Source organism: Adiantum capillus-veneris, chromosome 1, assembly GCF_014529385.1.
Source record: "Adiantum capillus-veneris isolate H3 chromosome 1, ASM1452938v2, whole genome shotgun sequence".
Classification (NCBI taxonomy): Eukaryota; Viridiplantae; Streptophyta; class Polypodiopsida; order Polypodiales; family Pteridaceae; genus Adiantum; species Adiantum capillus-veneris.
Window position 1 is genome coordinate 117,618,593 of NC_140931.1, and position 72,089 is coordinate 117,690,681.

Here is a 72,089-nt window from a genome sequence, read left to right on the forward strand (position 1 = left end):
CTCCTCGACCTCAACCGCATCATCGTCATTGGCGTCTTCTTGAGATGGTATGGTGGGATTTGTCAAAGTCTCTATGTTCATATCTGCAAAGATAGATCTGCTCCGTGGTGTGACTGGAATAACATACCAAAGTCGTCTTCGATACATACAAGGCACATAAAACACCTATAGGTCATAGAGCAAACAACAACATGAATATAGTTTTATATGTATCATATAATGTTTTAGTGAGTTGCACATGGACTTTACCTGCTCACAACTACTAGGTTGTACCAAGTTGTCGGTCTTCCCGCGATGAAATTGCCCGGAGTCTACCATATAGAGCCCATTCTCATGTCTCTTAACCTCACCCGCAAACCATCGGCAATCAAAGAGATATTTGTGAAATGTTATGAAATCCACTTTGATTATTCTCTCTATTTTTCCACATTCCCTCACCTCTTGTGTTGTCGTGTCAAAGTTGCCCATAACTCCACTATCGTGAGTGGTTCAACGCTCATCTATCTTGCGGGTTCGAAAATGACGTCCTTCGGACCACATAGAGTTGAATGTGAAGGCCTGCAAAAACCAATCAAGATAGATGAGAGAGAGAGAGAGAGAGAGAGAGAGAGAGAGAGAGATGACACACATACACACACACACCCACACACACACACTAAACACATGGAGTATATTAACCTTGGTAGACATCCTCGCGCGTACTCCCATTCTTTAGGGCTTATTTGTTCTCCTTGTGCCTTGGCCTTGGTCATGGCATTGTGTATCCACCCAACTGGAATTAGATCAGGGTATTTGGCAAGCTCTTTAGGAAAGGGAGGTGCTCGCCTACCGCCATGCGACCTCTTCCATGCTTCCCTCTCCCTTTCTCTCGTTGTACGCACCTCCACATACATATCCACCCATTTTCCCATGATGGGAGCATTGAGTAGACAATGGTTGTTGACTATGGCTTGAAATTCCCTATCCAAAATCAAGAGAGAACCTTTTCCACTTGGAATGTTTGCGTGTTTTTTTGGATCCTCTTCCTCCGTCTTTAAACGAGGCAATGATGGGTCTATTGTGAGAAGATATTGAGAGACATACACAAAAGCCTCTTGTACAATCCAACCATCTGCCATGCTTGCCTGAACACATGAAACCATTAGTGATTAAAGTAACCAATAAAAAGCGTTGTGAATACAATCCAATTCTAATAAGGTTTAAAGCTTAAGATCGATGAATACCTCTGGTTGTGATCGTAGCCTTACAAAGTCTTTCAAGGTCTTTAGGAACCTCTCAAGAAAGAACATCTACTTGGAGTGAACCACACCACAAATGGCTATCTCCTCAACAAGATGGAGCAATAGGTGAACTTGGCTAACAAGGATAGAACATGGGAATGCATCCTCAATAGCACAAGTTGCTTCAATCTCTAGAATTCGAGATGTTGGAATGGCTGAAACTTCGATTTCTTTGGAACTCACAAACCTGTAACCAAAAAACCCTTCATAATCTTCATAGTAAAGTTAGTCTTCAAAGTAAAGTTTAGGAGGGAGGATCAAATGTGCTATACCTGACAACTTCTCCCACCTTGAATATTGCAGTCTTTACCTTCGTGTCCGCAAATCCACTAATGCTAATTGGAAGCACAAACTATTGCACAAACAAAAAGACTTATTAGTATCCAGAACCCTAAACCACCTACACACACACTCACATACACACACACACACACACACACACACATTACCTGAAGAATCTTGTGCAAATCATGGGATTTGAGCCCATACATTTGTGTGGATCCTCCTTTCTTAGTTTTAGTGAAGGCACCCTTGAGCGAACGCATATAACCTGTTGGAGTACGGATGGATGCAATGACTTGTTTCATCCGCTCTTGATCCACCCTTGATAGAATCCAAGGTGCCTTTGGAAGAACCATCTTCCCTCGAGGCCCCATGCGAGGTGTGGCCGAAGGAGGGAGCCTCCTTATGGCCCTCATGTCCTCTCTAGTCCCCAATGAATCTTTCTTGCCTACTATGTGATCCCATATAGCTTGCCCAACATTTTTGAACACATGCATTGGATCCAATAGGTGTTGGATTTTCAATGAAGCCCAATAGGGTAGTGATAAGAAAATAGAGTACCTAGACATACCCCTAGGTGGATCATTGGGAGGAGGCAATGTGTTGTGATGCTCGTTCCAATGTCTTGCCCAATTGGCCATGGTCCAATGGAGTGGCTCCATATCATTGCACGGTGGAGCATAAGATTGATGTGTGGGCAGCAAGAAGCGATGGTTATTGGGGTAGATCACCTTACCAAGTAGAACGGGTCTCTCTGTCACGAGTGAGGGTCCACAAGTTGGGCATGCCCTGTGTCCAGATGTCGATAGTCCTACAAAAACAAAAAACATAACCGCATATAAGTGACCAATGCAAAGACATTAAAGAGCGTCACAAAGTATAAGCTTACCAGAAATCTCTCCAAGCCCGGGGTAATCATGCATGGTCCACATGAGAATGAACTTGATCATTGTGCGCCGATCACGAAGTGGTCTTGATACATCAAAAACATCTATGCTGTTCCATAGCTCTTGAAGCTCTTCAATCAAAGGTGCTAAATATACATCCATGTTCTTCACCTTGTGTTTTCCTGGGACTAGAAGAGAGAGCAAAATGTTCCCCTTCTTGGTTGACTCCCATGGTGGAATGTTGTAGTTCACAACAACCACTGGCCAAGTACTCCATGAGGTAGACTGATGCCCAAATTGGTTTACCCCATCACTAGCCAGACCAAGCCTCAAGTGACGAGGCTCTTCTCTAAACTCCGGCCATGTCTGCTCAATGTGTTGCCATGCCAGCAAGTCAGCCGTCACTCTCATAACCCCATCGGTGGAGCGATTTTTCATATGCCATGTAAGAAGCTCGCTTGTTCCTTTGGTGCTAAACATGTGCTTGATGCAGGGAATGAGGGGGAAATGACGAAGAACCTTGCGCGGTATTGTGGTTCCTTGCATTCCCTCTTTGTACCTTGATTCTCCACACTCGGGCCAAGCATCAAGCCCTGCATGTTCGTTGTGGAATAGCACACAATCATTGACACATGCATGTATGCGATCATAGTCCATCCCAAGCCCTGTCACCACTTGTCGTGCCTTCCTTCGATTTTCTTGAAGATGATTGCCTTTAGGCATCATCTTTCCTAATAGCCTATGACATAATTAAAGAACACTCGTTATTGCATATAACCACCAAAAAAACTCACAACTAACACTTATTACACTTAAACGTACCTCAATAGTGCATCGACCCCTGCATTGCTCCATCCAAACATTGCTTGAATATTCAAGATCTCAAGAGACGTTCGTAATATGGAGTAGGAGCATCCCTCGTAAAGAGCGGTGTGTGCTGCCTCTAGCAATGAATCTTTGGTTTTTTGGGCGGCTTCTTCCCATGCACACTCAGGCTCACACTCATTCGCCACCTGAAGTGCAAGAAGATCCTCAACCATATTGTGCAAAGGATCTTCCTCCACCTCCATGTGGGGCGGGGTGGTGGGGAGATCCCCATATGTGATGGATGTAGGATGCGCATGCGCTCGTGTGGACCCACCCACATCAGACGGCGGGTGTGACCCCCCTCCCATGACTGCTTCCTGGCGCAATCGCTCTTCCGTCCTCCCCGCCTCCGCCCCCGATCACACTCCAATGGGGAGCGACATCAATGGATGCCAAAACCCTCGGATCGCTAGTTTCCATTCGAGCGCGTTTTCTCGGATCGTCCCATAGTCCATAATCATCCACGTGAGCCAAGCATATACACCGAAGCCGTGCAATAGCATTCTTACATCGCGTACATGGACATGGTAATCGCTCGCTCAACCATCGAGTTCATTCCGCGCCAACCGGCGGACCCACGTCATCCCAATCGACCTGCACACACGACCACACACTAAATAAGAAAAAATTAAATAAGAAAAAGAAGAATAAAAAATGTTGGTACTGACATGACTGACACTCATTAAAGATAGAGGGGAGGTGGGTACAAGAGGTCATGCAGTTGGCGTAACACATGCAGTCTCATCAGAGATTTTCGCGGTAACACACGCGGTTATACAAGCGAGAACATGCACGGTACTACGTGCGGTAAAATCTCCAGCAAATTTTTTTATATAAAGGGGGCACCAGCGTGCCCCCGCGAAATTGAATGCCAAAAATTCAAAAACGAGCTCCTCTTCTACGCGGGCCTGTTTCCCTCTCCATCTCCAAGCTCTCTCTCCTTCTCCCTCTCCATCTCCAACCTCTATTACTCTCTTCATCTCCATCCCCACCATATCCAAGCGATCGAGGTCACGACTGTAAGTGCTCGAACTCTCTATCTTTCTGCTCGTTCTTCTACACACACACACACACACAAACACATACACACACACACACACACACACACATGCACACACACACAATGCATACACATTGCACACACACACACACACACACAATGCATACACACACATGCACTAACATGCACACACACATTGTACAGACACGCACACACACACACAATTTTGTGCACAATCACACACTAATGCTTGCATTAGTGTGTGCATGCATTATACACACCCCTAATGCTTGTATTAGTGTGTGATTGTGCACAAAATAGTGTGTTTTCACACACTATTTTGTGCACAATCACACACCAATGCCCGCATTAGTGCGTGCATGCGTTACAAGCACACACTAATGCAAGAATTAGTGTGTGCAAGCATTATACACACACTAATGCAAGCATTAGTGTGTGATTGTGTACAAAATAGTGTGTTTTCACACACTATTTTGTGCACAATCACACACTAATGTCCGCTTTAGTGTGTCCATGCATTAGTGTGTTAACACACTAATGCATGCACAAGCACACACTAATGCAAGCATTAGTGTGTGCATGCATTATACACACACACACACACACTAATGCTTGCATTAATGTGTGATTGTGCACAAATTAGTTTGTTTTCACACACTAATTTGTGCACAATCACACACTAATGCAAGCATTATACACACACACACACACTAATGCAAGCATTAGTGTGTGATTGTGCACAAATTAGTGTGTTTTCACACACTATTGTGTGCACAATGCATGCATTATACACACACACACTAATGCAAGCATTAGTGTGTGATTGTGCACAAATTAGTGTGTTTTCACACACTATTTTGTGCACAATTCATGCATTATACACACATACACTAATGCAATATATATATATATATGTATGTATGTATGTATGTATGTATATGTATATGTGTGTTTTTGTTTGTGTACTATGTGTACATATAGATATATATATATGTATACATACATCCATCCATACGTACAAGGATAGAAGCACGTAAGAGAGTGGAGCAGAGATATTGAATCCAATTGCGTTCATATCATTGAAACCAATTCTAGAACTCACTCCATTTATTAAAAAAAGTGTTATTATTACATTGAATTCTCTTAGATTTCATCTCTTCACACCATGCTAACTTATCTAATCTCTATAATCAAGCTTGCTAGCATTGCTAGATCAAGGTAGACCAAATGAAGGAATCTCTCTCTCTCTCTCTCTCTCTATATATATATATATATATATATATATATATATATATATTATATATATATATTATATATATATATATATATATACACACACACACACACACGCGCGCGCACGCACGCACGCACGCCAATAGAATTAGAGCACTCCTAAGTTTGTTGAACAAGGGCTAGAACCTCATGAAAAATAATGTCTATGAGAAGCTTCCAATCTTGGTATCAAAAGAATGCTTTGCAGCATCTATTAAGTCATGCATCACTTTCATAAATGCGATAGACTATACGTGTACAAAGAGAGTATTGACAGTGTTCCACTTGGAAGAGAGATAACCCTATGAGAATAGAGGCATTGTTTTCTTGGCCGCAGCAACGTGCGGGTCACATACTAGTTTGTATTAAAAAAAGTGTGAAAGTAGTTGACTAGTAAAACTTCAGCTTGACCAAATACCGACAAGGAGACACTTTCAAGAATACCAATGAGGACTTATGACAATAGGTAGTGCGAACGTTTGCATTAGATGGATGCTATCTCACAAGATACTCGCTTTGGGAAAAGGAAAAGGGAAGATTTTGGATCATAACCAAGCTTTTTTTTTATTTAAAAAAACCTCTTTCCATGTGAAACCAGGCAGTGCCATGTAGATAAAATAATCTCTCTCTTATCTATTTTGGTTGGATTTGTTCAAGATTTTCTAATATTTATTCCTTTTTTACGATCAAGATTTGATTTTGCAGCGTGACTTGGAGTGAAATGTTTTCTCTCTCTCTGCTCTACGAGCGCATCTGAAGAAGAGGTTGCAAAGAGATATCTCTCTCTCTCTCTCTCTCTCTCTCTCTCTCTCTCTCTCTCTCTCTCTCTCTCTCTCTCTCTCTCTCTCTCTCTCTCTCTCTCTCTCTCTCTCCAAGGCATGTGTCGTCGACAGCTGCAAGTCAGTCATGTGTGTGGGCGCCACAATGGGGATGGACGAGGGAGGATGCTTTCCAAGTAGGAGGAGGATGGAGGTGCAGCATGGGAGGTGCCCAATATAGTTCCAAGGTAGCAAGATGCAGGTACATGGAACAGTCGTGCAGATGCGGGGCGAGGAGACAGGCCATACATCTGACGACAACAAGGGGGGGACGGACATGCAGGATGTTCGTGCATTGCGTTGCAGGATGTTCATGCATCGCGTTAGAATGTAACCCGAGTAGGGGGCTGGGGAGCGTGCAGGGGAGGCAAGAAAACAGACTCCTTGATTTCAAAGGGAAAATCGAGTTTAACAGGGAAAAGCAACGCATCCGTCAACTACCAGAGAAGTACAAGGATTCGGAAACAGGAACAGGAGCAATGAGCAGGATGTGCACAGGAGCAAGGTGGGGTGATTCGGTGAACCATGAAGGGTATAAAACGGGGCGAGGTGACCGACCCTGCAATCTCGATGACGGTAAGACAGAGGGAAGGGCTCAAGGATGATGCATATAAAATAACCAGAGGAATCTGGTAAGATTCTAGCTAATAAAAGGAAGTGGAGCGCGTACATGAGCATGAAAGGACTAAAACCTGTTGTGACATGCTTAGCACTGTTGTAGGCAAACTCGAGGATAGGTAAGTATTCTTCCCAGTCTGACTATTTTTTTCTGACGTATGCTCTTAGCATATCCTCTAGCACCTAGTTAACCCGTTCCATTTGACCATCCGTTCCTCGGGATCACAGTCACTAACAATGGTTACTTAGCAAACCACACAATTTGTATAGATTGTCCACAAATAACTTGGCTAGTTCTGGTATCTTAACCGTTGATTTGGTCGGAATAAACTTACATAATTTTGTCAACCTGTCTATGACAACCCATACTGAGTCATGACCTCGTATAGTGGTTGGTAAACCTACAATAAAATCCATAGAGATGCTTTCCCATTTCCCATTGGGAATCTCCAAAGGATGTAAGAGTCCTCCTGCTTTCACGCGCTCTGCCTTGTTAACTTGACATTTTTGGCAATGCAAGACACAAGCTTGAACAAAGCCATGTAGACCTGGCCAGTAAAACTGTCATCGTACGAGAGCATAAGTTTTTCTAATCCCCGGGTGCCCTGCACTTGGACTATCATGACATTCATAAATAATATGGCGCCAAATGTCTGTGTCCATCGGTACACAAACTCTCCCCTTGTGGAGTAGGTACCCATTGTCGATGGGAAAATGCTTCCATCGCTATAGTTCATCACTTGATAAAGGAGAACTAGGTGTGGAGGTTAATTGTACATTACCGTCATTGGAGTGAGAAGGATCCCTCTTTTGAACATGGCTCCACACTTTGGATTATGCTTCATCATGCTCATATTTTCCCTTGAGAGAATCTAAAAATTCACTACGAAGTTCCGTGAACAAGAACGAATTGACCTCTGGCATTCGACTTAGAGCGTCTGCCACTACATTGTATCGGTCTTTGCGATACCTTAGCTTGGCGTCATATTCCTGAAGGATCTCGGCCCACCTGGCTTTTCGACCCTTTAAATCCGTTTTTTATTTGATGCTTTCATGGTCAAACACAATCTCAAACCGAGCACCATACAGATAATGCCCCCATGTTTTTAAGGCAAACACTATTGCATAGAGTTCGCATTCGTAAGCAGAATAGTTTTGCTGAGCTGCATCAAGCTTCTTGCTTTCAAATGCAATCGGCCGTCCGTCTTGTAACAGGACTGCTCCAATAGCACGGTCACTGGCATCCGTCTCCAAAACAAATGGTTTCAAAGGATCTACAATAGCCAGTATAGGAGGTGTAGCTAATGCATCCTTGAGCGTATCGAAACTGTGCTGTTGAGCGGATCCCCACTGAAAAGCTTTACCTTTTCCTTTTAGTCAATCCATCATAGGAACAACAATTTGAGCATAGTTTTTAACGAACCTTCGGTAAAAACCTGCAAATCCTAAAAATATTCGTAATTCTTCCAGATTTTTAGGAGGAGGCCATTTTCGGATGGTATTCACTTTGGATTGATCCATGTATACGCCGTTAGCTGAAATAACATGCCCTACATAATGAATTTCATCTTTTAGAAAATCACATTTAGATTCCTTGGCATATAACTTGTTTGTGCGTAACAACTCAAACACCTGCCTGAGATGTTGTAAGTGTTTTTCTTCAGAAGCACTACAGACTAGGATGTCATTGAGGAAAACAATGACAAATTTACCCAAATATGGCTTCAAGACACTATCCATAAGTGTCATGAATGTTGCAGACGCATTGGTTAACCCAAAAGACATCACCAAAAACTCGTAGTGTCTAAACCGTGTTCGGAATGCAGTTTTAGGTATATCGGAAAGTCAAATACGGACTTGGTGATATCCTGACCGCAAGTCTATTTTCGTAAAAATACGAGCATGAGTGAGCTTATCAAACAACTCATCTACTCTTGGCAATGGGTATTTATTCTTAACTGTAACCGCATTTAAGCCTCGGTGTCTACGCACATGCGCATGCTGCCATCCTTTTTCTTCACTAAGAGGATAGGCAAAGCCCATGGTGAAGGACTGGGTTGTATAAACCCTCTGATAAGGTAGTCAGCAAGCTGGCATTCCACCTCAGCAGCCTCTAAATAACTCATACGGTAAGGTGGTTTACTAGCAGGTTTACAACATGCAGCCATGTCAATGCTATGTTGTACTGATCGTGTCGGCGGTAATCCTAATGGAAAATCATTAGGAAATACATCTTGAAATTACTTTAATAATTTCTGTAATTGACTAGCAACGTTTGCTTGTTTAGAATTAGCAATTGGTGGAATAGAGGAGAGAGAAGCATGCGGCGTTGAGGAATGTTCAACAGACTCAATGTTAGAAAGAAAATGAGACAGTGAGTAACACAAGAAAACCCGATCTATTTCATTATCAGAAACGAGCTGCATAAGCTCAGCGGTACAAATCAGTGGTGGTGATGAAGGTATACCTTTTTCTCCTAACAACAACACATGTGCGCCATGGGATTCAAATATCAATCTATTGTGCTCATAGCTACGCTTCAGTGATGGTCCTAGGCTATTGGTCCTAGGCTATGCAACCACTCACTACCAAGAACCACATCATCCCTTTCCATGTTCATAACCTGAAAATCCAAACATGTAGAGTACCCTTGTACTTCCAATGGAACAGCTCGACATTGAGTATCCCATATTTCAGTATCATGTCCATTCATCATTGCTACCTTGTAGCGGTGGGTACTCGGAGTTTGAGGCAGTTTGAGTTTTTTCACCAATCCGTAATTGATGAAATTGTGAGTAGCACTGTTATCTACCAAGATGCGCACCTTGTGCCCTTGCAGATATCCGTGAAGGGGATCGGGGAGCACCACAGACGAAGAGTGAGAGAGAGAGAAGGAGACACACAACACAGATATGGGTGGGGAGACTCAAAGAGTGAGCAGCCCCCTATACACTTATGCTATGTATAAGGTATACAAGTCAGTAGGCGCCCAGACTCTGGGCGGTCGGGCAAGGCACAGGCGCCTATACCCCAACAACCTCCCACTTAAAGGTGACTGTGCCTTTAAGCAAGAGAACCTAGTCTAAAGACTACAAAAGGCGAGAGAAAACCGCTCTCAACCGATGCCCACTGGCTGGTTGAGATCGTGTGCATCCGGCTATCTTGCTCCCATGTAAGTCCATACACCACCAGACGTACCGCACACGTACTGCAAGTATGTACGCAATACCTGCATATCTCCCTCGTGCACTATGCCATCATCAGTCAACAAACGACTGACAACCCCAACTGCAAATGCTCCCACTACAGTTGCTATGTCGGGCCTCGAGATCAACATCTCGTACATGAGGACACCGAATGTTGATGCAACCCTGGCAACCTCTGCCACCTCCAACTCAGAACTCAACTCATGGCAATCCTGTCCCCTATCATAGAGACCATGGCACTCTGACTCCGAGCTCTGGAGTGACTCCTCATGCCTACCACATATCACATGTGTACCAAGTGTATCCATATGTCCTGAATCTGCATCAAGCTCTGGCATAAGCATATCAAGAAATGACTCCACAATAGCCGACATCTCAGCATCCATGTGAGTCATCTCTGTCATCACCTCTGATGACTCATCCTGCTGTGACTCACTAGAGCTATCCCGCTCTACCTGTGCATCCGTAGACGCAACCTGCACAACAAGGTCACTGCTCTGCACTCCATGCAAAGCACCCTGCAACCCACAAGCAAAAGAGACTCGCCTGCTCTCTCGCTCTCTACCTGGCTGCATGATCACAGAGACAACACCGTCTCTCGCGTGATCCACATGCAATGGGTAACCTGTACCACTCCTGGCACCTCTCGCAATCACTAGCAAACCCAAATGCATCACAAAATCTCGCTCTCGTAGCGAAATCTGACATCCACAATCTCTAAGCTGACCAATCGAGATCAAACTCATTGTCAAATCTGGTACATAGCGCACATGTCGTAACAAGTAAGATGCACCACTCGGTAATGACAATCTCACATCTCCTGCACCTGCTATCGCATGCACCGATCCATCGGTCAAACGTACACTGCCAAGCATCCTGCTAGAATAGCTACAAAACCATTCACGATGCGGCGTGACATGAAACATAGCATCTGCGTCTAGCAACCACTGCGAAGGGAGTGCACTATCCACATGTATAGCATCTCGTGCATAGCTCGAGGTAAAAGTGACATCCCCGTCACTAGTATACTCCGACACTACATGTGCCTCAACTGTCAAAGCAACTGAGTCCATGGCATCACTACATACATCTCTGAGACTGTCATGTCTCCTACGATGTCGCATACGACAAAAACAGCGTCGTCTAAAGTGTCCAAAATGACCACAATACCAACATGTCACCTGTCGGCGTGCTCGTGAATGTACATGTCTCACACGAGTCCGTGATGACTCAGATCTATCATACATATCATGTAATCTACGCCAAAGTGCTCTCGAAGTAGTCTCATACATAACAAAAGCATATACAGACAAGGTGCAAAGAGAGCGTAGATAGTGACATCTCCTCTAGCTCCTGCCACTGATCGTCAGACATGTTTGAAGGTCTATCTGCATCACCACTCAATGGTCGATGCAACCCTCACTGTGTCAATGCATCAAGCATACACTCTCTCCATGCTGCAAAGTCTAACCCATCAAACATGCACATTTCGGAGACATCATAATCTGAGCGATCACCTGTCTCTGCCATGAGCACAATGTAGCAAACTAGAAAGCAAAACCACCTCACCAACAACATCTAGAAACTGTCTACAAATATGGCCAGAAACACAATGTAAAACCTGTGAGACACACTCCAAAATAGAGCTCCCGCAATGTCAATATAAGCCTCGCCTGCTCTAGTATCACACTGCAATCAAACGCACTACTTACAAGACGCATTCATGATGACCATAACCTTGTGCATAATCTTCACCGAATCAGCCCTGAAATTCAGCCCAAAATTACAAAATTCTCAGCCCTCTTGCATGGCCAAAAACAGTCCGTAATTCAGCCCCACACTACCAACCGTAGCGCATAAAGAATCAGCCCAAAACTTCTCCAAGAAGTTATGACTTGTTCGGTCTGAAGATCACCTGCACACACGCCGTCATAGAGCATACATCTGTGAGCTAATCACCAAGCCCACACTGTGTGGTATTGATGCATACACACACACAAGTCTCCCACCTGCAGAGAACACCGCACGCAAATGCTGAGTGCAACCTGCAATCTCTACCTAGATCGCATAAATGATACGCATAAAACTCCTGGGAAAATTTCGCCAGAGTTTCGTCAGTAAAACGGCCACAAAACCAGTAACCAAACTGACTGCACGCTCAAAACCATGAGCAACCAAAGCGCATCAAACCACACTCCAAATGCATGCACCAATCTCCACACTTTGCATATTTCATTGCAAACACCTGCAAATCTAGTACACAAATATCTGCTCTAACTGTGACTGCCAAAAAACATGCTCAAGGCATACATTGCCGAGCTCAAAATGCAATCACATTAGTCTCCCTGAGCATCAAACCACATAAGGCATACATCGTATCCTCCCACCTGTGAGGAAACTTGCAGCAAATATCACTCTCACATTTGAGAGCAAACCATGTGTGGAATCCTCGACACACAATAAACAACTGCTGCTGCTGCAGCAAATTCAGCGTTCAGAATTTTAAAGTTCTGATATGATGAGCGCGTCCGGAGCGTGCCAAAACTCCAAGGTAGACTCCTGGATCACATGTATCTGAGTCCGGGTATGAAAGCTATGCCAAAAAACCTCCGTTTCGGTCCAAAAACGCAACATAAACTGCCAAAAGAGGGCTGAAAAATGCAACTCCTCAACCGTAGGTCGAATGAGGTTTCTGATGGCTCGAATGGCTTTGAAAGGGGGGTAAAACGCCAAGACACCTGGTGGAAACGCTCTCGGAAAGCTGAATTTACCGATGCCGAAGTCGAAACCCTGTTTGCACTCTTGAAAGTGTGCGCGCGCGGACGCGATTTCGGGAATGAAACTGGCTCTCCGCTGTCGTCGTGACTGTGCACACCGCGCTCCCTCCGCACCTACGCTCTGATACCAATTGAATGGGATCGGGGAGCACCACAGACGGAGAGTGAGAGAGAGAGAGAGAAGGAGACACACAACACAGATATGGGTGGGGAGACTCAAAGAGTGAGCAGCCCCCTATACACTTATGCTATGTATAAGGTATACATGTCAGTGGGCGCCCAGACTCTGGGCGGCCGGGCAAGGCACATGCGCCTATACCCCAACAATCCGTGCATACATACTAACTCATGTGGTCTAAAGGTTGCCACATGGAAGCTGTGAGACAGCATTCATGCACCACCTCATTGTGTGTTACTTCCACGGTAGAGAATCTTGAGGAAGACTCAAGAGGCAGCAGTTGCATCGTGTGCACTGCTTTCTCCTTTCCCTGAGCAACAGATTTCCCCTTGGGACAATCCTTTTTGCCATGACCTCTTTCTAAACATTGAAAACATAACTTTTCTTTCTTGGCTTTATCAAAATCCTCAAGAGAGAGAGGACCCCTGGGCCCTTGGGTTTTTTAGATGCATCTGAATTAGCAACTAGAAATTTTCTTTTATTGTGCCCATACTGAGTGCTTGTATTACCATGTATGCTAGCAGGCACGTGACTATTATGTGTTTTCTTCTCATCGGGATTATCATGAATATGTGCTTTCACTATGGCTTCCTCAAGTGTTTTAGGGTCTTGGGTCTTGACATACTTCTTAAGCTCGGGTGTCAGACCTCGTATGAACCCCCGTACTTGTTGAAAGGTATCTAAGCCTTCCAACTTGAGGAAAACATCCCGATAGTGAGAGATATATTCAAGGAGTGATGGGTATTGGTGCATGGAACATGTGTTCCAAGCCGTCCAATTCCGATCGGCCTCGTTTGTAGGCAAAAATTCCTTGCTAAACATTGCTTCAAAAGCTACCCAACTCTGTGGTATGATGTTCTTCTCCTTGAGAGACATTCACCATTTGTAGGCCTTGCCTTCCACAGTTAAGCTCGTTTGCAGAGCTCTAACTACATTCGGAGTACGCCGTAAGGCGTGAATTCCATCCCACTTGCTGAGAAAGATATTCACTGCATCCTTATTGTGGTCTCGGTCTTCCCCCTTAAAAATCGGTGGTTTGGTGTTCATTAACAATTCATCCACCTCTTTTGCAGTGAGAGTATGCAACGTATCATCATTTGGGCCTTGCCCTAGATTAGAAATTCCCTACCCTTGTGTGGCAATGTGCTCATGCATGTGCGTGTCAGCAGGACTCTTAGACTGCTGATGCATTAATTGAATTACTAATGTGGATAGTTTAGTAACATTTTCATTTAAAGCTTTAAAATTTTCATCCATGACTGTCATGCGTGTCTGAAGTGCACAAAATTTTTGAATATTGAGCAATTCATAAGTATCTTCTCCTGTCGTAGCGTTGCGGGTACTCTACTTGAGAGGATCCGGCCGCGGGCCATCATTGGCAGGATCAGGAGTACTTTGCTCAAAATCGAATGTCAATCCAAATCCATGGCTACACAGTGCGGTGAAAGAAGTACTCAAAAAAAATACCTGATATTGAGAGCACTCACAAAGTATAAGGAGCCTTGCTAACTCTGTCAAAATTGAGAGTAGTCCAGTGGAAAGTGATTCGAATTGTCCGCCATAGATGGAATTTCACTACTTGATAGCCGAATCAATTAGGCTTGAAAACGGTAATTGATTTCACCAAAAACTTGTACTGCAACTCCGCCAAATTGTTTGTCTTGAAATAATTGAGTTTCTGCGTAATACGCAAAAAAAAATTGTCGGAATGTGCGTCGGATACGTCGATGCCATCCTTTCCGGCCTTGCCGTATTCACACGTAGTGGAGTGGGGGAGGGTGGGGTACCCACTATAGGTACCACCCCTTAGGCTTTAAAATTTTTGTGTATGGCCACTACCCTAAGGGGGTGGGCGCCCTTCAAGTGGGAAAAAGAACGCACAATCGGCTATGGCGCCAAACGGGCAGCGCGCAGGGGTTTGCAACGCTTGGGGCAGACGATGCAAGGCCCGAGGGGCTTCGGCCCTATGTCGAACAACGCTGAGCAGGCCCTTGCGCCTCCAACAAGCCCGCGCGTCGACGTTTTGGTGCTCCTGCACCCAGCGGCCCTCCCTTGCTAAGCTCGCGTGCCCACGGCTTCGTCTTCGTCGACCTCCTTGCTAAGGGGTGATCCCTACTGTGTTGGACCCCAACATGCAAGCCTTGAGCGGCTAGAAAGCACCACGCCCTTCCCCTTTCCCAAAATAGACACAAGCTCTGATATCAGTGTAAGACAAGGGAAGCTAGAGCCTGAGAGTCCACCACCCATCCACCCATTATATAGGCAAGCCCCTGGCCCTTTGCCCTAGTTGGACTCCCCGTTCCACACCGCATAGCCCGGCCCTTTCCTTGTCTAGTCTGGCCTTGCCGGTGTCCAAACAAAAGCAAGTGTGATTTTTTTACAACAGAGATACATTACCTCGATCATGTGATCTCTTATTCTGGCATCAAGATGGACACTGACAAGGTCGCTGCCATTCTTCGATGGCCACATCTCAACACGGTTGAGGAGCTCAAATATTTTTAGGCATGGCTGGATTTTATCAACAATATATTCGTGACTATGCCAAAATCACTATTCCTACGACGGATCAACTTAAAGCAAAAGGTAAGACCTTTTCTTGGGAAGAAGCCCAAAAACGCAGTTTTGAACAGCTCAAGGTAGCTATAGCCACTCTCCCATCCTAGCAATCGTCGACCCACTTAAGCCGTTTGTGGTAGAGATTGATGCTAGTGATAAAGCCATTGGTGCGGTACTTCTCCAGGAGGGAAGACCTACATCCTTTGAAAGTAAAAAGTTAGCTAGAGCTCAACAGAATTATTATGTCTATGAGAGAGAGCTCTATGCCATAATTCACGCTATACGAAAGTGGCGACACTATTTATATGGTGCCGAGTTTGAAGTAGTTTTTGACCATGAGAGTATCAAATGGTTTCCTACTCAAACAGACTTGAAGGGCCGTAAAGCTAGATGGACAGAAATCCTTCAAGATTATGATTGTAAGCTACGATATCGCAAGGGGCGATATAATGTAGTAGCGGATGCACTAAGTCAGATGCCTCAGATTAATTCACTTGCTTTCACGGAACTAAAGAGTGGATTTTTGGAGTCATTACGTGACAAGTGTGCACAAGATCAATCATATGCTAAAGTGTGGAGTGCAGTTTTAAAATCACACTCACATATCTCTGAACAGCCAGTTCAACATGTCTCTGCACGTGCAGATAGAAACTCCAACACATAGAGCTCCACCCCTACTCAGAAAGAGCTTAAGCGATGGAAGAATTTTTCCATTGATGATGGCTACTTACTTCACAAAGGTAGAGTATGTGTGCCAAAGGACTCAGACACTAGGCGCCAAATCTTATTTGAGTATCATGATAGTCCAAGTGTTGGTCATCTAGGTATCCGTAAGACGTATGCCTTAGTTTGACGGCAATTTTATTGGCGAAGCTTACATCATGATGTTCAAGAGTACGTACTAAAATGCTAACAATGCCAAGTTAATAAAGCAGAGCACCTCAAGGTAGGTGGCCTTTTACATCCTTTAGAGATTCCACAAGGTAAGTGGGAGAGTATCTCTATGGATTTTGTAGTAGGACTACCTACTACAAATCATGGCCATGATGCCATTTGGGTAATTGTATACCGTCTCACAAAGATGGGTCGATTCATTCCCACTAAGACTACGGTTAAGACACCGGAATTAGCACGGCTATTTGTAGAGCATATATATAAACTCTACGGTCTTCCAGCTAGTATCATTAGTGATAGAGATCGAAAGTTCGATAATCACTTCTGGAGAGCTGTGTTCCAAAAGTTGGAAACTAAACTTAATCTAAGTATGGCTGATCATCCAGAAACGGATGGTCAAACAGAAAGAGTAAATCAAGTGCTAGAGGATATGCTACGAGCGTACATTAGCAAGAAGCAAACCAATTGGAAAGACTACTTACCTATATTGGAATTTTCTTATAATAGTTCAAAGCATGTGACTACAGGCTTTAGTCCATTTATGCTTTGTATGGATTTCAACCTAGATCATCCGTTACGGTGGGGTTGGCTAAGGAGAAGATACAACAAGCGAAGGATTTTCTCCAAGACCATTTTGACATGCTTCGAGTTGCTCGACAAAATGTTAAGCAAGCTCAAGATTGACATAAGAAGTACGCAGATGAGCATCGACGTCTTGCTACTTTCGAAGAAGGAGACATATGTGAATTTTTTCAAGTTTAGAAAGGATAGACGTATGTGAGCATGCATGAGTTTAACTTTGAGTGTTTACTTCTCATTGGACGAAGTTGTAGGCTTTCAATTTGAAGACTATTAGTAAGTTTGCATGAATTGAAAAGCAAAGGTTCATTGGAGATTTTACTCTCTCTTCCTCATTCTCACACTCTCAAGTGCCAAGAGTGGCCAAGAAAAAACTCTCTCTCTCTCTCTCTCTCTCTCTCTCTCTCTCTCTCTCTCTCTCTCTCTCGGAAGCTCTAGAGACGAACTCTATGCTTAAGAGGTTGGCATGGATGCAAATCCAAGAAAACAAATTATCTTCTTCTTCAACATCATCTTCAAATGGAAGATCTTCTTCTTCTTCATCATCTTCTACTACTCTATCATGTTAAGCTACGCTAAGAGCTTGCTCATGGAGTAAGCATATAAGAAGTACTATTTTACTCTTATCTATCTCTTGCCCTGCAGTTCTTTCTCCCTGCTAGAGTGTTTAGGCATTGGGAAGGAGGGTTATAGCATGGAATCTTAAAGAACATCATCTTCTTGGTTCAAGGAAAGTTCTGCAAGAGCACAAGTTGTATTGTAATTGAAGCTCTCTTTGAGAGAGAATTATAATGCAAAAACCTTTTGGAGGAGAAATGGGCTCCAAGAAAATCCGTCGATCCTCATCAAGGTGTCAATCTTAATTTTGGTATTCTTTTTGAATTATGTGTATGTTTTTAATGTTCAAATGTATAGATGTGCAATGAAATTAGCCCAGCACAACCTCTAGTCTCCTCTAAAAAATTCTCTTACAAAAAATTCTCTCCTTTTGAATTAAATTCCGTTGAATTTAAAGTAAATACTAATTTTTCTAACAACCTCTCTAGTAGGCAGCCAAAACTACTTTTTCAAAAGCCAATAATTAATTAGTTTGGGGGGGGGGGGGAAGAAAGGAAAAGGGAAGGGTGGGGGGAAAAAAAAGGGAAAAGAGAAAGGGGGGGGGGGGTTGTATTCTTCTTTTTTTTATGGCTCAAAGGGGCTCAAGGACCAGCGTAGGCATATAGCCTAGTGGTTAAGGTTGAGTTTCATACTATATACGTGATGTGTTCAAATCCTACTCATTAAGATTGATTTTAAATGGTGACGTGCATGGACATGCTAAAGCATCTTGGGGAGATTCTATGTAATGAAAAACAAAAGTAGATCGAGTAGTAGTAGCAAAACAAATAGTGAATGGATACCTAAAGTGGGTTCAAACAAGTCCATCAATAACGTTTCTTAGTTTCGTTACCTCCACCTCCTTTGTTCACACAAGATATACGTAACAAATTTGTATTAAAACAAGTGAAAGGATCATGACGGCTTTCTAAAACAATAAGAAAGCAATAAAATCTTTAGGTTCAGTTTAATAAGAATTATATAAGGTGAGGCACTATTCAAGAATGTCTCTTTTATTAAGCGATCGAGCATCCTCCTCGCAAAGAAGCAAACCAAATATACTAGTAATTTTTTTCAAATTTGTAGGATTTTTTAGCTAAGTTTTGACATCATTGCATCGGTTTTTCTTCTCTTTATCATGGTTTGCTCATATATATATATATATATATATATATATATATATATATATATATATAAATGTAAAACTAATTAATATATATGTGTGTGTATGTGTATGTATGTAGTATAGAACTTACTAGAATTAAGATGAAATAAAAATATCCATTTAATACTTTAAAACCAAAATAACATTTAAGATAAGTTCCAATTGTCACTGAAAACATTGAAAGTATCCTTTGAAAGTATCCTAACCCAAGACATCTCTAAGGCTTCTTTTAGAAAGCCAAAAAGATAGTTTATTGCCATGTATCACTAATCAACAAGCTTTTTAACCAATGGTCCACAATTGCACCCAAAATGTAACCCTTTCACAATGGCCTTATTGGATCCCAAAAGAACAATGTGAAAGTTCATTATGGTCTACATAAGACTATGTGAGAGAAAACAAATAAAATTTAAATAACATTTAAGGTAAGTCTCAATCAGGCCATTTTTTTATGTTTTTCTAGTCGGTACTCGCTACTCCCAAATAGCTTATATATTATGAAAAGGGCCCCAATAATAAGGTAATTGGTGTACATTGCACATTAGTATTTTGAAACAAAATAAAACAAAAAGGAAGTAAAATAAAAAGACACATTAAAAATCAAAACAAAAGAATATTTTAATGCTTTCAAATAAGCATAGAAAATAATTAATAAAATTAATGAAGTGATTTTTAAAAAAAAATCCTCAAATGAGAGAATCATTTATCAATACTTCAGTGTTGAGAAAGATGTGTCTAAACTTAGGTTTAAGCCGATTGAAAATCGAGATTAGCCGGTTGCAAAGGATGGCAAAGGAAAAAAAAACCCGATAAAATATACTAGAAAATAGTTCGAATAGTTTCAAATGTAAAAATTTCTACTAGTGTTTCCATTTTGTATTTGTATAAGGAGAAAACTTGCCGCTTAGACAAAAAGGACTTTTTCGAAGATTGTATCATAAGATCAAACTCGTATGAATATTTTGTTTAATGTTTTGATCTCTAAAGTCATTTTCAAGCATACGGAGAAAGTAAATGCTGCCTAGCATTCTAAAACAATAGAATGCAAGAAAAGTAAAGACAAGATGTGAAATGAAAGAAAAGTCTTTATCATGCACTAAAACTATGAAAATCCCCCTAACCCAATCCAACACTAAGAATTTCTTTTAGAAAGCCAAAAAGTGTGCAATGAAATCATCCCAACAACCTCTAGTCTCCTCTAAATAATTCTCTCAAGGAAAACTCTCTTCTTTTATAAATTAAATTCTGTTGAATCCGAAGGAAATACTCGATTCTCTAACAACATCTCTAATATAAAATGCATACCCATCAACAACGTTTCTTAGTTTTGCTACCTCCACCTCCTTTGTTCACACAAGATGTACGTAACTAATTTGTATTAAAAAAGTGTGAAAGTAGTTGACTAGTGGAAGTGCAGCAATACAATGAGGACTTTCAACAATACCAATGAGACACTTTCAACAATACCAATGAGGACTTATGACAATATGAATTGCGTGTATACACGATAGTTGAAGTGGTCTTCATGAGTGGAAATAAACCATTGGGATAGAATCATAGACGTGAGTCGGACCAAGGCTCATTTTTTAAGGGTGACCTTAATCATTCATTTGAAGGGTATATTTTTAACTATCCTTCATTAAACTATATTTATACAAAATTAGAAGGGCTACTCAAAGATTTTTCAATATTCTATCCTTCTTTCGAAGGGTAAAAATATTTTTTCCCTTCACTGAAGGATAAAAGTGCCTTCGAAGGGCGTCGAAGCCTTCAAAAATTAGGCTTGGATGTGACCATAGGGCTTCTAATGCCAATACTGTAACATTTGTATAAAGCACTTTTATAATACATATAGAGACTTGCTGAGACACTTTCAAGCATATAAAAAAGGACTTATGACAAGATAAATTTGGTATATATGCAATAGCTCAAGTGTTGTTAAAATGTACTCTTATGAGGTAGTTCGCCCAATTATAGGTGGGTTTGGAAACAAAGTCTTTTTTTCTTACCCACTACCTCGATGGGGTTTGCTCAATTGCCAAGCATGGTTACTCCACACGAAATTGTCTATTATAAACTGCACAACGCACACCTTAGGGCGTCCATGTGCACCATCTTGTTTTAGAGCCAGTTCATGTGGAGGTCATATTGTGAAATTATTTGCAACCGGCAATAAGCGGTGTTTGGGTTCACATGAGGGTCTGATGCCGCGGATCTCATCTATCTTGTTCCTAACTTTTATGAGAAGAACTGAGCAAACAAGACCTTTTTACAGCTGAGCTAGCGTGTGAGAAGGTGGTGGGTTCAACACCCCTTGACTAGAGACATGCTCTAGACCTTAGGGGGGTTTCCCATGTTATCCGGTCTTTTTCCTCGTTGGCATTTGTCCTTTTCAAGAAGTTTTGGACAAATTCTCACAATAATTCCCACATTGTGACTTACCTCAACATCATGAGCTTGTGCGAGGGAGGCACTGCATAACTAGCTAGGTACCGGCCCGGTGGGGGGCCCGGTGGTCCTCTGCCAGCAAAAGCTCATGATGTTACACATTGTATGGAAAACACTAACGAAGACTCCGTTTTCCTACATGAGAACATTTCTGAGCAGGCTTGCAACCTGTGCGCATTTTTCCAAACGATTTCCTTCATGGGAACTTGCAGGCATTTGCAACATGTTGCACACAAGCTGGCAACCAGCATCCCATGTGAACTGGCTCTTCACCTTGTTATTTGAAATCAGAGACGTATAATCAGCACGAAGGGGACCACGAATCTTGCACACTGTTGTTGAGCATCTGTGCTTGCTTGGTCATAGAGTCCTTTGCTGTAGAAGGGTGAATAAAGAGAGGAGGCTGTGGCGCATCATCTAGGAGAGTCTGCAATAGCCGTAAGAATGGGACAAGGTCAAGTGATGGTGGAGGTTATACTGATGAACAAGCACCTGGGCGATGGTGAAAGGGACGATGCTTTGGTTGTTGTGGGCAGCATAGCTCAGTTGGGCAATTGGCTACCCTCCCAAGGCCTGCGCATGCTCCCCGATTCCTTAATCCCCAACTCTTGGACTGCCTCTGTGGTAATTTCTCCCTCTCTGGGTTCGCAGATTCGCTCTTCATTTCCGGTTCCCCTCGCTGTCTCAAGATCATTTCTACTAACCCACTTTCTGTCTTTGTGCATGCCAATTACTAGATTCATGATTTGGGTCTCGATGAGGCTTAATTTCTGATTTTTAACCTTCTTTTGTAGAACTTGCCTGCCGGGCTTGTGTTTGAGTACAAGATCGTGCGCTTAAGCGCCGATGGAATGTGCCGTGGTTGGATGGCTGGCTCAAATAGAGCACTGTTAGTACCACGTTTTGCAACAATGGTCAGCGTAGTCAACCTGTGGGAGTTTGTAGCAGGTGACTCCTAGGAATCAATCTGCCTCTTTTGGATATTTTGTATGTGTGTGTGTGTGTCCACGCACATGCACGGATGTTGACGCAATGTGATTTGTGCCCAGTGCTCTGAATGTCAAAGTGAAGAAATTCAACCAGAGTGCGGACATGCACGTCTCTTAATATGAACTAAAATACCCACATCTAAACAAAAAAAAAAACTATTACAGAAAGAAGACAAACAACTGAAAGGGTCAAGTTGGCTTTTTAAAACAATAAGAAAGTGATAATATCATTAGGTTGAGGTCAGCAAGAAATTTCAATGTTTGGGAAAGGATTGCCATAGCTTAGCTTTGAGCCGGTTGAAAATCGAGACTAACTAGTTGCAAACCATGGTAAAGGGAAGAAAAATCGGTGAAAGATAGCTCAAAAATCTTGCAAACTTCAAAAATTTTGCTAGGATTTCCAGTTTGCTTCTTTGTGATAAAGAAACCATAAAAGAGACTTTCTCGAACGCTCACTCGAATCAAGCTATAGAATGCAAGAAAAGTCAAGCTTTGTGAAGCTATGAAATGAAAGGTAAAATAAAAAGAACTCATTTATATGTGTGTGTGTGTGTGTGTAAATATATGTGTGTGTGTGTGTGTGTGTAAATATATATATGTGTGTGTGTGTGTAAATATATATATGTGTGTGTGTGTGTGTGTGTGTGTGTGTATAGAGTTTACTAGAATTATGCAAGGTGAAGCTTCATTTTAGCATTCTAAAACAATAGAATGCAACAAAAGTTAAGACATGTCACGATATATTCATTTAATATTTTAAAACTAAAAAAACATTTAAGGTAAGTTTCAATCGTCGCTGAAAACATTAAAAGTATGCCTAACTCAACTCTCCTCTAAGGCTTCCTTTAGAAAGCCAAAAAGCGGGTTGTACTTAAACCCAAAAGGAATAGAAATTTTAACGTTGTGGGAATAATCGGGGGGGGGGGGGGGGGAGGGAAGAGAGAGAGAGAGAGAGAGAAGAAGAAGAAGAAGATTGTTTTAACGTCATAGGAAACTACCTTAAAGATCTATCTTACGCGGAGAGTTGAACTCAAAACCTGTTATGAGAGAGAGAGAGAGAGAGAGAGAGAGAGAGAGAGCTAAATTAATTTAATTGCTAGGTTCAAGCCCTGTGACAATAACCTTTGGAATAGTGAAGCAACTTGGCAAAGATGGCGGCCACCTTCTACTAAGTGGTGACAGTAAAGAGCTTGGGCAGTGGAAATTAGACAAAGCTCACTCCATGGTTTGGCACATTGGTGATCGGTGGAAGGTTGACACAGTAAGGAAGCTATCTGCTAGTGGCCTCTAGTGAGATGCACTAAATAAAAATAGATAGCACTAAATCATTCACTTGAAAATGAAAGGCATATGCAAAATAAGTTAAAGAAGCTTACTTGAGTGAAACTTTGAAACAAACAAGGATAAGACATCACAAAGACTTGAATCCTAGCATATACCATGTTTGCTTGCTTTTGTGCATGCGTGCATAATGATGGCGTGAGAGACGCAAGCACGAGTTCTTGTTTAGTGTTGTGGATGAGCACTGTGATGCTTTGCTTGTAATTCTGCTTACGCACCATCGGTGTTTCGTTGCGGTGTTTCATTTTCAAGCAACTTGATATGTTACCTTTTGGCCAGAATGTCACTGCTGGTTCAACAATAAACTACAAATATCTAAGTGTGTCAGACCATGTGAAGGAGGTGGAATGGATGCCTGGCCCAAACAGAGTAATGCAGGTGCCAAAAGGTGCCATAGCTTTGACAGTGCTGGACAGGTGGACCACCCACTCAGGTACAAACACAGTTGCCTATCTGCCTTGTGTTACTGTGTATGTGTAATGCATACTTTTCCTTACACATTAACTGCCCTGACAGTTCCCTCTATCCGCACTACTACGCCTATACAAGTACAGAATGTTGCTGTCTACGTTGTGCTTGTGCAACGATGCTCATTCGGTCACCTCTTCAAATTGGTGGGCAATATTGACAAGCTCGGGAAATGGGACCCTTGGAAAGCCCAGAAAATGGTGTGGCATTTCAATGACATTTGGATTACAGCCATAGTAAGCCTCCCTCTCTCTCTCTCTCTCTCTCTCTCTCTCTCTCTCTCTCTCCATCCAATATATATGATGTGTTGGCTGACTTTTTTATGAGACAATCAAGAACCTCCATGCAGGATCCTTTCTGGAGTATAAGATTGTTCTAGCCCGAGAAGCTGATGATACCATCATTCAATGGCAAACTGGTTCGAACAAAAGACTCTTGGTACCGGACACAGATCATGAGCTGCTTGTTGAAGAAGTGTGGCAGTAGGAATAGCTTGCCGAGAACATATTTATGTCAGAACGGGGAGTCATAAACTGTCTGAGACAAGCTCTGAAGTTGTTAGAACACAATGGAATGTATAGAAAAGAAGTGATAAAATCACCACAAGAAGATTTAGAAATTTTCTCATGTAGGAAAATGGAGTCTTTTTCAGTGTTTTTCATACAATGCATAACATCATGAGCTTCTGCGAGGGAGGCACCGCATACCTAGCTAGGTATGATTGGGGGCAGGGGACCACCGGCCCCTCCACCGGGCCGGTGGTCCCCTTCCCCCAATCGTACCTAGCTAGATATGTACTGATTGGGGTAAGTCACAATTTGAGAATTATTTTGAGAATCTGTCCAAAACTTCTTGTGCATGCACGAGGCCTGCGATTTCAAGGTAGTTACGAGAGAGTTCTATATTATTAGTAACCATTGATAGTTTGTACTGATCAACAGGGAAAATGTCTAGTTAATCTCTCTCTCTCTCTCTCTCTCTCTCTCTCTCTCTCTCTCTCTCTGTGGCTACTGCACATTTGCAGGGGCGCCAGAGGCGCTCTTACTCTGTCGTTCTCTGTTGCAGGTTCACAACCACCAGAGGTATTGCAATTGGTGAGGGCAGCAGGGCAAAAGCTCAAGTGCATGCCATGGTCTATGTGATAATGGCTATGGGCAAACGAGGGAACACAAGGAGTCTCAGAAGATTCTAGTAATGAAGAGAGCCACCAAGGGGGAAAACGAGGGCCTACTGCATGTGAAAGGGAGAGATACATTAGAATAGAGGATGGAGCACTACAAAAGAAAGGTGGTCGGCTGAAAGCAGAAAAACAGAAAAACAAATCAGCTTGCCATAATCGAATTCTGCTAAGACTCGATGCAAATTTGCACACACACTCTCATCAGTTGCATTGCTTGCCAACATCTCTCCAATGGCAAACCCGATGTTGATTTTTGAGGAAGATGGAAGATGCAGTGTCAACCATTAAAACCTCAAATGCTTTCAACTCATATGAGACATTCTACCATGAGAGTTTCCACAAGAGGGATCATTTCCACCAGGTTTTGATATAGCACTTCGTCAATGGTGTCATCACTAAAGAGCAAGGAGTGAGTTGATGCAAGAGTCCGTTTCTCTTGCTGTCGCGTCCCAACTCTTGCTGTAATGCGGTCCTATTGTCGTAGTTCGACCCACTTCCATAAATAGGCTTAGCCACCTGGAAGCAGGGGAGACAAGTCTACGTGTTGGCCGAGGAAAACCTGCATGCAAGTGGAGACGCCCGTGTGACCAAGGTTGCGATTTGTACAAGAATGAGCTCCCTCTCTGTGGCCCATCCACACTCAGCATATCTCACGATGCAGCGATATTGACGCCCTGTGTCCATTTCCTAACTCGTCGATAGGATTCCTTTGATACCTTAACTAATAAGGACTTCCATATCAGCCATTAAGCTCTGACAATGCAAGCACACAATAGCATGACCATGGGAGGCCTCGGCATAGAATCAACAAAATTAGAGAGAGAGAGAGAGAGAGAGAGAGAGACGCTCAACTCGGACATAGAGGGAGGAAGAGAGACGCACTCCCCAAACCCCCTACCCTCGTCAGCCATGCTTTCCTCCCCATGCACAGCCACTGGCTGCTGACAGGTGAGCTAGGTGCCGACTCCCTTCCTCCTCCCATTAGCATTTCCCTTCTCTAGAGCAAGAGAATCTCCTCACATTCTCACTAATAAACCCGTTTTGAAAAATCGAGCACGCTTGTTTTACTTAGTGGGATGTGAGTAGATTTAGTAGTGTTTGTGATGAGTGGCATTTAGTCCCACCAACAATAAAATTTGCCTTTAGCCAAAACATCCTTGTAATGAGTGTCTGCAAAGCTCTATCTTTATAAATCTTTATAATGAGTGTCTGGTCTGACAAGCAACCAATCAAAAAAAATTACATTTTTTTCAAAACCTCTCTTTTTTCATATGAAAAAGGGAACACATCACTATGGCCTTAGCCCTTTAGGCAGGCCTAAAATATGAAGCAATTACATAAAAATAATGATGATCATATTTCCTGTACGACTTCGTCCCACATTTTGGTTTGTAAGGGAGTATATGTTACATAGGACCATCATTAAGCATGCCTAGAATCGTTAAAAAGATTCGATTCTTCAGACATAGCCTAGAGGTAAGGTCTCTAGCCCTGCAAAAATTCAGAAGAAGAGAGAAGAGAAGAAAACAGAAGTTTTAACGTCGTAGGAACAATCCCAAGAGACCTCAAAGATCTATCCAACCAGTCTTGAGAGTATACCCAAAAAAAGAATTTATTTTTCTGCCTCAGGAACAAGAAAGCTTCAGTTATGTGCTCTAAGATTTATCTTCAGACTTTTGAGAAAACCCTTTGTGCAAGTACTCTCCCTGCTGTTGCTGGAGAAACACCCCTTATGCCATATAATCTCAAGCTTGTCAGTTTACTCTCATCTCCCTGATCTCGAAACCGCCAGTTTGAAGAGGGTGCCAATGCCTTCTGTAACTGCTGAGAATCTTCCTGGGGCAACGCAAGTAATAGAGCCACATCACTTAAGTTTGGAAAGAATTTGGCCGGTCTGACACAGAAAGGCTTAAAGATCTGGCAAAGAGCCTCGATGTCTTTGGCAAGTTGGGCACTGCCGAATGAGGAAAACTTTGCCCCGCCTAGAGCTACTGCATTCAAGAAGAACTGATCCAAGCTTGAAGCCAAACTTCGCCAAAAGTCCACAAAAGCTGCATCTCCCAGTGAAACTTTAAGCATGGACAATCGCCTTTGTAAGATTGCAAGCCCATCAACAAGACTTGAAGAGACAAAGAGCTCTCCCACCAACCCAGTCGCTTGATTATCTTCTTGCCAACGTTTTTTATTGCGTTGGTAATCTTGGCAGCTTGCATCGAGGGCCCTCTGAGTGGCCGAAACAAGTTTCTGAAGCCATTCATGCCGAAATTGCATGAGAGAGGAAATTTCTCGATCAAAAACACACCCTTGAACAGGGGAAAGCCTATCTTCAGATTCTGCCAAGCCTAAGCTGCTCACATCTGACTCACCAATTGCTGACAAAACTTGCAACCGTCTCAAGTCAAGAAAGAAAATATCCTCGCTCCATTCTTGCAGTTTGTGCTCACAGAAACACGCAGCATTTACACAGGAAACTACGACTGAAACTGCATTATCCTCTGCTAGAGCAGTCATTGCTTCTGCTTCTTGACACTTCTGAAGCATCCTTGCCAAGAAAGCGCTCATATAAGGAGCCCCAACATGCAGAACATAAACAAGTTGCCAACTTCGCTGTGGTAGACTACGACAACGGTTGATCAAGGCCCACATCTTGAGCATGGCAATTTCTGCAGCTGGTGGATGATGGTAGTCTTCCAGCAAACTATCAGACTGCAGAGGCACAGTGCTGCCCGCAACGCCCAATTGGCTGCCCACTAACCAGACACTCTCCTTTTGGAGCTCATCACTTAGCTTTTCCTGAGCATCACCCACCTCTAGATTGCTCCAAAGCTCTAACCATTCCTTTCTCTCTGCAAATGCACTCAGACATCTGACAATCGGGTGAAACTCATTAACACTTTCCTCAAAGGAATCGTATTCCACCTTGCTTGTTGAGCTGACAACAGATTGCAAAGCAATACTTCGCATTCTCCTATCAAAGAGAATAGTCAGGTCCACAATATGAAGCCAGAGGGATGCTGCTTCCTCGTCATGCCCATCATCCAAAAGCTTAGCAGAAAGCTCAGCCAGTGTATGAGCGCGAAGGTGGTTCATTACCATTGTAACAACGGCAGAAATCCATTCTTCACGCACACAGTAACCGGCTAATTTCACCCTGTCTAGCATTGGCTGTAGGACCATATCCACAATATCTGTGTGCTGTTGGGCCAAACGGTAAGCGAGTCCAAATATAAGATCTGGTTTTTCTGACCACTTCAAAAAATGATGGGTTGCTCTCGACTTGATAGGTGTAACCAATTCATCAAGTGTCCAGAGCAACTCATGATCATGAGCTTCACCCACTATCTTTAGGCTTGTTTGTGAACCCTTTACTCCTTGCCTGGCCCTCCGACTGCACAGCAAAGCTTGCAAGATTGACAACGATGCAAAACTCTCTTCAAATCTTCTTTTCATTTCACCTTGCAATTTAAGCAGAGGATTGTCAAGTTTTGTATTGCTCTCTTCTCCTTCCTGACTGCCAGCTGAAAGTGGAGGCGGCCATCCAATAATTTGCAACTTTGATCGATAATCCGCAAGAGCAGCAGGCTTCAAAGATGCAAGAGCTCTATCCACTCGAATATCAACAGCCATGACCAACCTCTTCCACTGTGGCCAGGACGCAGTCATCTCAACAACAACATCTTCCACCTTTTGAACTACATTAGCTGCGCTTGAAAACTTGCTAGAAAGGTCAATCAATACCTGCAATAAAAAGCTACAATGTTCAGTTTAGATGAAGAGCATTCATAATTTTAAAGCAATTACATAATCTTGCAGTCTTTGCAGCATAGAAGGCAGCAAAGGTTCAGAATGAGTGATCTCCAAGGTACTGTTATTTCAAGCAAGGCAGGTAATGCTCAAAATCTGTAAAGTTGCAAATATGCTTATCACCACTACGAACAATTTCATCATATGCAGCATGTTAAAAACCCACACAACTAAAGGAATTCTGTAAAATATGTGCCTTAGAGACTTTTCTAAAGACATTACTTTAATAGCGACACATTCATGATACTGTGATGACAATAACAGCATGTTTTGCGTGGAAAAATGATGAAGTTGTAGCACTACACGTTTTGTCCAAAGATTTTAGTACTTTTTGTCCATCATGCAATGGCAATCTATGCATTAAAATTTTGAAAGACTCCAGAAAATGTGAATTATCTTCAAAAATAAATCTTCAAACACAGCTACTTGCCTTAATCTTAGTCAAAGTAAGGGTTTGCCTTGTCCAACCCATCTTCACTATCAAACTCAGTGACATATTCACGAAAACAGGCGAAACAACAGAAAGTGTCACTTGAATGTAGTGTACACGCTGTTTCTATCCTTAAATACAGTAACAAGCCATTTCAAATGCGGTGGGTGAATCCATGGAAATCAAGCTGGCAATACACCTCGGTTGCGTTTGGAAATCTGTCATATGGCCAAAAATCATCATAATCCCAGTCAATATGGAAAGTATGTCACAAGTGTTCTAACCTTTTACGGAAGCCTAACCAATCTGATCGTTTTATGGAAGTTTTAACCAATCTGATCTTTTTACGCAAGTCTAATCCATCTTTTTATGGAAGTCTAACCGATGTGATCTTTTTACGGAAGTCTAAACCATCTGATCTTTTATGGAAGTCTAACCCATTGTAGCAAGAAAAGTGTGTCGTGCTCTCTACAGTGAGTGCTCCTAAGTGCAGTAAGCAAGAAACCTCACTCCAACAGGAAGAAAACATCACACAGAAACGGAACAACTCATAGCACAACAACAGACTCAACAAACTCATAGGACCATACAGACTTTGGCTGGCAGCACATGTGCGGTGCTGGACTCAAGACTCAAGACTTAGGACACTGGTGGATGATGATATGTTGTACCACACTAGAACCAACCACACAGATGTACCATAAAGAGCCACCAACGGCTAGTAAAATATCCCAATCCAGCTAAGCCTATCTCCAAACTGTGGTGGTGGTGATCTGGCCACAGTGTGCACTAGACCACCACCCGTATCATTGGCATGTGTCACTGTCCAAGCGAGAGACCGCCAGTGTGAACTCCAAACCAACTGTACCTAACTACCCGTCCTGTGCCAATGACACTTGTCACAGTAGCCCTGCTACAGGTTGCCCGCCACAAGACCACTGACCGTCTTGGTGAGAGAGAACACTGAAACTAGCAGGAAAAATGCAGCCAAACCCGACTGAAGAAACTGATGTGTGGAGAAGATATCTGAGTTCTGAGAAGGAAGTTGCAATGATGAAATGTAGGTATGTGCAGAATATGATGAAGATGTACAGCAACCCTGCCACAGTGAGATAGGCTATACAGAAAGCAAAAACTCAAGAATGCCCAAATTTGTAGCAAAATCTTAGAAAGTTAAAAGCTAGTGTAAATGCAACACAAGGAGGAAGGACGCTCATTGGCTTCCAAGTGTGCTCTTCAAAGAGGAAAATTCACCAAAAAGAAAAAGGCAAATGGGGGTGTGGGGGGAGGGGGGGAAGGCAAATGGGGGAGGCTAGACAACAATGACCATTGCTAGCACCATTGGGGTCTTTATGTGGAGAAGGTCCATGCTAGAAATGGACGAGAATCAGTTGGTAATTATCTTTTTAGGCATTCTGATGTTTTTGTGGTAACACGTTAAAACCTAACTTAAAGAATCTTGCTTTATGGGTTAGAGTCGTCTTGCTTGGTAATAGTAGGGGTTGAGGTGATGTTCCTACTTCTTGAGAACCTTATTGGCCATGTTTTTTGGCACCCCAATTCAATCCTCATAGGGAGACACACACACACATGCACACACAACAACAACAACAATTACCAACACCAAGAACAACACCAATACATGTTTGAATCCATTCATCTCGCTCTCTCGCTCTCTCTCTCTCTCTCTCTCTCTCTCGCCGCGACCGATGCTGGATCTCCTGTGATCTAGTTATCCCAGCTAGCTGTTTTAGCAGCTTAGTACACACTCAGCAGTCTAGGATTCCATAGTATTTTATTTTGTCATTTTGTCATCTTGTTACTCTGACTTTGTATCAGATCCACCACATTGTAACTTTCTGGTCTCATAGGTCACTTTGGCCTTTTGAAGACGTTAATATAACATTTCATCTCTCTCTCTCTCTCTCTCTCTCTCTCTCTCTCTCTCTCTCCCCACTATTGGGGTGAAGCAGGGCTGCCCGCTCTCTCCTACTCTTTTCGGTATGTATGTGGATGAGGTTTCTGACTACATTGAGAGCGATGGTGATAGAGGTGCACAGTTGGCAGAGACATGGATTCCACTTTTGTTATATGCTGATGATATTGTGTTGATCTCCGAATCTCCAGAGGGAATGCAACGTCAATTGGATGCTTTGCATAGGTTTGCCCACGAAAGTGGTTTGTCTGTCAACCTTGGTAAAACCAAGGTTATGGTGTTTAATACCACCCCACAGTGGATCAGGAGGTCAGCACATACATTCACGTACGGCCAGGAGACTGTGGAGTACACAGATGCTTACACTTACCTTGGAGTGGTTTTTAGCGGACCTGCATTCTCACTCAGAAGAGCAGCAGAGACTAGACTGACTAGAGCCCACACAGCATTGGGTAGATTGGAGAAGATGTGTTCGCAGGTTCAGTTTCAGGAGCTCCGGACGAAGCTCTGGCTCTTTGACACTTTGGTGGCTTCAGCAATGCTCTATGGAGCTGAGATATGGGGACCTTCATTGGATCACCACGGGAGGCCGGGTCGCACAGATGGATGGGGGAACATGGAGAAACCTCTCGTCTCTATGATCTCGCGGCTCATTAGAGCCAAGGCATCAGTACCACGGGCCATTATCCGAGCAAAGCTAGCGGGCCCCCCCACTAGTGGTTGAGGCGCTCACCAGATCAGTCTCCTTCATAAACCGCACATGGGAACTTCCTAGAGACAGATATGCTCGCATTGCACTTGAGTCCTCTCGACAATTAGCCATGCAAGGAGATACAACATGTTGGTATGGGGAGATGGCATCATGGTTTCAGGCGCATGGGTTCAGCATAGACAGGCTGCCACCATTCCAGTACTCATTGGATGCACCATCTCTCACTCTTACACAGTCAGAGATCACCAAGCTCATCCGCCAAGACCTGACCCAGCTAGACACCAGGAGGACATGGATACAGCCAACACAAGAATTGGGCACGAAGATGGCTTTCTACAGAGACCATCTTCTCCAGCTTACGGAGGATGGTTTTGTGACGAGACCCAGATACATGGACACCCACTTGTTTCATGGGATACGATGTGCTATTGGCCAGTTACGCACATCTTCTCACCAGTTGCGGATTGAGACTGGGAGATATAGTGGAGTACCAGCAGAGGCCAGGACATGCCCCTTGTGTGACATGGAGCTTGAGATAGAGTTGCACTACACATGCCACTGCCCCGTCTACTACGAGATACGAGGCCGCTTCCATTGCTTGTTCAGAGAGGGTTTTGGACCACTCTCAAGAGTCATGGGATACGAGGATCAGAGATGCCTGGGTTTGTTCTTGCTCGAGCTGCGCAGACACAGAGATAGCCTGATGAGTGGCGAGGCTAGCCAGTCTGAAAGACGGATCACAGACTTCTTCAGAGCACACACGGGACAGCCGCAAGAGCCACTCCACACAGCAAAGCTCCCCCGCGTCTCACACCAAAGGCACACTGATAGACCAAGCGACTGAACTGGGGAAATCTAGGCGCCCACGACTGCGGAGGACTACACAGCATCGACGGAGGCTACGTCAGAAGATTCGGAGCACTTTGGCCAGGCATGCACGACGCCCGGTCAGACTACTAACCACGGAGGAGATTGATGAGATCCGCCAACGACCGATGCTAGATCTTCTGTGATTCAGCTATCCCAACAAGCCGCCCATTTTTGCTTAGTTCACATCGACCAGTCTAGGATCCCATAGTATATATCTTTGTTTTGTACTGTTGTTATTTTGTTACTCTGACTTTGTATCAGATCCACCACCTTGTAACTTTCTGGTCTCATAGATCACTTTGGCCTTTTGAAGATGTTAATATAACATTTCATTTCATTTCATCTCTCTCTCTCTCTCTCTCTCTCTCTCTCTCTCTCTCTCTCTCTCTCTCTCTCTCTCTCTCTCTCTCTCTCTCTCTCTTCCTCTTTTTTTTTCTTTTTTTTATAAACCCCCACCCCCCCTCCCCCATTCTCTTTACCATACCTTAACCCCCCCCCCTTTTTTTCTCCCCCTCTCTCCCGTCTATAACTATCGACGCCCCTCTCTAGTCGTATCGCCTCACGCTCCCCCACTCGCCGCTAGTGTGGGTGTACACGCGTCTTCTCTCTTGCAGACGGCTCCCCCACTCGCCCAACTGTCGCGCCCGCTGCTAGTGTGGGTGCACACGTACATCTAACCCCCTCCTTGCGGACGGCGATCAAGCATGAGGAAGATGAACGATAAAGCCGACCCCCTGGAGAATGCTATCAAAAATGCAAAGAGGAAATGACGGAGACCATTACCAAGATGAACCGCACTCTCTGGGGTACAATAAACATACTCGAAGGACGCGTGTTGATCCAAGAGAGCAAGATAAGCACGCTGGAAGACCGAGTGACGACCCAAGAGGAAGAGATCGCGTCACTCAAGAAAGATCTCGCCGAAGCACGATCAAGAAACACACTAGAAGAGGGCGAACTGCAACCCTCAGTAATCAAAGAAATCAACACGATCAAGGAGCAAGTACGGGCCATCCAAGAGGGAGAAGAGCAGCACAAAGAAATGACGACTTCTTGGGTGGATGTACGTACCAAAACTCAACAGAAGGCGGACAAAGCCGAGAAATGGATCAAGGTGGCCAAGAAAGGGAAAAGCAAGGAGATAACGCCCACGTCCACACCCAGCAACATCATTAATCAGACACTTGAGGAGGAGCAGAGGAGAAGGGTGCCCGCTTTACATGTGAGAATTTGCGGTCTTAAAGACAAAGGCAATGTGGACGAAGAAGTAAAAGAACTCACAGCCTTGATGGGGATTCATGAGCCGACGCACACAAGGGCATGGAGAGTGGGCAACATAAAGAAAAATGGAAGCAGTGGAGAAACCTCAAAAGAAAGAGCACTCATCCTCCGTTTTCCCTCCATGGAAGCGAAGAAGTCCTTCTTGAAGAAAAGACCAACTCTTAAAGAGACTGGCATCTTTCTCGGGGATGATCTCACCCTCTCGCAGATCGCTCATATGCAGGAAGTAATGCCGGAGATTAGGGCGGCAAGGGAAAAAGGCAAGATCGCTTTTTATCGAGACGGAAAAGTGGTAATACTTGAGCGACGCTCCACATGACGGTGCGAGACTTATGGGACCACACTCAAAGTAGCTGCCTAGAACTGCAATGGAGCTTTTGAGGATAGCTTTACTGGAAGAGACATCATCTTTTACTCTGAGACACACCAGGCCCCTAGGCAATCCATGCCACATCAGTGGATACAGGTGGGAGACAGCCTACAGACAGGAGACACGCTCAGAGCACAGAGGGCGAGGCTCGGGGGGAGCAGCAATGTTATTTAGAGAGGATCTGCAGCCACTGATACACATAGCCCGCAGGGACGAGCAAGCTAGGTACTTGTGGGTGAGACTGAAAGCAGAGACAGGCAGATACCTCTATCTAGCTATTTGCTACTTTCCCCCGAGTACATCAGTTTATGCATCACCCAGAGGACAGTCCCCTTTCTCTATTTTGGATGATGACATATGGGAGTTCTCTAGGGATGGTGACATTATCATCCTAGGGGACTTCAATGCTAGGACTGCCCATCACTAGGCAGTGTTTTATGATACTTGAGAGGAGATGCTAAGAGAGCTAGATGTAGCAGAGACGGGCCTTTCCAGATTATCACACGATGTGGAATATACTGAGTATGGGCGACACCTGATAGACATGGGCACTGCACATGGATTGGCCATCTTGAACAGCCTACAGAGATTTCCTGCTGCGGGAGGTTTTACATGCTTCCCACACAGCCATGGAGCCAGCACTGTGGACTATGTCATGGCACAACCGAATCTCATCTCTAGTATCCAGGATCTCACAGTTGGGCCCAGACCGGTCGGGGTGGCAGTGGATCATGCTCTGGTGTCGATAACCATCTCCTTCCAGTTCAGTGTAGCACACAGGCCACAAGTAGCGGCCCCCACTCGCTACACATTCACACGGGAGACGGATTCTGTATACATGGACGGAATCTACAGACGCCTATGCACTGAGGACCCGGGGCAACCTCTGGAGGAGCTAACTACTATACTGACACAAACATTACATGAGGCAGCAGCAGAAGCATATCCACACACCAAGCCTGAGCAGAGCCGACGATCAAGGAGCATGCCTCAGAACAGCTGGTACGATGAGGAGTGCCGCCAGACTAGAGCCAGACTTCAGAAGGTGTTGTTGGGGGACGTCACTCACAGACAGTCACAGATTGACTTCCGACGCCTGGTGCGGCGGAAGAAGAGGGCTTTTTTGGCTCGACTCGAGCAGGATCTATATCAACTATTCTTGAGTCAAGACTCGCGTGAGGCGTGGCGGCTTTTTCATGAGCAGTCCCCCCCGCCCCCCTGCTATTTCCTCCGCAGCGACCTGGGGTCAGTACGCATCATCTTTGTACACAGTACCTGGACAGCCGCCCCTCCCCGACCCCCCCGATCCATGCCCACACGCATGTGCCTTTTTCACCGCTGAGATGGTGAAGAAAGCTATTGACAGGATGAAGACTGGGAGAGCATATGATCATGACGGCCTAGTTGTTGAGCATTTCATGCATGCCAAAGACCTACTAGCAAAGCTTCTAGCAGTTATGTTTAACCGTGCCATGTGTGAGGGCCTATCGGACACTTGGAGCCTATCTACGATCGTACCTATCTTCAAATCAGGAGACCCCATGGAGCCTGGGAATTATCGCACTATTATGATTGGGCACACACTGGCACGGTTGTATGCATCCATTCTTGAGCAACAGCTGAGTAGATGGGCAGAGAGGGAGGGAATATGTGCAACTGGGCAAGTAGGATTCAGGAGAGGCTTCTCTACTCTTGACCATATCCTGACACTCAGGGCCATCCTCGAGGAAGGCAGATCTCATGGGAGACGGGTCTATTGTAGCTTTGTGGACTTCCGCAAAGCTTTCGACACAGTACCCAGAGCTAGACTGATGCGCAGACTACAGGAAATGGGGGTACCCACAGAACTCATTTGGGGGACCATGGCATTGTACAGATCAGTAGTAGGGCATGTACGCACCCCGGAGGGACTTTCTACACCGGTTCACTCCACTATTGGGGTGAAGCAGGGCTGCCCGCTCTCTCCTACTCTTTTCGGTATGTATGTGGATGAGATTTCTGACTACATTGACACCGATGGAGATAAAGGTGCTCAGTTGGCAGGGACATGGATTCCACTTTTGTTATATGCTGATGACATAGTGTTGTCTCCGAATCCCCAAAGGGAATGCAACGTCAATTGGATGCTTTGCATACCTTTGCCCACGAAAGTGGTTTGTCTGTCAACCTGGGTAAAACCAAGGTTATGGTGTTTAATACCACCCCACAGTGGATTAGGAGGTCAGCACCTACATTCACATACGGCCAGGAGACTGGAGTACACAGACGCTAACACTTACCTTGGAGTGGTTTTTAGCGGACCTGCATTCTCACTCAGAAGAGCAGCTGAGACCAGACTTACTAGAGCCCAAGCAGCAAACCCTAATTTTGGAAACCCTAACCCTAATTTTGGAAACCCTAACCCTAAAACCTGCAAACCCTAATTCTAGAAACCCTAACCCTAAAACCTCCAAACCCTAATTCTAGAAACCCTAAGAAGAACAAGTAACAGAAGAAGAAGTCCTACCAACTTATGGGGACCCCGTCCGATGGGGGCCCAAGTGACATAAAGGCATTAAAAATAAAGCAGAACATGCTCAAAGGCTTTGCACATCAAAATATGATGATGTGGCACCTGTACGGACGTTCCGAAATTCGCGACGGATTTTTAGGGAAATCCCAAAATTTTAGGAAAGTGATTTTTTGGGGTTAGCTTTTCATATTTGATGTTTTTAGGCTTTGGGCCTTTAAATATGAGCCTTGGGGGCCCTCTATGGCACTTTTTAGCGCGCAGATTGCAGAGCATGTGCTCCCCCGGCTGTTGTACTATGCCAACCAGCAATAATATAAAGAAATACCGAAAGGGACGCCAAGGTTTGGGGCCAATACTCTCCGGGGTGGAATTCTGCCACTCCGTGTCGCGTGTCGTCTCTCTCTCTCTCTCAGTTCAATTGTTATTGAAGTGCTAAAAGTCTATTCAGTCTGTTCTTTTCTATTGGCACATGGTGCCCGTCTTGTGACACTCCATGTCGCGTGTCGTCTCTCTCTCTCTCTCTCTCTCTCTTTCAATTGAGTTGTTTTTGAAGTGCTAAAAGCCTGTTCAGTCTGTTCTTTTCTATTGGCACGTGGTGTCTGTCTTGTGACAGGGCCACTATCCACATGTGACAGTGTGCTTTTGCATGGCACACTGCTTGGACAACCTTCTAAAAGATATCGGCAAGCTAGAATGGATCGCACCAATCATTGCCGATGCACTGAAGATTGTTAATTTCATCAACAATCACAACTTCATTCGGTGAGAGCACCTCAAGAGGTCGAGCGGCAAAGTGCTTCTAAAATATTCAGACACCCGCTTCGCATTCAACTTTCTCCTTGTGCGCAGGCTGTCTGAATGCCAAAATGAGGTCCGACAAGTCTTCATCAATGATGAGTTCACCACCTCCCCTTATGCAAAGACAGTTGCAAGCATTTTGTGCAAGGAGAAGGTAGAGGATCTTGAGTTCTGGAAGGAGCTCAAAAGTCTAGACGCACAGGAAAACCAGTGGTTCATTTGCTTCGGGTTGTGGATGGCATGGATGTAAGGATTCTAGTTACTAATCCTTAATTAAGTACTTAAACTCATGATCAAGACTTAAGAAACTTGAACTTGACTCAAAGATAAGACTTAGAAGACTCTGTGTTTGATTCATGAATTAGTAGTGAAACTGTTACAAGAGGTCTCTTATATAGAAACTGAAGGGACACAAGTGAATAGGTGTGACCATCATGAAAAGACACTGTATTCCTGTTGTGTGGGGTTGGCCTCTGGAGTGGGTAATGGGTGTTGTGGAACCGGTTTTGGAGCTGGTTCGCGTTTTGGAGTCGAGGAATCGGGAATTATGATAACCTCGGGTTTGGAGTGTCCAGAATCACGATCACCTCACGTGTAGGAGGGTTTTCAGGTAAGATTTCTTCCGGAAATGCGTTTATGTACGAGAGGAAGCTTAGGTGTACATGGTCGTCGTCGGCCATGGCGCACACGCAAGAAGTTTGCCAGCGCCAGAAGCAAGCAGGAGAGAGACAGCGTTGGAATTCTGAAATCGTTGGCTTTCTGTCATGTTTATTACGTAAATTAAATTGAAAGAAAGGGGGAGTTCACATAGGCTTTGAATTTTGGGTTTTTTAATGGGGGCTGGGCCGGTCATCAAAAGGGGGTAAATTAAAAAGGCCTTGCGCTGCTATTGTTTTAAGTTAAAACCTCCAGCGAAAAATTAAGGAGCGCAGACAGTGATCAACTAACGCACGCTCAAGAGTCACAATGCTTGCAGAAAGAGGTGCGCTCCTGCGGAAAGGATGTGATGCTGGCGAAGAGATGCCATTGCACACTTGAAAGGTTGCGATCCTTGTGAAGAGGTGACATGTGAAAAGATGCGGCACACATGAAGGGACACGATCGCCAGAAGGGGTTTGGTGATTCAACGCAGCGAATCAGCAACCCAGCAACGCATGGTTTGGGTGTGCAAACTTCAAAGGGGTACGGCCCTTGGAAAAGGTGCGAGAAGGAATGCAAACCTCTGGGAAGGGGTGCCAGTGCAAATGCTCAATTCAGCCCAGCATTCAGTTAGCGCAGAATTTCAGCGTTTCAGCGATAGCAGCCACGGTACGGGATGGGACATTTAACACGCAGAGTACAACGCGCATACTAGACGTATTGTTCAAAATCAAAAATAAAATACGTCAACTTTTTTAAATATGATTCTTTAATAATTAACAAATGAAGCGAGCCATACACCTTTTCAATGACTCTTCAATGTTTAATAATAGCATACATAAACAAGCACCATGAAGCTCTAAATTACACTTGATCAACTAGCAAAAGACATTAGAATAAAATACGTTTTGAGCAAAAAAACGTTAGAATAGAAAACGCTACGAGACGTATTATACGTTTCAATACGGGACGTCCCATATTCTAAATAAAGTACGCGTATTATAGCTGCTATGGTTTCAGCCCTTCTGACAAGTCCAACAATGCATGGAAATTGTGCACAAAGGGGCATATCTTTTGGGAAGGGGTGCGGGCACTAGAGAAGAGGTGACCGTTGGCCAGGGCAGTGCCCTTTCGCACGGAAGGGTGCAGTGCGAGCATGGAGAGTGCAAGATTCTCCGGGTACGTAGCACACACTCATTACTGGTACAACATAGTTATTAGTAGGTAATAAACGAATACCAATGTTACCTCATACCGTCGGGAGAAAAATTGCATTCCATCTTTCTTCTGCTTCCATGCAACTCCAGGAGAGAGGGTAGCGACGAGGGTGAGAGGCTCACAACCTTCGGGTCCAGGGAAAAAAATTGCTCTGACACCACTGTAAGGATTCTAGTTACTATTCCTTAATTAAGTACTTAAACTCATGATTAAGACTTAAGAAACTTGAACTTGACTCAGAGATAAGACTTAGAAGACTGTTTGATTCATGAATTAGTAGTGAAACTGTTACAAGAGGTCTCTTATTAGAAACTAAAGAGACACATGTGAATAGGTGTGACCCATCATGAAGAGACACATCCTTTAGGCGAATAGACGTGTCTTTAGGCGAATAGACACATCCATTCGATGAAGAGCTGCAACCATTGGTTGAAGGGGCATGACTAGTCGTCGAAAGAGTGTGGCTGTTGGCGAAGAGGTATGACTTTAGAGCGAAGGGTTGTGACCATTCGAGAACACAGGTCCTCCTTGGTTAGTCACACTTCGCATCTGCATTTGTAATGAATCACGAAAAGTGTATAATGAGCTCTACAGCTCGAGGTGGAATTCATATGCCTCTCCTTTACACAGGGCAGCATACATGGTGGATCCAGAGTTCCAAGGTGCAAGGCAAGAGACAAATAAAGAAGTCATGAACCAATTTACAGAGATCTTAGACAAGATGGTTCTAGACAGAGATGGGCGACGCATTGTCACAGATCAGTTTAGACAGTACAGAGAGATTCGGGGATCATTTGGTAGTCCAGATGCTCAGATTGATCGCAGGAAGATAGGTTCAGTGCTATGGTGGGAGGATTATGGCTATGTTAACCCTGAGCTTCAAAGATTGGCGATCCACATTCACAGCCAGCCAGTTAGTACCTCATGCTTGGAGCAAGTGTGGAGTATCTTTAGCCACATTGCTTCCAAAAAGAGGAATCGGCTTGGAGTAGAGAAGGCAACGCAAATTTGAAAATGCTTTGCAAGAGTACAAGTAGACAAACAGATCCTTTTACACAGTGGGAGATGGAGCAAGAGGCTCCTCAAGCAAGTGGAGATACAGAGGCACCAACACCAGGTACTTCGTCCATGGCCGAGGTCAAGCCGGGGGCCTAGAGCTCAATGATGAGGACTGGGAGGATGTGCATGACATACAGGCGGCGGCTACTACTAATTGGGAGGCTTCTCAAACTAGTGGCTCTTGAGTCTTGAGAGTCTAGACTTTAGGGCTTTTATCCATACCTTTTTGTATTGCGGCTTGCCCCCTTTGTAGCATCTTTATGGTGTTTGTCACCTTTGGTCGTTTGGTATTGTGGTTTGCCCGCCTTGTAGTCTCATTATGGTATATGTCACCTTTGGCTTTTTTGTAGCACCTTAGCGGGCCTTGTTAGCCAAAATTAAGCAAAAAGTATATTTTGCTCAATGTTATGGCTCAACTCTCAAGTCTTATCTCTTAACTTCTACTCTTGCAATTATTTGAAAGCTCTAATCTATAATTGATTATTGCATGTGTTATTGTGTATGGGCATTGTGTCTGCTATATATGTATCATGACCGCATATGTATTATGACCGCGGCGCCGCACATCACAATCTAGTCATAATAAGGTTGAATAGTCTTCAAATTGTGTTTTTTGTGGGTATTAGAGTCAAAGGACTCTAGTACTACTTGTATTCAACAAACACATAACGCTAAAAATTGCATTATTTCGGTGTTTTTTATGCCGCCTGTTCCACACCGTACCCATTCCGGACCCCTTGCCATTCCACCGTTCCGCGGGGGGGGGGGGGGGGGGGGGGGGGGGGGCCGTCATCATTCCCATTCCGCGTTCCAGGTAACTCTGAATATCATCCAACGTAATTTTTTCGGGGAATTGGTTCGTTGGTCATCCGTGTAGCATTGGTCGCCTCCACGATAGTCTTGACAAGCTTTTCATAATCCAGCTCCGATGAAGAGGTATCCACTCGGACCACCAGGGTTGTGAATGGCTGCCCTTTCCTGCTTACGAGCCTCAGCATCTATCTCGCGCTCCCGTCTACAAGCCTCGGCTTCGGCTACCAGTCGACGTTCCTCTCGCTTCGCCGCTTCCACACGTTCTTGTCAACGCATCCCCTCTTGCCGCATCATCATCTCCATCATCATCCGCATCTTGGAATCCATAGGAATTGGTGGCAAGGATGGAAGGGTAGGGGGAGGACTCATGGGAAGATCCGAAGGGGGAACTTGCTCGCCTTTTGAATTTTTGGGAAGAGAGGGGGGGGGGGGGGGGGGGGGGGGGGTTCTCCATATCGCTAGGAGTCTTGATCATGCAAGGGTTTTTGCTCTTAGTTCAAGGAAGCTCGCAAACTAATCTTCAGGAGACTAGCTACACCCTCGTCGGTACACTCCGCATGCAACACCCGGTATACAATTGGTTGTTGTTTTCCGACGCTCAAGGCACACGATCTCACCCACTATGGCAGGCCTATTGTTCAAAGAGTGGGAGGAGTATCATCGAAGTGCTGCAAACACAACCAAAAACACAAGAGAAAAAAAAAACTTTTTGGGGACTAGCGGATCAGTGCAAAGCTTTGATACCAATGTCACATGCAACGGAATTGAAATGATGAAGATCTAAACTTTACGCTTTCACAAATCTTTTACTTCTTTCCGTGTGTTAATGATTGCTACTTAGCATGAGAGATGATTCCTTTTATTTCCCTGGAGAGAGGGAATGAGAGAGGGGTAGAGATGTGTAGAGAGAGAGAAGAGAATGACACCTGATGGGGTCCCAACAAACCCTCTCAAGGACCCCCCACACCGTTGCCGATGTGGTACTTGCTTTTGATTGCTTAAATGGAAAATACACACATGCAGTACCTCATGTGCAGACTCTACTGACTCGAATGAAGAATGTTGTCGTGGGCCTGATTTGCTGTCATTGAGCAAAAATGCCAAGGCTGATTGCTGATGCAAAAACGCTCGCTAGTCTGCTACAAAAACACTGGCTGATCTTGTGCGCTACCTATAACTGATGCAAACACAAGCAGATCTCCTCCCTTTACATTAGGCTTAAGAACCTTTTAAGGCTTAGGTAGGGCAAAACCTTTATCAAGTATATAAAATAAATAAATAAAATTGACTTATTAATAAACTTGACCAAAGCTAGGTTTCGGGATGAAACTGTCACACATCTGCCAACCCAAGAATCCGGTTGACGCCGGGAATGGCTTGTTGGATTCTTCTAGCCTAAAACTACATACACGTCATGCCAAATGCCCATCATAGTGTAGCACTCTCTATCAAACGCGTGTACAAACCATTTATGCAAGAGGGTTCCAAAATTGGAAAACCTAATTTAATGGACATTGTCCGAGTATGCAAGTCCTACGAACAAGCTCACAAAATTGTTGTTACTAATCCTCCTAGGATTCTAGATACTCTATTCTAGCGGGGTAGGTGGAAAAGTGGCTCTGGAAGTCAATGAAGCATGTCCACGTGGCACACAGAGCCATGTGCACGTGACATGTTAAGTCGAAAGTTTGAAGACATAAAGGAGATGACTTCGAATCTATGTTTCTATAAGAGTTTCAAAACTTGATAATAGGCGTTACACCGACTGGGTCATTTAAAATCCAACTGGAATCGGTGGGTACATCTGTTTCCTTTAATATAACACTAGGCAAAATCGCAATGAAACAATAACTAAGAGATTTTGAAACCTCTGTTAGAGGGTGTTACAAGAAGTAGCTATTAATCTAGGTTCGACAAGATTTTTGGGGAACTCCCAAACAGTATACCAAAACGGTAAGTTAGGATGGCACTTGAAACCAAGAGACTTACATAAGCCTATTTGTTGCGCTTGCAAAAACCTGATATGGTTGCTTCTTTGCCACCTCTTGAAGCACCTGTGTGCACGTGACATGTGAAGTGAAAGTTTGAAGACATAAAGGAGATGACTTCTAATTTATGTTTCTATAAGAGTTTCAAAACTTGATAATAGGGGTTACACCAATTGGGCCATTTAAAATCCAACTGGAATCGGTGGGTACATCTATTTCCTTTGAAATAACACTAGGCAGAATCGCATTGAAACAATAAGTAAGATTTTGAAACCTGTGTTAGAGGGGCGTTACAAGAAGTAGCTATTAATCTAGGTTTGACGAGATCTTTGGGGAACTCCCAAACAGTATACCAAAATGGTAAGTTAGGATGGCACTTGAAACCAAGAGACTTACAAAAGCCTATTTGTTGCGCTTGCAGAAACCTGATATGGTTGCTTCTTTGCCACCTCTTGAAGCACCTGTCAACATGTTTGTGAAGGCTGTATTTTGGGTAAGATGCAGCATTCGAAGGACGGTTCAATTAGAGCCACATGCAAGTTGCAGCTTGTGCATAGTGATGTTTGTGGGCCCATGCAAACTCCATCCTTGGGCAATTACCTTTACTTCGTGACTTTCATTGATGATTACTCCACGCATGCATGGGTATTTCCGCTTATAGCGAAGTCCGAAGTATTTATGTGCTTCAAACAATTTCTTGCTATGGCTAAAAATGTCTCGAAATGTACTATGGGCACCCTCTGTTCCGATCCGGGGGGGGGGGATATATGTCTCATGAATTTAATTCATTTCTGACTAGTCGTGGGATAAAACACCAATCTACAGTGCCTTATACGCCTCAGCAAAATGGTGTTGCTGAGAGGAAAAACAGGTCACTTATGGAAATGGCACGATGTATGGTCAAAAGTCAAGCTTTGTCGAATTCGTTTAAGCTTGAGGCCATCATGTGTGCCACTTATGTACTTAAAAGGTGTCCTATAAAAGCTTTGCAGTCTATTAATCCATATGAAGCATGGCATGATAGAAAGCCTTCTATTGAGCACATGCGTGTTTTTAGTTGTTTGACATATGCTTTGGTGCCACAAACACAGCAGAGGAAATTGGATGATAAGGCTTTCAAATGTATTTTTGTTGGTTATAGTGCTAAAAGCAAGGTTACTGGTTGTATCATCCACAAACAAAACGTATTCTAGTTTCACGGGATGTCGTGTTTGTGAAAGATTGTGGTCAGTTGTTGCTGTCATGTACCCGATTCTATTTTCCACTAGCACGTGGTGCATCCGGTTACATGCCAACCTCTCTTTGGAGTGGCACCCTAGAGAGTGGTTGCAGAAGACCCCCTACCTCCTCTCGACCACCGTGGGGTTCCTCTTTTCCAGTACATTACACGGCTTGGCAGGAGGTCCTACTAGCAGCAACTATTGCACAATGGCACCTACAAGGGCTCATGAATGAACTCGAAAGAGGCAAGCGTGGGAGCTAATCAGCATATGGCGAGCTCGGTGCTTCAAAGTTCGAGAGCCAATCCGAGCGTTATTCATTTGTCTTTCATTTTGTGAGCGCCCCCCCCCCCCCCCCCCCCCCCCCCCCCCCCTTCTCTTGTACACTATACCCTATCGACAGGGGACACGTAGCTCAATGGGCAATTTAAAAACGAACAGAATGATCATTAAAAAAAACTCAAGCTGATGCAAATTAAGCTTCTCTGCCTCGGCATTTTCAAGCATGAACAAATAAAGATAGCAATAAGCTCATCCACGGCTTCTAGGGTGTGTGCAAGTGCTTGTTACCAGAAAACATGTCTTTCTATATGGCCTAAGGAGTTTAAGAAACCTCTTAACCTTGCGTATGATCTTGTTAATAGATTGAGGAAGCCACAATCTCCAAAACAATTCACTTTTCTTTTTGTTCAAAACTTCGTTTTGCACTTACATCCTTGGCAGGTGAATTGGCCATTTTACGGGGTAGTTGAATTTGTGAACCACCCACAACAATTGATGCAACTGCATCTTCAAGATCACCGACAAGGGCCTCAAGTCGAAGAGTAGTTTCTGCGCATTCCAATAACAAGCAAGCAAAGTCTATCAGTGCCCCTCTCAACCAAGATGGCTACATCTGGTTTATCAAAGATCCTCTTCTAAGATACACATGCAAAACACACACACATGCGACCATTTTGTATCAAATTACAAGCGAGGTGCGCATCAATTAAATGTTCGATGAGCTATCAAGGGCTAAAAGACAATCTTCCATTGAGTTTCATCTTCAAGGTTCTGAAGAAAGCTGTGACTTTACTGAAGAAAACATGAGCTGTACTTGGTTGTCATCAAAGCACTGCTATGACGTGACACAAGAATTTCAACCACTGCGATAAACAGGCAACACATGTCCAGTCATGGTAAATGTTTCTGCAAATTTCAGCAGCATACCTGCATAAAGCCTAACCCGCTCAACGCGGGCGACCTCAGCTGCAAGAAGTGGGAGCTGGCCAATAAATTCCTCTTGTGCGGCAGAGCCAAGGGTTGGCGCTAGTGGGGCCTCGGGAGAGAAGTCATTAAGCTTCCGGCTAAGGAAAGTGAGGGAGCACGAGGTGGAATGGGAGAGAGATGCCCAGGCTGCAAGTGTAGCAGCAATGGAAGAGTGGAGGTCCGAGAGGCGCTGCTTGGAAACGTGTAGATCGGAGGAGAGGCTTGTTAGCAGGGAAGGCGCGTTTGCAAGATCACCAATTGATTTAAATTGGTGATTAAGCAGAGCTCGCAAGGTGGGCGACAAGCTCGATCCGCTCGGCAACCCGTCCACTCCTCCTCCTGCCGCCATGCTAACGTACTGCGAGCTGTGCGGGCGCTAACGTTACTTGTGTAAGAATAGTTCGCCCAAGGACGGCATGTGCTGATGCAAAAGAGCACATATCCGACAAGTTGAACTCAAGACGTGTGCAATGGCATATGTAGGTAGTCTTGCTTGGTGGGCATTGCTATAGACCGTCAAGGTCGGGGGGCTGACCGTTCATCTACCGGCCATTACTGGCTGTAATTTCAAGGCGTGGCCGAGAGATTGCCAACAAGTTAGCAGCTGTCAGGAATTACACTTCCTCCTGCAAGCGCTCCTTAATTAGTGTGTCGCCACCTCAGCTGCTGCTGCTGGAAAGCAAGGATAACCTTCCACATCAGCAGCAGTAATCATGTACCCTCCTGCATGAACTGCTGCAAGGCTGCAAACCCTTGCTCCAATGGTAGCTTGCCAGGTCCGCGAACAGAACAACATACCGTTAAAACACATCAGCGCACGGAATGTCGTCACCTAATGCAGCAGATAGCGTGCAATAGGAACATGCCATGTCAGTAGTTGTAATGATCTCTGCACAGACTTCGAATGTCACATGTTCCATGGGTATGCGCTCGACTGTCACCTGCCATCAGCTAATGTCGATCACCACCTGCCATGTGCAGTTGTATACGTATTGGCCCCCCTCCTCCCGACTCAGCCGAGAATGGTCCCTCAAGGACCATTCCCCACAATCCTCCTCCCCCATACCCCATAAAAGGACATACGCAATTGACATCAAGCGTTACTTGTGTAAGAATAGTTTGCCAAAGGACGGCATGTGCTGAAGTAGAAGAGCATATATCTGACAAGTTGAACTCAAGATGTGTGCAATGGGATAGATGAGCATATGTAAATAACTAGTCTTGCTTGGTGGGCACTGCTATAGACCATAACAGGACATACGCAATTGACAACAAGCGTTTGGTAGTATTGAAGTTTCAAGAAAACAAGTACAAAGTGCATTAGCGAAGTTTTAAAAAGTAAATTGCACTACCGACCTGATAATCATGTATAGGTGTCATCCAATTGTGTGAGTCGGAGGACAATGTTTGCATGAAGCTACATAAAATCAATTAGAATAATTAAACATTTCAATGAAGTGCCATAGGTGAAATGCTAAATATACAATGCATGTCATGCAGAAGTGCCATACAAAAGTATGGTGGAGAGTTGGCACTCTAGTCTCTCCAAAAATTATAAGAAACGGAAGTTGTGTCCTGCTCCATAGGATTTATTTGTTGGACCAAGTAAACACATAAGCATAGGGAATTGGATGCAAATATCGAACCTTGCAGTGTTGTCAAGGTGGATCCGTGGTTGTGTACTCAAAACGTCCACTATTGCGAATATATGTGATTTCTGTGACACACAAAGCATGAGTTAACACAAATACAAAAAGATGCAAGACATGGACTTAACTTAAAGAGAAACAAAGGTTACTCTAGTGATGACTTTTCAGTTCATAAGCTTCATCATAATCACTACAATAGAATGGCTCAATTGGTAGGCTACAAATACTGAGATGGCGGGTGTCTCAGTTTGTGTTTGGATTCTATATTATACTATTTAAATAAAAAACTCAAAGTGGTTAAAGTAATATTAATTTGCATTCTACTAAAACCTAGAGAACATGACAGTGAGGCAGGCATGTGATGGTCGGCTAAGCTAGTGTGTAGGCATTTCATGAGGGAGAAGAAAAAGATGGCATCACGAGTGTGAAAAGTGGATGGATAGACATGCTCGGCTAGCTTTACGAGACTACGTCTAACTGCAGGTGTTGAGATTTGACAAGCATTTGTTAAGTATGGAGTCTGATTTACCCCTTGTAATTGTGCCATTGAATGGCCGCTTTCCCGTGGACGTAGCCCACATTGTGTGAACCACGTATATCGTGTGTACTCTCTCTCTCTCTCTCTCTCTCTCTCTCTCTCTCTCTCTCTCTCTATACTCTATAATCTCTTGTGTGTGAAAAATTATCTCTCTCCAGAAAGTAATCTACTCACTTATCTACTTAGCTACGTCATATTTCCTAACAACTGATATCAGAGCAAGGTTTGCTTGTAGCTAACGTATCTCAAGGAAAGGATTCCTTGAATTGAGTGGGAGTTATGGCGGAGGAAGGGAAGCTCAAGATTCAGAAGTTCAACGGCAAAAACTACCAACATTGGAAGATGCAGATTGAAGATTATCTCTACCAGAAGGACCTTTATTTGCCACTAGGCGATCTTGCAAAGAAGCACGCAACAATTGCAGATGAAGCATGGATCGTGCTTAATCGAAAGGCACTGGAAACAATCCGGTTAAGCTTGGTGTCAACGGTGGCCTTCAATGTTTCGGAGATGAAGACCACGGAGGACTTGATGAAGTCACTTGACGACTTCTATGAGAAACCATCGGCATCCAATAAGGTATTTCTTATGAAGCGCTTGTTCAATCTAAAGATGGCAGATAATGGTTCAGTTGCAGAACACCTAAATGACTTTAACACAAACTAAGTCAACTTCGATCGATGAAAATCAATTTCGATGACGAAGTGCGAGCTCTCCTTATACTATCATCTCTACCGAATAGTTGGGACAGCCTTGGTTGTAAGTAATTCTATTTCTGGCACAAATACTCTTAAGTTTGATGATGTTGTGGGTGTTCTCCTAAGCGAGGAAATACAAAGGAGAAGCACAGGAGAATCATCAAGTGCTGCACTATCAGTGGAAACAAGAGGAAGGCCTTAGGAGAGGTTCAAAAACCAAAAGGGTCGTGATCGCTCAAAACGGAGCAAGTCACGCACAAAGTCAGTTCTTGAATGTTGGAATTGTGGCAAGAAGGGCCATGTCAAGAAGGATTACTGGTCTAAGAAGAAGAAGGAGACAGAGTTTCAAGACAACAAGCCAACATCGAAGGCCAATGTGGCAAGTAAAGTAGACCGAGATGCTCTATTCTCTCATTAGACAATGTGTCTAATTCCATTCAGGGGCTTCATTCCATGCGACACCACACAAGCAACATTTCCAAGATTACACCAAAGGTAATTTTGGGTATGTATACTTGGGAGATGATGAAGCTTGTGATATTGCCGGCAAAGGTACAGTTTCTGTCAAAACTGCTAACGAAAATGAATGGAAGCTTAAAGATGTTAGGCATGTTCCTTCTCTTCGAAAAAAATTGATCTCTACAGGATAATTGGACGATGAAGACACAACATTGCATTCGGAAACAAACGGTGGAAGATCTCAAAGGGATCTTTGGTGGTTTCCAAGGGAGAAAATGTCGGTACACTTTACTTGTGTACTATCAGCACGCAACCTTCAGCTTGTGCAATAACTACAAAAGTCGACAGTGCGGTGTGGCACTATCGGCTTGGGCATATGAGTGCCAAAGGAATGCAAATCCTTCAAACAAAGAAGCTTCTACCATGTTTGAAAGAAGTGGACTTAGAGTATGTGAAGATTGTGTTTATGGTAAACAAAAGAGGGTAAATTTTCAAAAATCAAGAAATGAAAGAAGAAATAAAAAACTTGAGTTGGTTCATTCTAATGTTTGGGGTCCTGCAAGTACACCATCACTTGGTGGCTCATTGTACTATGTAACATTCATAGACAATGCGACTAGAAAGACTTCATGAAGAATAAGTCCGATGTATTTTTCATATTTCAAAGGTGGAAAGCCTTTGTGGAGAATGAAACAGGTACCAAGGTTAAATGCCTCAGATCCGACAATGGAGACGAATATTGCAACCAAGCTATTGAAAGCTTTTGTGCTAGCAATGGCATTCATAGGAAAAGGACAACCCCAAGGACATCTCAACAAAATGGGATTTCGGCAAGGATGAACATGACAATCATGGAGCGAGCACGAAGCATGCGGCTACATGCATGGCTACCGCTTGAGCTTTGGGCGGAAGCTGTAAGTACGTCTGTGTACTTAGTCAACCGGTCACCCTCAACGACATTGGATGGAGGAGTTCCAAAAGAGGCATGGACAGGTAAACCGATGAATTATGCACTTCTCAAAGTGTTTGGGGGTGAAGCTTTCATGCACATAGATAGAAGCCTAAGATCAAAGCTAGATGCAAAGTCCAAGACGTGTTTCTTCATTGTCTATGGAGAAGGTGACTTTGGGTATCGCCTATGGAATCCTGAAGATGGTAAAATCTTAAGGAGTATGGATGTAATTTTTAACGAACAAAATATGCACAAAGATTACTTGGAAAGAAAACAAACAAAAGGAACAGGTGATGAGTTCATGGAGCTCGATGACAGTGAAGACTCAAGGACTGCAAACGGTGACAATGTGCAACAACGTCAACCAAATGAGGAGCCTCAACCTATTCCCCGAAGATCTACAAGAGCAAGTAGACCTCTAGAAAGGTTTGTTCCTTCCTTCAACCATCTCTTGATCTCAGATTCTGGAGAGCCGGAATCATATGAAGAAGCTATGCAACACGAATCCAAAGGAGAATGGACGAAGAGCATGCAAGTGGAGATGGACTCACTACATTGCAGCCAGACATGGGAGTTGGTTGAGTTGCCTAAAGGTAAGCGCGCACTTCAAAACAAATAAGTGTACAAGTTGAAGGAAGAAGAAGGTGGGAAGAAAAGGTACAAGTCTAAGCTTGTGGTAAAAGGGTTTTTTCAAAAGAAAGGTATTGACTTCAATGAAATATTTTCTCATGTTGTAAAAATGAACTCAATTAGGCTTGTCTTAAGCCTTGTGGTTGCTCATGATTTAAATCTCGAGCAAATGGATGTAAATACGGCATTCTCTCACGGTGACTTAGAGGAAGAAATTTACATGCTTCAACCAAAGGGGTATGAAGTAAAAGGTAAGGAGAAAATGGTTTGCAGATTAAAGAAGAGCTTATATGGTTTAAAGCAAGCATCAAGACAATGGTACTTGAAGTTTGATTGATGGATGTTGGATCATGGATTCACAAGATGCAACTTGGATCACTACGTCTACACGAAGAATTTGGGAGATGGGAAGTTCATCATCCTAATGTTGTATGTTGATGACATGTTGATTGCAAGTGCTAACATGCAGGATATCAAAGACCTAAAAGAGGAGCTGTCTAAATCTTTTTCAAGGAAAGATTTAGGTGTACAAAGAGGATACTTGGTTTGAAAATATCAAGGGACAGGACGAAGAAGACAATAAAGCTATCTCAAGAGGATTACATCAAGAAGGTACTAGAAAGATTTGCAATGCAAAATGCAAAACCAGTTTCTACACCTTTGGCTGGTCACTTTAAACTAACCAAGGATATGTGTCCAAAGACACAAGAGGAGATAGCCTATATGTCTAAAGTTCCATATGCTATAGCGGCGGTAGGTTCTCTAATGTATGCTATGGTCTGGACAAGGCTAGATATTGCACATGCAGTGGGAGTTGGGAGTAGATTCATGGATAACCCAGGTAAAGAGCACTAGCAAGTTGTGAAGTGGATACTTAGGTATCTAAAAGGGACAAAAACAAATGCTTTGTATTTTGGAGGAATTGATATTTTTCTAGAAGGGTATGCTGATGCAGATATGGTAGGTGACAAAGATACTTGAAGGAGCACTACTGGCTATGTCTTCACGGTTGGAGGCACAGCAGTAAGCTGGGCTTCAAAGCTGCAGAAAGTGGTCTCACTTTCTACCACAGAAGCAGATATAGCAATGATGGAGGCAAGCAAAGAAATTATGTGGCTTCACAAATTCTTAGAAGAGCTTGGATTCAAATAAGACAATTGTGTCTTGTACAGTGATAGCCACAACGCTATCCATCTTGCAAAGAACTTAGCCTTTCATTCAAGGAAAAAGCACATTGAGGTGAGATATCACTTCATACACACTCTTTTGGAAGAGGGACAACTAAAGCTAGGAAAGGTGTATATAAGTGAAAATCCTGCAGACATGTTTACAAAGGTGGTCAACAAGGAGAAGTTGAGCTTTTGCTCATCTTCAATCGGCATTCAAGGATAAGAAGCCAGGATGGAAAGCAGTCACAGGTTTGGTTTGGAGGTCAGTTTCCAAGTGGGAGCTTGTTCAGTATGGACCTGATTTACCCCTTGTAATTTTTTTGTGTTAAAAACGCACATTTGTAAGGCCCCCATTATGAGGAGAAGCCATCGTTGTGAAAAAAAATAATTCGTCAAAAAATAAAATCACTTGTCGGAAACAAAAATTCACGCTTCACCGGAATATTCCTTTTTGCCCGAATATTATGGCCGGACGGCGGCCAGAAAGTGGTCGAAAAACGACCGGTCGGTTGGCCGGTTGGTCGGAAGTCAATGGCCAATGGACCGGTGGCCGAATTCAAAAGCGGACTTGTCTTCTCAAGGGCGGATGGTCCGATTTGGACTTATCTACACAACGGCGGCTACAAATGGTGAGAGGCGGAAGTGAAAAAATAGACCCAGTGGCGTCTACACCAAGACTATGCACAATGGCCTCATCATGGGGAATACGCAATAGGGACACCACCTAGCAAAATATACGGCTAGGACGTATACATATACACAATGAAACATGCCATGGAAAACAATTTCAAGATCCACACCCAAATGTGGAATGGGGTGGTCAGAGAATAAGGTGAGAGGAGTGGTGAGTGAGTGAGAATGGGCTCGCTACTCGTGCATGTAGTAAGGAAGATAACGAGGTCAGGGATACTCATACAAAAGGTGGCGAATCCGCACACCTCAAGATGGAAGTAGCAAGATGATAGAAATATGAGAGGGAGAGAGAGTGTGTGTGTATGGTGGCAAATCCGCACACCTTAACATAAGCAGAAAAAAAATGGCAAGGAACAAGCATATACCATACTCACAATGAGATGTATCCAAAGCGACACAAAGTATGGCACCAAGATGGAGTGTGTTGATTGCTTGCAAAAGATGAATACAATAGGTAATGTATGGCAGGAAAATGAGAAGGGAACAAGATCGTAGGAGGCATAATGGAGAGATGGGAGTTGATGGCCAGGAATATCATGAGTGTGTCCACCCTTCTTCTTCTTGAAATTGTGCCTTCAACCCTTAATTACAAGTGGTGTGGAGGTGTGGTGCTCATCTTTTGTGCATGGTGATGGTGATGATGATGATGATGGTGTTGTGATTATGTAATTAGGGTTCATGCTACAAGCATGTAGCACAAGAGTGTGTATGGATAGGTGTGTGTGTGTGTGTGTGTGTGTTCTCCCCAAGTGAGCTCTCATGGCCTCCTTATATAGGGAAGGAGGGAGGATTTAGCAATATTTCTATTTGAGGTGAGTGTCCCACTTTGGTGACTAGGAAAATGGGGTGCATGTGACTGTGGCTCCCATCTTGTCTCCTCATTATTTAAAATACCAGAGTCAATAGAGAGAGAAGATGAGAGAATGTGGGTAGGATGTAGAGGATAGGAGATATTTACAATAGTCTAGCTTTGGCTAGACATAAGCTTATTAGGGAGAGAAGAGAGAGGTAAGAAATTTACAAGAGAGATTGTCAAAGGTGGATAGTTGTTGATGAGGATGGATCCTCCAAAAATGGTGATAGAATCACTCTAGATTTGCCAAGACCTCATTAAAAGAGCCTTGTCTCTTGTAATCATGCTTAAAGACTTGTAGAACCATAGCCATTCTAGAGGGAAGAAAATTGGGGATGGCCTGTGTCACCATTACACGAGAAAACTGGGGTCCACTACAAAAATCATATCTCTGTGTTCATAACTCCAAAAATTCTGAAAAAAATTGAGCTAAAAGTTGAGATCACGAGCTACATCTTTCATGTTGAACGCTCCTTCAGATTCGGGGTTCTTCTTTACTTAAAAAATTCAGCCAAATAATGTATTATTTGTGGCTGCAAAGGTCTTTTGGTGGTCCCCTTTGAGTGGACTTCTCTCTTGCCTTCAAGTGTAAGCTCCTTCATGTGTATGAAAACATGACCTAGAGTTTTGAAAAGATTAGCAATCATCTAGATGGAGGTATTATTGAAATTTGAAAGTGGGATTGAGGTTTAAAAATGAAAACTAGTGAATAAAATATTTGGTAGGGTGGAATAATATACATACATGAAAAATATATTAGAAAATAATAAAATATATAATGTAATTTAAAATATATATATTTAATATTTAAGGTCAAAAGAGAGATCAACAAAGAAAGCTTACTTATTTATGCTACATCGTGATTGATTAGCATAAGTCTTATTTATTTAATAAAGGCTAAAACGTTTGTAAAAAAGGAAGAAAAAATCAAAAGTAACTTATATAATAGGAAATATTTTGGTAAAAGGGCAAAAATATATGGGGGGTTCCCATGCATGGAAAAACTTGCCTCAATGGCTGCCTCTCACGAGAGAGGGCAACCCTTTTGGCCTATAAAAGGAGGTCATTTCTACACACATTTCATGGTGTGAAGTTGATGCAACAAGGTGAGTGTGAGGTAGTGAGAGTGAAGCAAGGCGGGAGCTCCAAAAGGATATAATCCCTTTGTAACCTACTTCTTGTTTCCTCGTTTTGAGTCTTACCACGCACCGAGCGAGTTTTTCCGAGCAAAGACAGACCCGAGCAAGTGTTTGTACACAATATAGTAAATTTTATCATCAACAAAATATATATTTTTGTTATATATTGAGCTTGTGTTTGCTCAAGATAACGTGGTATCCATTAGAAAGAACAATGCTAAGTGAGAAAAGATTCTTAGATCTCTCTCTCTCTCTCTCTCTCTCTCTCTCTCAAATGAGAAACAATATCACTATCATTGGCGAAAACTTCATTAGTATGATCAACACACTTTTGGAGGCACATTTGCTTAGTGAGTTTGTCCTACTGAATAACATCTTTAACAAGCCAATCCAAGGCATCATATGAGATAGCATAGAGCAAAGGAGAAAGTAGGCACCCTTGTTTTGTGGATTTATGCAATGGAATAACATCTGTAAGAGTACCATTAACCGAAATTCTAGCTAACGCATTCCCAAAAAGAATGTGAAAAAGAATCTACCCAAACCCATATCATATAGACTTTGAAGTATGAACTTCCATTCAATTCTATCATAGGCCTTATCATACGCTCTGTGGCCGATTGTTTGTAAGAAGATATTTTAGAAGAGAGTTTTTTGTAATTTTATAGTGCAGTCATGGAATGCAATTGTGAGGAATGATGTACATGCAAAGGAGAATTTTAGGGCTTGTCTCACTGTCTTGATGCATGTGCCTCGATTATTAATTAACCATGCTAAAAGTCTGGTTTGATGGGGCTGTCTTCTTTGTCTAAGCCAATTTTCACCAGGAAGACTTAAACTACTCCGTTGGGGGAAAAACATGCCCATTCTACCTGCTGACTGGTGTTTTAGGTCGAGCCATTATTTGATAGTTTATAGTTTAGCTTCTTTTTTATGTGCCATATCCGTACGACAGGCTAGTCATCATCATTGATGGAGTCATGCTTGAATGATTGGAAGATCTAGACCAATTAAAATTGTAAGTGGGAGGTATGAATACTGAAATAGTTATGAATTGAAAAGTAATGGTGTTCAAAGGATCCTCTATCCTCTTGACTGAGAGAGAGAGAGAGAGAGAGAGAGAGAGAGAGAGAGAGAGAGAGAGAGAGGATCTTGCAAGGAAGTGTTCACCAAAACCTTTTGTAGGAATCAATGGAAAAAAGAACATTGAATATATTAACAACAAAAAAATGAAATTTTACCGAGTTTTACGCTAAAATCCTCATCATATCTAATAAGCAATGAACTATTCTGCTCTTTGAATGTTGTACGCTGGTGCTAGTACTACTACTTGTAGTCAGTTGAAATATTGGCAATTGCAGGAGTCCTATCATAGTAGTGCAAGCTGTTGCTCATGTCTCCTGTTTCTTCCCAATATCATATGGCCAATTAACTGTTACTTGCTAATTGCACCCGCATGATTTACTACTTGACTTCCATCGTCCAATGCTCGAGTGTATCATGCAGCCTTGCGCTACAGTATGGGGTATTGTATGTCCAAGTGCCAGCTTTGATCGCTCAACCCCAGCTAGTCCCAATCCATCTTCTTGCCATCGATTGCAATCCTTTGTCTTGCCATCAATCGGGATCTTTCCCCTCGTCTACTATATGCCTGCTCTTGTGTTTTGCATGAGTTGATGAATAGATGAGCAAGAAAGTGCCCAAGACTGAACTCAAAACCACTCCCGAGCTCGACCCCAAGCCCGAGCCCAAAGGTGGCGCTCAGATCCTCAATAGGGTCTCCTCCAGCCTGGCTCCCATCTTGCAAACCTCGAAGACCACAAGGCATGATGCCCTCAAGCGAGTATGGGACTACATCAAGGCTCACAAACTCCAGAGTAGTACTGAGAAATTGCATATCTTATGTGATCCTCCCCTTAAGAAGGCATTTGGATGAGACAATGTTAGTGCTCAAGTACTTGAGTCCCCACTTGTCAGCACATTTTTCTGTTGATGTTATCAGGCTGTTGTTGATGCAGACGACAGAGGCCAAAAAACTGAAACGAGTAAACGTCAAAGTGGACATCAAGGCAGAAAAGCTTATGATGGTTATAATTCCTCAAGTAATTAAGCCAACGGCTTCATGAGTGCAGCTAGCTGCTTGCACTTTTAGCAAAGCATGTGAGGGGATTAGTGGCAGACAACTCAATGTCGAGGGAAAGGCATATTTGGGAAATATTGCAATATGCCACTAGTGCAAGTCGTGGTCTAATGAGCCTTTGGAATCACTCACACTACTCGTCTAGCTTTGTTGATAACCTATTTGAAAATTTGATGAGGCAAGCATTTCGAAACGATCTACGAACAAACATGGAATGCTCACTTCTCCTCTCTCTCTTTCTTAGTAAAAAAGTATTTGAAAATTTGATGAGGCAAGAATGAACCAGTGTTCACTAAAAACTTTTTAAAAAACCAATGGAAAAAAAAGAAAGCTTTGAAAATATACCAGTTTTTAGAGAAATTTAGCCGGTTTCCTTCAAGGCAACCCTCAAAACTAGCGGGGAATTTTCGTGTTTGTCCTTAAAAAATACTCTAAAGACCGACAGAACATTCCGTGTTTGTCCTTAAAAAATACACTAAAATGAGCGATCTGCTCTCTCTCTCTCTCTTTAAAAAAAAACCCTCTGAAAGAACGCAGGCGGCGCGCGCTCTTTTAGAGGGTTGAGAGAGCGGATGTCTGGTCAATTTTTAAAAAAGCGGTCTGTCTCTCTCTCTCTCTCTCTCTCTCTTCTTTCCCGTCTCGTCGTGCGATTTTGTATGCGTGCCAGGCATGCCGTCGCTCTCTCCCTCGTGTAGCCGGCCTCACCGACCTACGGTGGCTCTCTCTCTGTCTCTCTCTCTCTCTCTCTCCCCATCAGGGCCCCTTGGGTTGCTTCTCTCTACCGTGCTTGCGGAGCTGTGTGTGTGTGTTCCATAGCGGTAGCTGGGTAGAGAAGAGAGGATTTGAGGAGGGAGCAGTGTAGTAAGCGGGGGAGGAGGGGCCAAACAGATGTGAGGGCTTGGGGAAAGCAGAGGAGCACGGATGGCATTGTCGCCACAACATGCCGCTGTTGGTTTGGACGATGCGAAGGAAGATTTGCGGGCCTCGTTCAGAAGGCAGACAACATAGGTAGTCGACGCAGAGTAGGGTGAGAGAGAGAGAGAGAGAGAGACGCCTATGTCTGTGTCGCGCAAGCATTCTCTGTCTCTCTCGCTCGCTTGCTCACGATAGGTCGCAGAGAGAGAGAGAGAGGGGGGCTGACCTGGATTTTCCAATTGGGGGAGAGCCTGGACGGGGTGGAAAGAGAATATCCGCCAGCATCACTCAATAAAAAAGAAACCCTGTTTCAGAGGCGCGCTCTCTTTCAGAGGGTTTTTTTTTGAGAGAGAGAGAGAGAGAGAGAGAGAGAGAGGATCGCTACATGTAGATGGGCGAGCTCAAGGCAGTAGGGGAGGGTGTGGTGCCGGTGCTGCAGCAGGCAGCAGGGACAATAGCGGAGGCGGTAGTAGCTGTGGGGGCAGAAGAGAGGGAGGCCTTGCGAATGGAAGAGGAGGGGGCATGGTGGCGAGTGAGGAAAGGGGATACTCTCTGGAGTCTGAGTAGGAAGCACCTTGGAGACTTAGCTCTTTGGCCCTTTCTTCGCCATGTCGCAAAGAGTTGGGTTGTCGAGACCCCATTCGCCAGCTTCTTCGTGGCTCTCACCTCAGCCATGCTTGTGTTGTACGAGCCCGCCGTCGTGCTAACAGAAAGAAGAGTTGTCATTGGTGGGAGCGCTTATTTTGGTGGTAAAGATGTCTTGTACTTGATGCTATCAGCAGCTTAATGAGGTGCGATCTTGTGAAAGTTCCATGGTAATAGCCAAGCTGAGTGATTGAATCCGCAGCGTTGAATGGGCCAATATTTTGCGATCCACAGGGATGAAGGGCTTCAACCATTTTTAACTTTGTTGAAGATTTTTGCATCTTGTTGGTGTTCCATGTGTACAACCTTATCTTTTCCTCCATTGAGAAGAAATTTAACTTCATTCCAAACTCAGCAGCATTGAAGCTCTTAACGAATTTTTGAGCAATTTGAAGATGGTTAGGCATTGCTTTTGAAAAGATTCTCAAAAGCTGAAGCAATGCGACATATACACAGTCCTCTGCGTTCCCATTTACCTGACAGGTCTTCTAACGAGAGCGCGGACACAGGAGAGCCAGGCGAGCTATTTAACGAAAAGAAAATTGCATGCTCGTCTGATCCAGAGGTTACATTTGCATTCACAATAGGAAAATCACGGCGGCCATTTGCCTGAACAACGAAAACGATAGTAAGCAAGGCAGACCCAACAGTGGGATAGCTCTGCTAAGAGGGCACGACCGACACGAGTTCTTCCAGAGACTTTTTTTTAAAAAAAGAGATTGAGAGAGAGCGAGGAGAGAGAAAGAGAGGGGAAGGGGTTGAAAAAAGAAACCTAGGTTTAGTGTAATCCCACCTGCAAATTTTGAGATTTACCTCTAAATTTTAAATTTGAAAGTGAAAAACCTACAAAATCTAGAGAAATTTAGCGTCATTCGGTGTAAAGACCTTTAAATTTAGTCAGTTTAGCACTAAAATTCTCATAGGTAGGTTTGCCAAGTTTTCAAAACAAAGTTTTTCTCGAGCACTAGTCCCTGCCTGTACGTGAAAGAGTCCACGTCTCTTTCAAAGAGATTTTTTGAATTGTTTATACTATGTAGTTGTTGAAAATGACAACGGTTGAACTTGAGGACCTTCTTGCCTCGTCTATTGTGAGTCTCCTTGCCCAACTCCTTAAAAACCAAATTTGTCAATGATTAGGGACCCTGAGATTTACCTTTTCTAGCCAACACAGTTGTCTCAATGTGGCACAATGTTGTTTGTTGTAGCACAACCAACCTCCTAGTTATCCCTTTGAGGGGGTTACCTTATGGGGTGCTAAGAACCGAGTCTTGGGCCACATCATTCTGCAAGATGATAGATGCAATGCTAGACTACCATTCATCTGGGTCGAGGCATGACAGACAACTCAGCAGACTAGGTACCCCGAGCAGTTTAGGACCTTTGAGTTTTGCTCATATTAACATGGAAAATTTAAGAGAAGGTTTTTACACTAAATTTCTCTAAATTTTGTAGGTTTATTCACCTTCTACTTTGAATTTGAAGATAAATCTCAAAATTTGTAGGTGGAATTACACTAAACCTAGATTTCTATCGATATGGGTAGGTAAAAGAGAACTAGCATGTGGACAAAGTTGTCATAAGAAAATTGTTCATAGCTTTATCAACCTTGCGTACTCTTCTATCAAAGCACTCTTTATAATCCCCAACCATTACGACCTCCCTTGACACATTTGTCGCCACCACCTTTGGCAACACCACTAACTCCCACTCCCCCCCCCCCGATAGAAGGCTACCTATGATGGTGTGATCCAAACTTTAATATATACCATGACGTGGATTTTCTCAAAATAATAGCCTCATTGCAATAATAGAATTGTTTTCAAGTTTCCACCATTTTCTCTAAAGTAACTTAAAATCAATAGCATGTTATCGTACATCAACCCACAATAACTTGAGGTAGAGCAAGAGAAAGGAGGAGGAGGAAGAAGAAGAAGAACAAGTGAAGAGAAGATCAAGCTCCCATACGCTCCTTATTCATGAGATTTGTTCGAGTGGCAACAACCTTACTCTTTTAGTGTAAGTCTCGTGGCCCTACATGTGGGGGGTAGGAATAGGAGATTTATATCCATTGGAATCATGGTGCCACTATTCCCAACAAGGATCAATAGTGGTAGAAATGAGCTTTTAATATCTGAGGACAACTAGTTCCAAGAAGAGGAATATCAACATGCCATTGTACGAGTTCCAATTTTTTTGGCCCATCAATATAAACATTCTACCAAACCCTTGTTCAAGGGGTTTTTTCTGTCAAAAATTTGTGGTCGTTTTACCATTAAAATTAGGTGTAGTCTTGTTTTAGTTTTTTTTTTGTGCTTGAAGTCACCTAAAAAATCCTGTTTGGTTTCTGGTTTGTATAGTGTGCCTTGGCCACTCTTGCTCGGTTTAGGGATTGCTCGGCAAATCTCGCTCGAGATTTGAGATTCCTCGTTTTGAAGTACTAAAGCCATTGAGTGGCTGCTTTCCTGTGGACGTAGCCCACATTGGGTGAACCACATATATCATGTGTACTCTCTCTCTCTCTCTCTCTCTCTCTCTCTACTCTATAATCTCTTGTGTGTGAAAAATTATCTCTGTCCATTAAGTAATCTACTCAATTATCTACTTAGCTACGTCATATTTCCTAACATTAGCCTAATGGTGTTAATATTATGATTGAAAAGCTGCAGTGTGGGGATGGTTTGGAAGCAGAGGTCAACAAAGAGCTTGAAGCCAACATGCTTTTATTGTGACAAAGTGTAGCAGAGTTGAGCATCATGTCCTTGCGAAGAAGATTGAGAAGTAGGAATCCTTTGTAAAAAACATTAGAGAGAATCATTGTATCATTTCGTTCATGAAAGGTCACAAGCCGCACAAAGTAGCCATGATCCTTGACACTTGAAACGCTAACTCAAGTTCCCATGGTTGAGACCCTTTTAAAGAGCTAGCTAGGGTTTTTATCATGTCGATCCCTTCTACTCTTGTCTCTGCATTCATCATCATCATCACTGCCAGTTTCTCCATTGTATCTATCCTTGCAATCAACATGCTTTCTAGTAGTCCTTTGATCACTATGTCCATGTGGCTATGATCCCTTCTATAGTCATGGTCTCTTCGACCTTATCTTTGATGATCGATAAAAGCTAAAAATAGAAAAGAAGAAGTCAATTGACATTTTTATCTCGTTGGACTCGCCTTTTAATGAGTATAAATGACTCTCTTCTCCACTTCATTGGTTGATTATTTGTTTTTAGAAAGCAAAAAACCAAGAAGCAACTCACACTCATATGCACATGGTGTGTACCTTTTCTCTATGAAACTTGTGGTTAGCACCGAATCCATGAATCAAGGACTGCATCTCTAACAAGTAAATGTTGGAGGGCCAGCTGGATGTGAGCTGGTCGATGACGTCGAGGTAGCAGTCAAAGGGGAAGGCCTCCTTTTGGTGCTTCTGAGAGAGATAGAGAGTGGAGGAATGACTGAGAGCTTGATCAAGGTTGTTGCATTGAGTGTAGACGACCACGTTAAATCTGCATAGCACTGCATGTCTCTCTGCTTTGTACTGATGAGCGACCACCTTGAGCCCAAAATCCATGCCCTATGCTAGTGTGCAGGCCTGGAAAGGGGGATCGTTAACATGCACCATCTTGAGTTCCTGTTGATCATCAGTCTCTTCAGAATTTTTCACTATCAATGCAGGTAGATGAACATGAATTCCTAGCGCACGATGGCCATGTAGATGCAGATTATTGATGGAAATATAATTGATTGCTAGAGCCTCGTCCCACCAAAGGTCTGTAGGGGCTATAGGGGGTGTAACCACTCAAAGTTGGGTGCAACATGCAAATTTTGCAGCGGGTATGAGGGAATCGATGATGCTCTATAGCTGCTGTAATTTTTACGAAATAGGCAAATTTTGTAGTGCTTCGCAGTGCATTCTGAAGAGTAACTGGCAGTTGTAGTCAAATTCCTAATTCTTGAAGTCCTCTTGAATGCCTAGCTGCCTTTTACCTGCATCTTCCTGTCATGGGCTTTTCTTATGGAGCATATGCATCAAGAGTTGTAGCCCCTCTAACCCTCGATGTGATGGGGCTCTTACATGCATGTTTGGCCCATATCAGTGTCTTGCATAGTGCTACATGCCTTCAAAATGCAAGCGTAGTTGATTGTTGAAAACAACCCAGACCTTCATGGCCCTGCCAGCCCTTGTTGGGCATATCCTGTAATCGTGCGTCCCAAGGAAAAGAAGTGACGTGCCAGTGAATTGTACAGCATGCGAAACAAAGCCAACAATGTAAAGCGATCAACGCAGTGCATAGTTTAAAAGCTACGATCATGGCACTAATCATGTCGTGCGATCATGATAGTAATCGAATGTCAAGCAATTGCTCTACGTGGACGGGCGTATTGCCTAATTTGAGAAAAAGGACCTTTGGCTCACCAAGTAACAAAACACAAAGAATAAAGCTAAATCTTTTGGGCTCTTTTGGATGTCAAGAACATATGAATCCATAAGATAAAGAATTATAGCATCCTCCACATGAGTTCTTCAATGAACCCATGTGAGTCTATTCATTAGTTTCAAAAGACATTAGTTTCAAAAGAGTTGCAAAAATAGAGAGAGAGAGAGAGAGAGAGAGAGAGAGTGTTTATTTATATATAGATACATTTGCATTGTGTGTTAGATCTTGAGATACAATAAGTAATTATTGTATGTGGTTGACAATTTCAGAATGTCATGATGGGTTAGGTAATACTCTTGTGGATATGCATGTCAAATACTTAAAAGAGCTCAACAATTTGAAGGAAAATCAAAGACGCTAGCATCACATCAAATAGTGTGATAGCTTTGTCAAAAAGCCTTGCATATCCATCCAATAAAACAACAAAGAGACCCTACCACGTTTGGCATATCCTACCAAGTGCATCCACCAAGAGGCAAGATTCTAGATAAGAAGGTTTGCACTACATTTCACATACGCCTTACCATGTTTGGCATACCCTACATCAAGTGCATCCAAGAGGCAAGATTCTAGATAAGAAGATTTGCACTATATTTCACAAACACCACTACTTATGTGCTACATAAGTACACGTTCTATTCAGGTTACCCACATATAATAAACACCACATTTATATTCAGTTCGAACTAATAGTGACGGACAATAGAAACAAATAAAGAGAGTGATAGAGAGAGGAAACAAATATTGGTCCTTACCTTGAAGGTACACCACACACAAGAGACCTCTTTTGGGGGGGAAGAGATCCTTGAAATTTTTATTTTATGTTACTTTTATTGTAGCCAAAACAAAAAAGCTAAGCAATTAAGTTCATGTGTACAGTTACACATATAGGTTAGGCACATTAGTGCACAATCCACAATAAGTGAATAGTAAACATCACACACAATCACTAAGAGTATGCGAGGGAGGTGGTTCTATTCCCCCGCACTAAAATAATCATGAAAGATGTATCGTCCTTTCCGTTTGAAAGAGAAATGCACATGTGTGATGGTATCGATAACTAATTACGATGGATCACAAAATTGCCATATCATTGAATGGATTTTGTTTAGGTGATAAAGAATTAAAGGCAACCCAGTTTTAAGATACCAATTGGTGGAGTTATTGTAGGAATGCACACACAGCTTGGAGATGGAGAAGAAGCTTGCGTCACACGAAACAAAAGTGTATTATTAAGTGTGTGAATACAAGATACTATAGCCCTACTACTAAGTGTATTACTAAGTGTGAGAAGAAGCTCGAGGCACACAAAGCGAAAGTGTATTACTAAATGTACGAATACAAGATACAATAGCCTTAGAGAGATGGGCATATATACAAAGCACGAGCGAAAAAAACCCTCTTATTGAGGGGAAAAAGTGCCTTGGTGGTCCTAAGTGCCCTAGGAGTGATGCGGTGAACAAGAGCTAGCACATAGAATGTAGGGGAGTGATGCTATGAATAAGAGCTAGCACATAGAATGTAGGGGAGTGCCATGCCCTATCGACGCGATCAGAGACGCAAGCTCAAAGCTTTGTGAAAAGCAATTGAGAGTCTCTCCCTGACATAGTGATAATGCACCTCAATGTGCTTTGCGTGAGCATGAAAGACTAGGTTTCTTGCATAACTACCAACGCGCCATGACTAAAACTGTAGATGAGAGTGTCAGACACATGTCCAACTCCCAAATCAGCAATAAGGTGTCTAAGCTACACACACTTGCCCCCCTGTACTTAGCGTCACAACTAGAGGTGGCCACAATAGGTTGCTTCTTGCTCAACCAACATATGCATTCATTGTCAAGCATGAAATAAAAACCACTCTTGGCAACTTGTGTGTCAGAGAAACTAGCCCAATCTGAGTAAAAAAAAGCACGTAAATGTGGAGGCAATGATCCTTTCTTGGGATAAAACGGCCCAATAACTACTTGCCAATGCTTAAACCATGGGCTATGCATAAATTTTCTTAATTGAACCGAATATCTAGCCTTGTAATGCATACATAAACGAGGGAGGGGGGGGGGGGGGGGGGGGGGGGGGGGTTCACTACGATAAAAAAAACCTATGACGTGGGTCAAATGTAGGAGTTATTGATTCTACATATTCTCACATTTTCACATACAGAAGGGTGTTTAAAAATTGATCTTGAAAGAAAATCTACAGATTGAATAGAAAAAGGGTCCCTTTTATTGGAGGAAAATTCATAGCTTAGGAGTTTTATAGTTAGTCCTTGAATGCACGTGATACATTGGTTTTACATCTAGTAAACACCCCCCCCCCGTGAGTACATTAACAAGGCAACCAACAATTAATTGGTAGAGGATAACGTTTGTAGGATCTCCAACATTATGTAGACTTACCTTCAAACTTGTCTCCAATGCAATACCCTTAACACATTGCTTAAATTGAATGCCCAAATAATGATGCAAAAGCCCCTATTTTTGGTGTCTCAAATGTGGCATTCAAATCAGCCTTACATTTAGCAATATGTGTCGCATTCAAACCAGTCAACAGGTAAATCATCCATATACACAACAACAATGATAAGATATACATCATCTGCATGTTTTACATACAAAGTGCTCTCAGTTGGAATATCTCGAAAGCCATGAGTAGTTAAATGGTTGCCCATTTTTCATACCAAGCATTAAAAGATCAGTTTAAACTATCCAATGCTTTATTATATTTGCACACTTTCTTTTCTTGACGTTTCTTATCAAAACCATGAGACTACATTACATACGCTTCCTCATACAAGTCACCATTCAAGAAAGCAGTTTCAGTGTCCAGCTGGTGTACATCCCATCTAAGGTAAGCTACCAATGTCAAGACTACCATTTAGCTTGCATTTCAGCTTATAAAGCCACTTGTACTAACGGCCTTCTAACAAAGAGACGAGTCACATAAAGATTAAGTACTATTCTTCACAAGTGCATCATATTTATCTTGCATAGTAGCCATCCAATTCTCTGAGTTTTGTGCTTCATCAAATGTAAGGGGTTCAACCTCGTTAGACATACTTGACATAGCCAAAGCATAACAATCTGATGCACAAGAAGCGTGATGAGAACCCAAACGAGTACAACTAGATAAAGGTGCATCCAACTTACTGCCACACAAAGTATGCACCATCAAGTTTGGCATACCTCTAACTTCCTCACTTTCATCCATGTCCTCAGCAAGTGCATCATTTATATCTGCATAAGAAATAAGCTAATTTGTGACATCACTTGAAACCTGCATAGCCTGAATGTTTTCCTCATTTGGACTTACACGTGTATTCCCACGAGTGAGAAAAGGCAACAATGTATCAAAAATGCCATGTGAGCTTACACACGTCTCTTTGGTATATGACAATAAGGATTGAACTGCATTTTCCATAAAAACAACATCTCACAAGAAGTCAAGATATGTTGTGGATGTGGATGATATAACTTGTAACCCTTGCTTTTAGCACTGTAACCAAAAAAGTCACATTTGATATCTTTATTATCCAATTTCATGCATTGTTGTTGTGACACTAGAGCATGAGCAAAGCAACCAAAAATGAGCCAAAAACACGCAAGTGACTATTAGATGGCTTCTTATTATGCCATGCCTCATATGGAGTCATAGACTATAAATCTTTGGTGGGACACCTGTTAAGTATCTAGGCAAAACACATGACAAACTCTAGCCAAAAAGGGAAAGGGACCAAAAGCACTCAAGTGACCAATATATGGCTTCTTATCATGTCATGCCTCGTATGGTGTCATAGACTACAAAGCCTTGATGGAACACCTATTTAACTATGTAGATAGGACATGTGCAACCTCTAGCCAAAAAGTGAAAGGGGGCATATGTCCGTGCAGGAAGGGAAGAAGAAGAAAGAGTAAGGTTTGGGGGAAACACTGCACGAAAGGAGAGTGTGTGTGCTATCTTTATTGCATGATATAAAAGGTAAACTAGTTAGTGTGAGTTAGTGTGTAGGGTTAGTCATAGATAGGAAGCCACTATCTTCACCCCAACAATTTTTGACTTAAAGGCCAATGTGGCCGTAAGTGGCTATGGCTAAAGCTAGCGTACAAATGTAAAGCATGACAGATTCACCCTTGCACAAATGTGCTCACCCTACACCCATTAACTTGATGCAATGTGCAAATTGCTCCGTAGTCAAGCTCTTTGTAAGAGCATCCATTGGGTTGTCATCAGTTTGGAACTTGATAAGCTCTAACCACTTATCCGTCAACGCATCTCGACTAAAATGATCTCTTGACACCTCAATGTGTTTTGACTTGGAGTGAAACAGAGGATTCCTTGCCAAAGCAAGGGCACTCTGAATATCACAATGCAAAGTTGGAATGTGTTGAATGTCTAAATCTCCCACTAAATATGCCAACCATATAGCTTCCTTGCTAGCATCTGATGCTGCAATGTCTATAGTGGAAGAAGATGTACAATCTAGGAGAGATGGTGTTTAAGAAATTTCTACTCTTGTAAATATGAATATGTAACCAAACGTAGATCTTTTAGTGTCTTTGCAACCCACATAATCTGCATCTGTGTAACCAACAATAGATGCATTACTATTACTAAAGCGCTTATAAGCACTTGCTCATTGTACCCTTCAAGTACCAAAGGATATGTTTCACTACTATCCAATGCTACTTGCTAGGATTGGCCATATACTGACTGACCATGTCCACCACAAAATGCAATGTCTTGCTTCATAGTAGCTACCATAGCATACATGAGACTGGCTACGATCGAAGAATATCGCACTTGCTATTTTTGTTCTCTTAGCATCTGACTTGGGAGATTCTTCCTTGCTTAATTTCAAATATGACTATAGTGGGGTAGTCACTGCCTTCCCTCCCCTGGATATTGAAACACTGCAAGACATTGTGGATATAAGATTCCTTAAATAACTAAAAATGCTCTTTTTTGTGTCTCTCTTCATACGCGTACCAAGACAATGATTAGATTCACCCTAATCCTTCATAGTAAAGTTTTTGCTCAACCTTTGCTTTAATTTGCCCCGTGAAGAAAGACTATCTTCAAATCCATTTGGACAAGCTCCATGTCCTCAATGGCTACCAGTCCAGGCATTGTGTGAATTTTAGTCATTTGGATGATGGGCAAGAATATTTTGTCAAAATAAACTCCCTTCTACTACTTAAATCCCTTAGCAACCAATCTAGCTTTGTACCTAATCATAATATCATCATATGTAAACTTCCTCTTGTAAACCCATTTGCAAGGTAGTGTCTGCTTGCCTTTTGGCAATTCAACCAAGTCCCATGTCTCATTGTTGAAAATCAATTTGTACTCTAATTGCATGGCATGCCTCCACTTGACCTTGTCATTCATTTGCTTGGCTTCTTTATAATAAGATGGCTCACCATATTTTGCCAGCATGACAACCCTGGCTAAAATCGTTTAGGTGGATGTGAGGATCTACTAGATTGTCCTAAAGTGCTGCTCTCTACCCTGGCAATTGGAGTGCTACTAGTGGAAGGTGCATCATCAATCATTTGAATTTTCATAGATTCTAAAGCAATGTCTTCGAATGTGACTAGTCTATACTCAACCTCTTTGATAGGCTTTTTGTGCATCTTTAACTTGTTGAAGATAACGTGAATTACGAATAGATGTGAGGATCTACTAGATTGTCTTAAAGTGGTGATCTCTACCATGTCAATTGGAGCGCTACTAGTGGAAGGTGCATCACTAGTCATTGGAGTTTTCATAGATTCTGACTTTTCTATACTCAGCCTCTTTGATAGGCTTTTTGTGCATCTTTAAATTATTGAAGATAATGTGTGAATTGCGAATAACTTTATGAGATTTTGGGTGCCAAATATGATATCCCATGTCTCCATCTACATCATAACCAAAGAAGATCCATGTGTTTAAGTCTATCTTTTTTTGAAGCTCCTTGGACACATGTGCATATGCTTTGCCTCTAAAGACATGCAAATGATCATAATGTGGCTTCCTTTTGGACCACAATGTTGGAATTAGGGTTGCAGAGAAATGCACACAGCTTGGAGAAGAGGAAGGAAGCTCAAGGCACCCAATAGAGAGTGTGTTACTTAGTGTGCAATAGAAAGATGGATAGCCGTAGAGTGATGGGCGTATATACAATGCTCGGGGGAAAAAACCTCCTAAAGAGGGAAAAATGCCCCGACGGTCCTAGTGTGTTCCCACACATCACTACCACATGTATATGGTAACAAATCCCCCCTGGAGTGATGCGGTGAACAAGAGCTAGCACATGAGTAAAGGGAAGTGCCATGCCCTGAGGACATGACAGTCCACAAAGGGGAGTAAGCCCAAAGCTTTGCGGAAAGCTTCAAGCTTCTCATGAGACAATGCCTTTGTGAAAAGATCTGCAAGGTTGTCCTGTGTTGGCACATAAGCCAAGCTAATCTCTCCTGCTGAGAGCCTCTCCCTGACATAGTGGTAATGCACCTCAATGTGCTTTGTGCGAGCATGAAAAACTGGGTTCCTTGCAATTGCCAATGTGCTCTGACTGTCAGTGTAGATAGTGTTGGTAGTGTCCTGTCCAACACCCAAATCATCCATAAGGCGTCTGAGCCATACACACTCAACTGTAGTTGTGAAGACTGCCCTATACTCAGCCTCACAACTCAAAGTGGCCACGATAGGTTGCTTCTTGCTCAACCATGATATACATGAACTGCAAAGCATGAAACAAAAACCACTTGGGACACTTGCGTGTCAAAACAACCAGCCCAATCTGAGTCCGAAAAAGCATGTAAGTCTGGCGGCAATGATCCCCCATTGGGATAAAACAAGCCAAGATGTAAAGTGCCACTAAGGTAGCAAAAAATTCTCTTGACAGCCTGCCAATGCTTAGACCCTGGGCTATGCATAAATCTGCTGACCTGTGAGACTGCAAATTGAATATCCGGCCTCGTGTTGCATACATAAATGAGGTAGCCAACAACAGTTTGATAAAGAGTGACATCAGCAGGATCTCCAGCATCATGTAGACTCAACTTTAAACCTGTTTCCATGGGAGTGGCAATAGGTTTGCAATCCTCAAGTCCAAACTTACATAGCAATGTCTCTATGTAACTTTTCTGACACCAGGCAATACCACCATCACACTGCTTAAAATGTATATGTTGGCGGATACTCCGCGACGGACGTTAGCACAACGAGAACTTACATAGCAATGTCTCTATGTAACTTTTCTGACACAAGGCAATACCACCATCACACTGCTTAAACTGTATGTTGGCGGATACGCCGCGACGGATGTCAGCACAACGAGAACTCACCTAACAAGATTTGTCAGCTAAGGACGAAGCTCGACCCGCAGGCGCGTGGAAGCAAGCATAGGGTGTCAACCTACACTTGACCGACTATTGACTACTTCCTACAGAGGTCTCTACCCAATGTCTAAGTTACAGCCTTCAAGAGTACACAAGAGGAGATTTCCTACAACGCTTTCAAGAGCCAAATACCCATCAAACATTCCCGAAACGCTACGGAACTTGAGGGAAATCCTATTAACACCAATAGGTCGCTCTCCCTAAGGTCCGTGACCCAAAACCCCAACCCTAAACACCCGGCGCAGAATCGCGTAGGATGTCTGGTCGAAATTTACAAGTCGACGTTTTCTGAAACTAACATGCCTAATGTGTACCTTATCTTGATTCAAATGCGTGGATATGCTGCAATAAGAAAACAGACACTAGAAACTCACCGAAACCCTAGATAAGGCTCGTGGGTCTATCTCTCAGAAATGGGCCATACGCGCGCAGTGATGAGCTTGGTGCGTAGCTCTCTTCGACGGCAAGGAGCTGCACTTCTCGGTTCTTCAAACGGATCACCAGGGCGCGTGTAGCGAAGCTCTGAACTCTCACTCTCTCTCTTACACAGAGTACACTCAACTCACACAGACAAACTTATGAAAATGACAAAAGGTTTTTTGCATTAAGGTCAAAAGTGGTATGCAAGCCCCACTATTTACAAAGGTGAACTAATGGTTTCTTCTCAATTAAGGAATGATCACAAAGGAAATTAGTATCCCGCCGGGCAATCATCCTCCGTTTAGTGTGTCCAACCGCTAACTGGTAGAGGACATGTATCACCTCATGGGAAGGTTGAGCAGACAGTTCATATGCACATCTATATGTATCTTGGAAGAAAAATATGCTGTCTATTTCTTGTCCAGGTTTAAAGATCTCAAAAACGCCAGAAGGGTTCTACATATCTTCCCGAGCATAATGCAAGAGAGGTCAGGCGAGCCAGTGAACAATTTAATGGCATCCGTTAGGGTTTTCACCATGTATTGCTCACTCATTCTCTCACCTGCCTTCAAGCCTGGCAGCTTTGGGTAGTTGAGCCACGTGGGGTGGCTTTTCTTCAGCAGTTCTTGTTTTTTCCAGGTCCGCATCCTTGGTAGAGGGCAAAAGCGAAGGCTGTCTCCGATTATTTTAGGCGCCTCTACCAAATGTACTAAATACGGTGGGTATTTAATTAGCCATGCCATCCTCCATTTTGACTAAGAGTCCACAATAAGCTTAACACCTTCTGGTTTGGTGATATCTTCTTCGTATAGTGGCACTATCGGCTCCTCTTTAATCCTCTTGTTTAGTGTAGCAGCTTCATACTTGAGAAGAGGATATGGGAGAGAGGGTTGTAGCCATTCATGTCGAACGACATTTGCATCTAATTTCTGAATGGTCATAGACTTCAATATCCTTTGCTCCCACTGCATTGCTTCTTTGGTGGTGTCTTTTATGGCCGCTTCTATTGCCTTTTGTAGATTGCCTTCTTCTTCTTGTGTCAGAT

General features: G+C 43.2%; 2 protein-coding genes across 3 annotated transcripts; one reads left to right on the forward strand and one right to left on the reverse strand.

Moving 5' to 3' along the window:
• The first annotated feature begins 21,580 nt into the window (after positions 1 to 21,580).
• LOC147465411 (uncharacterized) lies at positions 21,581 to 24,902 on the forward strand. 2 transcript variants are annotated; one of them, XM_086519960.1, is made up of 6 exons: positions 21,581 to 22,072; positions 22,243 to 22,396; positions 23,538 to 23,698; positions 24,058 to 24,211; positions 24,295 to 24,482; positions 24,583 to 24,902. In XM_086519960.1, exons 1-6 carry the CDS (start codon positions 21,893 to 21,895, stop codon positions 24,730 to 24,732), a joined length of 987 nt encoding a protein of 328 aa, XP_086376086.1. In that variant the 5' UTR covers positions 21,581 to 21,892; the 3' UTR covers positions 24,733 to 24,902. The 2 variants fall into 2 exon arrangements, with proteins under 2 accessions (XP_086376086.1, XP_086376096.1); XM_086519970.1 differs by having other exon boundaries at positions 21,582 to 22,072; positions 24,596 to 24,902.
• A 1,857-nt stretch (positions 24,903 to 26,759) lies between these two features.
• On the reverse strand, positions 26,760 to 46,767 carry LOC147465412 (RINT1-like protein MAG2). The gene is made up of 3 exons (XM_086519948.1): positions 46,286 to 46,767; positions 45,789 to 45,907; positions 26,760 to 29,164 (listed from the first exon to the last, which is right to left on the reverse strand). The coding sequence occupies exons 1-3, from the start codon at positions 46,671 to 46,673 to the stop codon at positions 27,095 to 27,097; spliced, it is 2,577 nt and encodes an 858-aa protein (XP_086376074.1). The 5' UTR covers positions 46,674 to 46,767; the 3' UTR covers positions 26,760 to 27,094.
• Between the last annotated feature and the right edge of the window lie 25,322 nt (positions 46,768 to 72,089).

What these genes read in the sequence shown, in the direction of transcription:
- LOC147465411 (XM_086519960.1), top strand. Translation starts at nt 21,893, where the DNA reads ATGGGACAAGGTCAAGTGATGGTGGAGGTTATACTGATGAACAAGCAC. An exon ending in ACTCTTGGACTGCCTCTGTG is followed by an intron (nt 22,073 to 22,242) that starts GTAATTTCTCCC and finishes CTTCTTTTGTAG; the next exon opens with AACTTGCCTGCCGGGCTTGT. An exon ending in CCTGTGGGAGTTTGTAGCAG is followed by an intron (nt 22,397 to 23,537) that starts GTGACTCCTAGG and finishes TTTAATTGCTAG; the next exon opens with GTTCAAGCCCTGTGACAATA.
- LOC147465412 (XM_086519948.1), bottom strand. Translation starts at nt 46,673, where the DNA reads ATGGCGGCAGGAGGAGGAGTGGACGGGTTGCCGAGCGGATCGAGCTTG. An exon ending in GCGGGTTAGGCTTTATGCAG is followed by an intron (nt 45,908 to 46,285) that starts GTATGCTGCTGA and finishes TGGAATGCGCAG; the next exon opens with AAACTACTCTTCGACTTGAG. An exon ending in CCAATTCACCTGCCAAGGAT is followed by an intron (nt 29,165 to 45,788) that starts GTAAGTGCAAAA and finishes TTTTTATTGCAG; the next exon opens with GTATTGATTGACCTTTCTAG.